Here is a 71848-nt window from a genome sequence, read left to right as displayed (position 1 = left end):
TCTAGATTTTAAAACCTAATACTTTGAAACGCCTGTGATGAGCTGGTTGTAGTGGCACATCCCTTTAATACCAGCACTTCCGAGGCAGAGGCAGGCTGATCTCTGTGAGTTCAAGGCCAGCCTGGTCTACAGAGTGAGTTTTAAGACAACCTGATCTACACAGAGAAACTCTGTCTCAAAAACAAACAAAAATCTGTGATGAATGAACTTGACTTTTCTTTTCTTTCCCTTTTCGGCATTTCTATTCAAATGTCAACAGAAAGTAGCTGGGATGTCACTCAGGCCAGGAACTTTCTCAACTGCTTGCCCAACCCCCCTTAATCTTCTTGGCCTTCTCTAGCATATCCTATCAGAAGTTGACTATACCCCACGAGACCTTAGTCCAGAAATGAGCCAACAGTCAAGTTAATGACTGGCTAGCATCTGACCTGGGAGTCTGTGTCACTGAGTTGCTGTCCAGCTTTTAATAAGCATTGGTATGGAACCCACCAAACCCCAGTTAGGAGGAACACAGCGCTAGTAAGACCCGGAGCTGGACCACTTGTGTGACAGAGTCAGGTGGCGTGGGTCATCTTAAGTCTCCTGATGGCATTCATTTCCTAATAAACCACCATTAATGGGGTTCATCTTAGTCACCCTAATACACAGCACAGGCAGGGCCGGGTGCAGTTATTGGAGTTATTGCCATCCCACTGATAAACATTAACTAGGAAGGCAAGGCATTAGTCTCCAAGTCTGTAAAAATTGTGCAATGCTGTCTTCTAACTACTGACTTGAAACAAAGTATCCTCCAAAAATTCAAATTTAAAACTCTACACTACAAAGGCAACCTAGCAAGAAGTAGAAATATAAATATGTAACCCAAGCAACAGATTCAAACTTGCCTTTTTTGTCTATTTTTAAAATTTATTTTACTTTCTTTTGCATGCGTGTGCATGTGTGTGTGCTGTGTGCTGTGCGTGCATGCATGTGTATGGGTGCACGTGAGTGTGGAAGCCGGAGGTTGAGTAAAGTATCTTCCTTGGTGCTTTCTGTTTGACTTAGGGTCTCCTGCTCAGGCAGGGTCTGGAGCCTGCAGACTCAGCTAATCTGGCTGGTCAGCTTGTCCTGTCTCTGCCTCATGAGTGCTGGGGTTACAGACATGCTGCCACGCCTGCCTGGTTTTCACACAGCTTCTGTGTGAAAAAAAAAAAAAAAAAATCAGGCCTTCATGCTTGTTCAGCAGCGGGACAGCAGGTGCTGCATCCACGGAGCTCTCCTGAGGCTGCAGGTTTCCTCTTTGGAAAAGGTCAAGACACATACGTAGCCTGATGGCTAAAAAGCACACTAGCAAAATGCACGGGGGTAGACTGCTAGTCTAGTAAAAGGCCTTTGATAGGCACAGACTTACAAACAGATCTCAGTGCGATCCTCATGTGGGGAAGGGTGGCAGGGGAACACATTAAAACCTGGAGGTTACGGCATCAGGGGGACAGCAGGGCTCAAGATACAATGAGGGACTTTTCAGAAAAAATTCCAGAAATGCCTGCCCGGGATAGGCCCATCTTGGGAAGAAAGAACCAACTCATGCAACTTGTCCTCTAACATCAGAATGTGCAATGTGGAACGCACATAGGAACGAATGAAGGTCAACACTTGTCAGACGTGTGCTTCCGTGCCTGAACATCATACAGAAGACTTTAAGGATCAGATAGGTGCTGGGCAGTAGTGGCACACGCCTTTAATCCCAGCACTCGGGAGGCAGAGGCAGGTGGATCTCTGATCTGAGTTTAAGACTAGCCTGGTCTACAGAGTGAGTTTCAGGACAGCCAGGGCTACAAAGAGAAACCCTGTCTCAAAAAACAGAAGAAGAAGCAGAAGCAGAAGCAGAAGAAGGAGAAGAAGAAGAAGAAGAAGAAGAAGAAGAAGAAGAAGAAGAAGAAAAAGGAGAAAAAGGAGAAAAAGAAAAAAAAAAGAATCAGGTAGGGGGCTGGAGAGATGATTAAGAACATCTCAGCTTCACATGTCAGCTGTTAAGAACACTAGCTGCGGGCTGGAGAGATGGCTCAGTGGTTAAGAGCACCGACTGCTCTTCCAGAGGTCCTGAGTTCAATTCCCAGCAACCACATGGTGGCTGACAACCACTGGTTCCCTCTTCTGGCCTGCAAGGACACATGCAGGCAGAATACTGTATACATAATAAATAAAATAAATCTTTAAAAAAAAAAAAAAAAAAAAAAAAAAAGAACACTAGCTGCTCTTCCAGAGGACCCTGGTTCATTTCCCAGCACCCACATGGCAGTTTATACTTATCTATAACTCCAGTTCCAGAGCTTCTGACACCCTCACATAGACATACATGCAGACAAAACACCAATGAACATAAAATAAAATGAATTATACAGAAAAAAAAAAGAATCAGATCAGAGTCAGACAGTGGTGGTGCAAACACTTAATCCCAGTACTTGGGAGGCAGATGCAGGCGGGTCTTGGTGAGTTCAAGGCCAGCTGGTCTACAGAGAAACCCTGTCTCAGAAAGACAAAAGGAAAAATTAAAATAAAATAAAAACCAAGGGGGCTGGAGAGATGGCTCAGAGGTTAAGAGCACTGACTGCTCTTCCAGAGGTCCTGAGTTCAATTCCCAGCAACCACATGGTGGCTCATAACCATCTGTAATAAGGTCTGGTGCCCTCTTCTGGTCATACATGCTGTATACACAATAAATAAATAAATCTTTAAAAAAAAAAATAAAAAAAATAAAAAAATAAAAACCAAATAAATAAATAGATAAATAAATAAAACTAAATATACAAACAAGAATCCAGCTAGGTGCATTATTGTAAAACGGTGCTGGTTTACACAGAAGACATCATGGAGACTTTAGTGACATGTTTAAAGATTATAACGTAATTATTTTGCTTCAGTTTTTTATTTGTTTGTTTTTTTGAGACAGAGTTTCCCTGTGGAATAGCCCTGGCTGTTCTGGAACTCACTCTGTAGACCAGACTGGCCTTGAACTCACAGAGATCTGCCTGCCTCTGCCTCCCGAGTGCTAGGATTAACGGTGTGCACCACCACAACCACGCCTGGCTTTTGCTTGGTTTTTTAAAAGTGTGCCTTAACAAAACTCTTCGGAATTTTGTTAAGCAATGTGGGCATTGTAGTAACTAGATTTTATATAATGTCCCTCCACACATGGGGAAATATGATCTTTAAAGTTGAAAGGAAAAAGAAAGTCTAAGAGAGCGCAGGCTCCCTTTATTGTCACGGATTCTTCTAGAATTACCTGCCACATAGGAGCTGCTGGGGTTGCCCCAGGCTTCCCTCATGGCCTCTGTCACAGCCTGGATGACTGCGGGCTCCAGAGGTGTGGTGGCGTTGTAATCCATATAGACCTTCCTGGAAAAAAGAGAACAGCCTGTGAAGGGAAGGGAGGCAGGGTGTGGGCAGCCGCACTCTGGGGGCTCACAGCTAGGGTCCTCTGCCTCCAGAGTGAAGGCTCAGGCGGAGTATCAGCCTTCAGCTTTCCACGCCCTCCCTCCTGGCGGGAGACGCCATGGTTTCCAGTCACCCAGTACCTGCCCCACACTAGATGGGCATAATCACCCCCAGCACAAGGCTGCAAATCGGCAGCCCTACTCCAGGAAGGAACTGCCCCTGGCTAGGGAGCCCCACATTCCCCTGGGGGGTTCCGGATGACTTCTAGCCATCAGATCCTGTCCTTACTCCTGGGTGTCTGCGTCCTATGGCTCTCCCCTCCTTCCTGGCTTTCCCAGGCAGCCTCTCCCTGGGGCAGGCTTGCAATTTCAGTTCTCTTTGCCCCGCTCCCCACCCCATCTAGACTTTTTAAAGTCTTTGCTTCAACATATCTGCTGGTGTGAGGCTCCACTGTTCTATTTGAAGCTGTGGGCCCCAGCTTGGCCCTCCGGCCCGCCGCCCCCCTCCCCCAGCCCCATTCATCATTTGACTCAAGAGCCACGTGCTTAGTGTCAGCTCTAGGGACCAAGAGAAAAGTAGCTCCAGGAACAAGCAGGCTTTATCATCTGAACCCTAGTAAGGCTGCCGGGGGTGGACGTGGGGGGCTGGGGGGCTTCATTCACAGGATGACACGGAGTGCAAAGCCCCAGGGACCCTAAGGAGAGTTATCCGCTTGTGTTTTTATCAGAGACACAAAACTCTTTAGAGATCTCTATGGTAAGCTATCAGGCCTGAAAATAGTAATTATTTCATATGATTTAAAATATCAAAACGGTGCTCGAGCCTACACACTCATGAATCCAAACACAGTAACTAACTGTGCCCACTAAGCCAAAGGGGGCAGCATTACAGGTAGTTTTGATTCTCTATCGTTGCCTTAAGCCCGGTAGAATCACCTAACCCTGCAAGGCTTGGGGCCTTGCAAAGTGTGACTGACCCTGGGGCTGGAATCAGTGACATCCCACTGTGGCAAGGACTTTGCCTGTCCCTCCCTGTAAATAAGACCCCAAAGTGCTGCACCCCCACTGGTCTGCGGAGTGACTGTGGCTTTCCATCTGTAGCTCGGCTGAACTACTTTATGGTTTGCATTTCACCAGGGAGGCTGCTTCCTGGAGAAAGCGAAACTGCTTAATTAATGTGTGGTGAAGGCTGCCACCAGGCTTAGGCCTTTATGAGACTGGTTCTCACTGTGTAATCCAGGCTGGCCTCCAAATCACAATCCTGTCTCAGTCCCCAGTGCTGGGATTATAGGCGTGTTCCACCACATCCAAGGAGGCTCAAATTTTGAAGGAGAGACAGACGTCTTACATCCTAGGCATTGGCACACAAGATGAGAACAAATAAGAGGGAAGTCTGTAATCCTAGCGGGAGGCGGCAGGAGAGCCTGGGCTACCGAGCGAGGCCCTTGTCAGGGGCAGGGAAAGGAAAAGGAAGAGGAGGAAAAAGAGGAGGGGGGAGAGTGAAAGAGGAGGCTTATGGTGCGACACATCCCTGAGTGACAGAAGACTGAACCAGGGCCTGCACAGCACCCCTGCTGCTTGTGCGCCAGGGGAGGAGGTCTCCGCAGCACCGTGGACAGCCAGAGCCCGCAGTCTCCTGCACGGTCCAGGTGCCGCCAGGGCTCACTCCCCAAGGTTCACTTTTCACCTCGCGGCGGTCATCTGGGCCCTTATAGATCATCCTCAAAGTCCTTTCCTATCCCACACCCACGCTGCCTGCTCTGTAAGCAGCAGTGATTCCTTTAACATGTAGGTAATCATGATTCCGCTGCCCGCTCCAGCCTCCAAGACCCCATGCTGTGGGAAGGAGGCCGAAACCCGGGAGGAAGGGGCTGGCACTCCGGCACAGCTGTCACCCGCGGGCCCCTTCTCTCCTAGCTTCGGTGGTGGCCGGTCCTCTCCCGGGTCCTGTGGCCCGACTCATCTGCGTGTCCCTCGGACTCCAGCCCCCCGGCCTCGCCAGCCCCTCACTGAGGTCCCCCAGATGTCCCCAGGCCCCGAGGTCCCCTGGAGGGAGCGCACCTGTCGGGTGGGCTCTCTGCGCGGCCCCGCGCGCTTCTCCGCACCGCGTCCATCCCCTGATCGCCAGCGGGTCCGGTCACCCCAAGCTTGAGAGCCCCTAAGTCTCCGTAGGGGGCGGAGCCTCGAGTCCCCGGGTATCCGCATTGGCTGTGCACCGCGCTCTGGCCAATCCGCAAGCCGCACGGGGCCTCCGCCCCTGACTGGCTGATTGGCTGTGTAGGGTCAGGTGGCCGTGAGGCGGAGCTGGGGACAGTTTCATGTGGGGACACCCAGCAGCGGGTTGTGTCTAACCGGCCTCCGAAAAGCGCGCGCCGCTCAGGACGTGGGATCCGGGTGCTGCTGCTCCCGGCACCGTGCCTCAGGAGCCCACTTCCCCTAGGCTGTCAGCCGGTGACAGAAGGACCTGTAGCTTCACCTGTCGCCGCGAAGTTGGTGGAACAAAAAGCGCTAAGATGCGCGGAGCAAAGAGGGGCGCTGCAGGAGCTGAGACTGTGCGCCCGGAAGGGTTGGCGGCCAGTACTTGTAGACCTGAGTGCCCGGAGACATCGAATTCCCCAGGTTCGCCTTCCCGGGTGATTTGATTGAAATTAGAAAGCCATTAGCTAAGCGAGGGGTGGGGGAATGTTAAACTTCTGGAAAGAGATGAAAGTAGAGGAACCAGGTTCAGTTCCCATCTGTAACTCCAATTCCAGGGGATCTGATGTCCTCTTTTGACCCTTACAGCCACTGGACATGCACATGGTGCACTTATATACATGCAGACAAAACACTCATACACATTAAAAAAATTTTTTTTAAAGGAGTGGAATGACAGTAACAAAGAGGACATCACCACTGTGTATCTGGAAGTTACTGTACTACCTGATCTTTGAAACCTAGGAAGGGAACAAGTGCTCCAAAGAGCTAGATACACAAGCCCCAAACCAAAGGTATGGTTGGTTGGTGTTTATTTTGAAATAGGGTTTATCTGTTTAACAGCCCTGGCTGTCCTGGAACTCACTTTGTAAACCAGGCTGGCCTGGAACTCAGAGATGCGCCTGCCTCTGCCTCCTGTGCTGGGATTAATGGTGTGCGCCACCACCTCCCCGCTCAAAGGTTATGTTGTCTCACACTCATTCTGAAACCCCTCCAACCCCGTCAGCACCTCAGAACTGAACACCTGTCTGCTTAGCTGAGTGCTAAGGAGGTGCACGTGCTGGCAGCATCCCAGAGCAGTCCCTATAAAACTAGACTAGATGCGCCTCTCCCTTCCTCTCAGGTGGTCATCCTCATCCTGGATGACCTGGACCATCCTGGGCAGGTCTTCCCTTCACTGTCTATCCTTAACATTCAATTGGTCACCACACAACAGTGATGTTTTCACACTGTACCCAGTCTCTGTGCCAGTCTGACATTCTTGTATGTCTTGATGTTACATCAGATATTACAAGGGCACACATCATAGCCCCTTTTCATCATGTGCAAAGGGCTTGCATATGGTAACCATCCCTCAGGCTCTAGACTCCTCCAGTTTGGTGGTGTCCCACACGTTGAACAGTAGTGGGCTGTTGTTGTGCACCTAGAGACCTAAGAGTGTCTACAAACTTTTAGAACTCCCTGCTCAGCCAGGGCTTCCTCACCATCCCTGGGGGCTGTCAGCCGGACCAGTGGCTTCCCCTGTTCTACAGTTGGTAGGAGGAAAGTGCCACAAAGGGTGCCACAGCAGCTGAGACTTTTTCCCAGGAAGGGTCAGAGGCTAGTGCTGTGCTTGCCTACAAGGATGAGCTTGAACTGGATCTGTGGCTCTCCCTGTCTCGCTGATCTTACAGGAGAGTGTGGGTGAGGTAAGTGCACCCCACAAAGGCTGAGGAGGTGGGACAGAGCAGTTAGGATGGCTAATGGGGGGGATTACCTCTCCACTCCCAGAGCCACGGACACAGGATGGCTTTCCACTCATTTAGAGCTGTCTTTCAGCAATGCTTTGTAGTCCTTGGGACACAAGACTTGTGCATCTGTTGATTATTTTTGTGCTGCTAGCAATGCACGTACCAAGAAAGCCCTAGTGTTCATCAAATTGACCACTACTCTGTTCTACTCTAACACTACTATGGAATAGTTATTTCACTTATTTGTAGTGTGCATGACAGCTTGGTGCTTTGTATATTGGCCAGTCATGCGTCTTGTAACACAGGGAAAGCACCACTGTCCTTACTGAACCGATTCAAACCAACAAGAGCCTTGCACATGTGCTCATCAAGGGAATGACCAGAATTGTTAAGGAATGGCACATTCCTTTGGGAAGGAAAGCTTCAAAGAGCATGCACACGTTCTGCCCTCTCTGGTGGCTGTAAAAGTGAGCTGCATGTTTCTAATGATATTGTAGCGTTTCAGCTGGTCTAAATTAGAGATGCCACACCTCTGTTCTCACTGAGGTCTGTGAAATCTTCAGGTTTGCCAAAGCCTTTGCCTCTCCCTTTTTTCTTTTGCCAGTTTTGTTACGTTCGTGGAGAGTGGTCTCAGAAGGTCTTTGCCCATGAATAATGTTGAGCATTCTTTCAGGTGCTTATTGGCATCTCCTTATCTGCTAAAATGCCTACTTAGCTGGACGTGGTAGCAAGCAACTGTAGTTGTAGTCACATCTATTCTGGCTGTCAGTATATCCTCTCCCCCCCAGCTGAGGACTCAACCCAGGGCCTTGCTAGGCAAGCACTCTACCACTGATCTAAATCCCCAACCCCTTAGTGGATCTTCTTATGTGGCTGCTATGGGTATTATAATACACACATGTGAATGAAGTCTGCTAGTACCAACATTAAAAACATTTATTTTTTTAATTATGTGTATATGTGCATAGGTGTGGATACATGAGTACAGTTGTCGATGTAGTCCAGAGAAGGGCTTTGCATCCCCTGAAGCTGGAGTTACAGGTGTTTGTGAGTGACCCACGAGGGCTAGGAACTGAACTTGGGTCTTCCAGAAGAGCAGTTCATGTTCTTAGCTGCTGACACAGCTCTCTCTAGTTCCCTAGCACCAACATTTTACCATTTTTGATGGAGTACAGAAATCTTTTCTAAATTTCGTTTCCTTTGCCTTTTGGGGGGGGGGCACAGAAGGTGGGAGTCCTAGAGATGAATCCCAGGGCCTCACACATCTTAAGTTGAGTGTTGCATCCCCAGCCCCTTCCTCCCTTTTTTAATTCTCAAGTATTCACATTTGTCTTCTCCTACTCCTCCTGTTCCCCCACCCACGGACTTTCAGTATCTCTATGCTTGGGTACCAAATGGGTAATTTCTACTTAACCACCATCTATGACTTCTAAAGACTCCCTGTTTTTCAAGAACTTTGGTCTTAATTCTTGAGTCTCATTATGTAGCCCTGGCTAGTCTTAGACTTGTAGAGATCCACCTGCCTGTCTCCTGAGTGCTGGGATGAAAGGCATTCCCCACTGTACCTGTATTGAAGGTTTTAGTCAACCTTTACAAATAGGTTAGTAATTCTTTGTTTTATATCTGAAGAATCAAGCTGGCTTTGCACTTTGTTTCCAGAAACAAGGTTTTGCTGAATATACACTTTGCTATGCGTTCCTTTGAACATTTAATATCATGCATCTTCCTTCGGGCCTGTATGGTTTCTGAAGAGACCAGCTGTCACTCAAGTTGGTGTCCCCTATAGGCAATGCCCATTTTCTCTCAGGCTCTATGATATTGTTACAAGCTTATGGGAGCCAGGGAATGGAATGCGGCAGTTTGGAAGTAGCTGGCCCCCATAAGCTCATGGGGCGTGGCACTATTAGGAAGTGTGGCTTTGTTGGAGGAAATGTCACTGTGGGGGCGGGCAGGTTTCCTATGCTCAGGATACCGCAGTTTGTCAGGTGACTTCCTGTTACCTGCAAGATGTAGGACTCTCAGCTACATGTCTGCCTGCATGGCATAATGTTCCCTGTCATGATAATGGACTAAACCTCTGAAACTGTAAGCAAGCCACCTCAATTAAATGTTTTCTTTATAAAAGTTGCCGTGGTCATGGTATCTCTTCACAGTAATAAAAACCTTAACTATGACAGATGGCTTTTGAGGTTTTTGGACATATGTTGTCTTAGGAGACTGGGATCTTAAACTTGGGTTTCAGCTCAGCACACAGGTGCTGTGGTAGTGCTGGAGTTGGCTCTGGCCAGTCTCAGGCTGGCCGCCTGCTTTGTCTCTTCCGGGAGAGGAACTTTAGGTCTGCATAATGGGAAGCAAGCGCTATGCCTGGCTGGGAAGTCACTCTGGAGGGCTCCTCTCCATCCCTCTCCAGCAGTGCCTGAGTTTGTTTGAGACTGCTGTTTAAGATAGTAGTAAATTTTTCTTTTTCTTTTTTGAGACAGGGTTTCTCTGTGTAGTTTTGGTGCCTGTCCTGGATCTTGCTCTGTAGACCAGGCTGGCCTTGAACTCACAGAGATCTGGCTGGCTCTGCCTCCCGAGTGCTGGGATTAAAGGCGTGCGCCACCAACACCTGGCATAGTAGTAAATTTCTTTTACAGGACAGTTTTGCAGCCAGCCTGGTGCCTTGTGACGTCAGCAGGCTTGGTAGCTTGTTGTGGCATGGTGTAGATGTTGGTTTTTTTAAATTACACTGTTGGAGCACTTGCTTGCATGTGCACCATGGCACACTTGCCAGCCAGATGATACCCTCCTCCCAAGAGGTCATCAGGCTTGGCATGTGCCTTCACCTGCTCAGCCATCTTGTCAACATTCCTTTAGATTCACTTCCCCATTGCTGAGCAAGTTAGTGGCCACTAACTTCTGTCCAGTGTGCTCAATCGAGCTAATGAAAACATGGCCTTTTCCTGGGCCTGTGTGCACTCCAGGGGCATATTCTCTGCTCTTCCCGGCTAGTTCTTTCCCAGCTTCGGTGATCTCAGGGACAGATGAGATAGAAACAGCTTAGGCCAAATGGCCCTCTGGGTGGGCTGGGCTTGTCCTCTGCAGTCTGTCTAGTGTGGGCTCTGCTCTGAGTTCCACAACCTAAGACTCAGTTGCCCTGCAAGCAGAGAAGCTACGGTTGCCATGGGCCAGAACCTGCTGAGTCTCACTTCAGGGTACTGTCACACTGTCTGGCAATTTGTGTGGCATGGCCAGGTATATGCTTGGCTTGGCCAAGCAGTCCATCCAGCTGGTTTCTCCAGCTACTGAGCTGGCATCCTGTCTTCTCTGCAACCTTCATCCTGAGGGCCTGATTTGTCTCCACGTCACTGACCCCACCCTTACCATGTGGGCATCATTATGGCTTGCTTCCTCCACTGTCTTTCACTTTAGCCTAGTTTACCCTGACATTTTTTGGTCTGAATCAACGTTATTTGCTGGGGGTTTAAATGTTTTCAGTCCTACACTTGACTTCTATTCACACTGATGGGTAACTCCGAGCCTCTGGGATGAGATTTCCTGTTGTTCTGTTCCTAGGCTCCTCACTCAGGCCAAGCAAACTGCACAGACCAGACTAGCTCCCTGGTTTGGTGGCTTATCCTCTCAGTCACTGCCTGGCTAGCCAGGGAACCCAGCTTCTGGACAGTTCCTGGGGCAACTGCCTCTCGTAGACACTCCATATTCCCTACTGTGCTCAAAAGTGAAGAGCCACACTATAACCTGCCCAAGTGATTGCAAATGGCCAAGATCTGGAGGCTCCAGGGGCTCCCCTGCTCCTAGAGAGACAGGAACACACACAACATCAAGTGGCATTCCCACCCTGATGCCTGGAAAGATGGAGGTCCTCACAAGTGTCTAACTTCGTGGCATGTGAGAGCAGCAAGAGCACTTAAGAACGTGTGAACTGATGCCAGGCGGGTGGTGGCGCACGCCTTTAATCCCAGCACTCGGGAGGCAGAGGCAGGCGGATCTCTGTGAGTTCAAGGCCAGCCTGGTCTCCAAAGCGAGTTCCAGGAAAGGCGCAAAGCTACACAGAGAAACCCTGTCTCGAAAAACCAAAAAAAAAAAAAAAAAAAAAGAACGTGTGAACTGAATCTGAACAGAGCCCCAAGAGGAAAGCGAAGACTTGACTAATAGAAGAGGTGTCATCTCAGGACACGAAGGTACTATTTGGAGGCCAGGGTCCTCAGTGGCTGTTCCCTGTAAGGCTGGCACAGTGGACAGAAGCCCAATTACAATGGACTCTGCATGCCAGGTATAGGGGACTTATTTTGAAGGCCAGTGGAAGCTTTGGGGTAGCCAAAGGTGTTTTAGAACCTTTCCTACAGGAGGTGAAAAGAATGTGGGAAGACTGCTCCTGTACCCAATGTTTTGCCATGGCCTGGGCATCAGGCTTGTTCTTTTAGTCTACCAACACATCACTATAACCAGTCTGGCATGCCCACACTGAGGGCAACGGGACCCATGGAATTATTGGACCTTGGCCTATGTCCCTGGTCCATCTAGAACGCCTTACCAGTCCTTCCAGGGACATGGCTGGTGTGAGGCAAAGTTTCTGGAAAGGGAACAAGGCTTTTCACCACAGTTCTGCCCAACATGGACCCTCAATTCCCATAGTTTGGGAAGGAAGGGCATGGGTTTATTAGAACTGGGGTTTTCTCTCTAAAGAGAAATGTTTGCGAACACAAATGGCTGACTTGATACCACATCTGCCAACATCATGAGCTGCATGTGAGGAGTGGCTAGGAGCGCAACCAAGATGGAAAGAGGGATTAAAAACCCAGTGGAAACTGCAGCAGCACACGATTAAGCCTGGACCTGCCGGAGCCCACTGCTCAGCGATGCAGCATCAACAGACCTGCTGTCAGGCCCAATCCTGAAGATAAGTCACCTCACCTCCTCTCCTTCTGTACAGGTACCTGCCTGGCAAGTGCTCTGTCCGAGGCTGTGAGAGGCCCTGTTCACAACAGTCTTGCAGCACTCACAGGGCAGGCACTGCTGTTCCCAATGGTCTCGACAAGCTAAAAACCTAGGGGAGGTTTTGTAAAAACTCTAGCTCAGGAAATTTGAAAATGAGAGCAATGAGTCCAAAGCTGAGATTTGAGAGGATTCAAGTCTTTATGCCACTCAACATGTACAAACATATTCTTAACAGAGGCCTCCACCACGTGCTTTCAAACCATAATTCTTTCAAGAAGCACGGACAGGCAGTGTGGCCTCCTGCATCAGCCCCTGTGCTGCCCAGTGTTTGATACAGGGCATGGGAGGAGGGGGTCACAGGCTCTCCTTGGCAAAGTCGTCTTTGGTAAAAGTATTCCTAGCCATGTTACCACTAAGTACATTTAGAACAGTGGAACTGTGTTAATCTGAATCTCTAAATGGGATATGTGTAAGTAGGTGAAGGGGCAGTCACCTCGAGACAGACAGTGAGGAAGTCCCTACTAGAGACTGCGGCTGCTGGCTTATAGCCTTCTATTGTTTTAAAACCTAACTTTCGCCGGACGGTGGTGGCGCACGCCTTTAATCCCAGCACTTGGGAGGCAGAGCCAGGCGGATCTCTGTGAGTTCGAGGCCAGCTTGGGCTACCAAGTGAGTTCCAGGAAAGGCGCAAAGCTACACAGAGAAACCCTGTCTCGAAAAACCAAAAAAAAAAAAAAAAAAAAAACCTAACTTTCTTAATGTGTGTGAGCATGTGCCATAACACAGGTGGAGATCAGAGGACAACTCTGTGGAGTCACTTTTACATGGGTTCCGAGGGTGAAACTAAGGTCACAGGCATGTGCACAAGCACCTTTACCACTGAACTGTCTTGCCAGCCCATTAGTGGTATTTTTACAATAAAAAATTCTGCTGGGCCGGCGGTGGTGGCGCACACCTTTAATCCCAGCACTCAGGAGACAGAGCCAGGTGGATCTCTTGTGAGTTTGAGACCAGCCTGGTCTACAAAGTGAATTCCAGGACAGGCACCAAAACTACACAGGAAAACCCTGTCTCGCAAAACCAAAAAAAGAAAAGAAAAAAAAAAATTCGCTGGGCTGTCAGCAAAAAACCCTGATGTCAGGCTGGAGAGACGGCTCAGGGGTTAAGAGCACAGATGGCCGCTCTTCCAGAGGTCCTGTGTTCAATTCCCAGCAAACAAACTCATGGTGGCTCACATCCATCTACAATGTGATCTGATTCCTTCTTCTGGCAAGCAGGAGTCCATGCAGACAGAGCACTCATAATACTAAGAATACATAAATAAATCTAAACAAATACCAACAAACCCCACCCTGCTGTCCACAGGAACCGCAGTGATTTTGAAGTTCAACTAAAGGTTAACCAGAACATAACCCATCAGATTTCACAGGGGAGGAGATACAAGGTGTGGCTTTAGGTCGCTCTGAGAGCTTTCATGGCAGTGCATTTACAGAAGCGAGGAGTCAGGGTACAACAGTGGTGCTCCCTGGGAAGAAGGTCCACAGAGCTTCTCTACAGCACTGACTGCTCTTGCAAGAGCATACCTCGCTGACTGTTCAGCAGCAGCTACACGGTGTCTCTAAGGTTCTCAGTGCTTGAATATGGTGAAAAAGGAGGACACCCACCACTGAAGACCCTGCACCTTGGGATCTGCTCACACACTCCCTAAACAGTGGGTAAAAAATCAAGATGAGCTGGGTGTTGTGGCATCCCATCCCAGAACTTAGGAGACTGAGGCAGAAGGCCAGCCTGGACCACACAAAACAAACAGAAAGCAGAGCAAATGAATGGGCAAGAGCAGGACTGGGAGGAAGAGCACAGCGGTGTACAGCCAAGACCTGGACTCGCCTAATGATATCCCTGCTCCAGCTCCTAGAAAGACTGCAAAAGGAAGTGACCTGTTGGGGTGGGGTGTCCTTCTGAGAGGCCCACCCACAGTGTTTCATTCTCCAAGCTCTGGAGAACATACAAGTGACACCCAAGTCTGAGCAGCAGGCTCCAGAGCAGAGCCAAGACCCAGGAGGCAAAGGTTGACAGCCACAGTGTATGCAGGCTGCCCAAGAGCTTCCCTTCCCAGGCCAGACCACTCCTACCAGTTTCCATAGCACGCTGACCCAGCCTCTTCACAAGCTTGGGGATCACACTTCTCGGCAGAACTAAACTTACCAGCTTGGTTGAGGTCACAAGGACTAGTTAGAATGTTACTTTGGCCAGGGTGGGGAGATGAAGAAGCTGGCAGTCTGTGGCAGGTCAGGCAAAGTACTGCTCACTGTGAGAGGTGAGGCGGAGGGTCTGTGGGCCGGGGAGAGAACTCTTTCTAAGGGAGTTCCACTAACAGAATGAGACAGTATGGGCTGTCTGACAGGAAAGGTCCTGTCATAGGGACCTGCCTCTAATGAAATGCTACTGTGTAATGCCCTGAGGTAGCACCATTGTCAGCACAGCCTGAGCTGGGCGGCCTGGTCTCCCACGCTGAGCACACACGTGCTCTTCCACTGAAGCATCTTGTGAGGAAGTCCTATCTTTGATGCTAGCACTGTCCGTCAGGCACCTTGATCAGCTGGGCACCAAGAGTGCCTGGCTGCCAAGTACCCAGCGACACTAACAGTGGCAGAGGATAAAGTCTCCAGGCTCCTGGGCAAGTCCTGGATCACTGGGGTCCCACCATTCACTCTGTCAGCCCCATCCTTCCTGCCCTGTTCATCCAGGTATGTGGCCTTCCAGATGATGCCACCCCTTGTGGCTAACTGGTCCACTTCCTGCTACCAAGTGGGAAGCAAGCCTTGCAAAGACCTTGCAAAGCACACTAAACCCCAAGGATGACAAGCAGGAAGGCTGGCCGCTAAGTGTGAATGCTAGGCAGGCAGTGAATAAAACCAGACATGCATTTATTTTGCATTAGATTGCACTGGTTTAAATGTCTAAAACTAGACTAAATCCACCAGTCTCTACAGGGCTGACCCTGTAGTGCTCTACTCTGACTGAGTATGGCATCTGCTGCTGCTGCCTAGCCTATTCGGGCTTGGAACCACTGGCAAGTCAGAAGACAGTCACAGTGCAGTCTTGGCAGCACCAGAGACTGAGCTGATTCCCCAGGCATTTCCTCTTGCTGGACAGCAAAGATAGAGCTCGGTTAAGGAAGCCCCGGCTCACGCTAACTGCGGAATCAGCCACCACCCTTGCTTAGGAAGCCCAGGCTGCTGTGTCTGGGTAGCATGTGAGAGACGCCTTCCTGCCTTTGGTTTTGATCATTCAGGTCTAGGTTCTAAGTCTCCAAAACATCCTTGCCACATGTGGACAGCAGGAAGAGCTGCTGTCTTGGAGCCTGATTCCTGCTGCATCTGGAGAAACTGAGTAATGTGCCTTTCATGGTCTCTCTGTATTTCTCTTCAAGAGTTGCTTGACCCAGTATCTTTGTGTCTGCTCTATACAATGAAAATACAAACTAAATGAGAATAGAAAAAATAATTAAAGCATCAAATTGTACAAATTACAAATCTGTTCCAAAATATACTTACATTAAATAAAATACGCATTTCAGTAAGATCTACAGTGAATGACTATGCATTCTGGGAAGCTTCACATCTAGGCAGGGCCAACATTCGTGGAAGAAGCTAAGAGAATGTGCATCCAATCACAGTTTATAGCGGGTTTCTTATTGCCAATCTGCCAGTCACACCGAACGTGTCATTACATCACTTGTGCAGGACACCGATTTTGTTGGGGGAAGGGAAGCAAGCGCTATCCTCAGTGGTGAGTTCATTACAACTTCGGAGGAATCCCACAGCCTAGACAGTAGAGTTTCAGTAAACATGGTAAGGGAAGCAGACAACGCTCTCGAGGCCCAGACACACTTTCTTGCTGTATTGTGTAGTCAGGAGGATGGTCTTCTTCAGGACAACATGGTCGCAAGACTGGGACAATCCCAAGGGGCTGACAGGGAGTATGAGGATGGGGAGGTGGGCTACCTCAAGCTGTTTCACATCAGAGACAACTGTGAGAGTCCTCAGACCTGTAATCTCTCCTCTTATCATCTGGCATAGCGTTTGATGTATTCATCCACTTTGTCCCGAAAATCCTCCTGTGGGGGAGAGGTTACAGCAGAGAACAGTAAGAGAGCTAAGGGACACTTCGGGAACACGGCAAATCTCCCCAAAGTGAAGGACCCTGTGGAGAAGCCTGGCTTCATGTCTCCAATGATGCCAGCTCTCCATGATCCTAGTGCAAACTGTTCAGGGGAGGGTGTGGCGGGGAGGGCACAGCAGAGGCCAGGTGAGAGGAAATCCTAAGAGGGACTCACCCCACACCCTCTGTTGTGCCAACAGGACCATCAGTCTGGGAAAGCATGTTCGTGGTCCCAATGCCAACACTCTTCTGCAGTAGTATGAGCTACACAGCTACTGTTTTGCTGGGAGGCCCCGCTGGTGGTCAGAGGTTGTGGTCTAACACGGTCTGGCAGCTCTCTGAGCTGGCACCATGGACAACTCCTTCCCACAGGCAGAAGGCGCCCTGTTCTCTACCTGACCTTATTTGGAGACTGTCTCTAGGCCCAGATGCCTGACTTATCTCTAGAGTGACCCCCGGACGGATGCAGTTCCTTGTGCTAGGAGCATCACACTAGGACCATGCTTCTGATAGGAGCATGCTGTTTAATGCAAATTAGGGGACTCCCGGCTACTATCTCCAATCCTATATATGCCCTACACTCTGGAATACAGGTGCGCTGATTCACTGAAGTCACCTCCCAGAGGGCTGTCTCTGTCATACTCACAGGCTGGACAAGGCTCTCTCTGCTGGCCACTTCTACCTCCTTTGCCCCCATGGCCCAGTGACCAATGGACGATGGGGGAGGAGGGGACCCACTCTTTGACAGACCTTTGCTTCTAGATCCATCTTCCCAGAGTAACTTCCCAGGGCCTTGCTGTCCACTAAAATGTGCTTACCTTCACAGTCCCACCCTCCCTACACCCACCATACCTGGAGGAAAGGCAAGTGGGCCACAGAGCTTACTTACCATTCTCTCATGTCAAGAAACAATGGCCCCTGGGGCTCCTCAGATGACAAAACACAGCAAAGACCCAAGGACTCACTCACCCAGGTCAGTCTGCGTGGGAAAGCCTTCTGAGATCTGGGCCACTGCCTCAGGTTTTCCCTAGTCTGTTCTCTCAAGGTTAGGAGCCAAATCCCATGGTCCCGAAGCTCCCCGTCAGCTTCCTCTAACAACTCAGCTCTAGGCCACTGCTGTCCCCACTGCACAGCTATAAGCTTTGTTCCGAGTAAGTCCTGGAGCATGGAGGGTTCCCCTGCTTGTTCCCCACAGCACTGAGCAGGATAAGGGCAAAGGCTTGGCACATGCTGAGAGGCTGCTGAGCTCTCTTCAAAGCGTGCCTAACTACAACTGCCTCTCCGCAATGGGCCCACCCTGACCAGCTGTGTCACGCCCTCCTGCTACATCTGGACTGGCAAAGTGACTCTTTCAAGGCCAGGCATGTTCTCAGTTGGAACACTATGGGAAGGTCAGGGACTTAGTTCCAGTCAAGTGGTGATCTGACTCTAGGTGACTCTGCTGCCGCCTCTCCACATCTGTGCTGTGCAGAAGTTCCCATACTGGCCGTTCACTCAAGATTTGGGAAGGGCCGTGCAGAAACTCCAAAATGTCTTCAAGATCACTTCTAGTTTCCAGAGCTGAGCAATACTGGGGCTCATCAGGAATTGTCACAGAGGCTTAGAATGTGAAACGGGAGTTCATCCTAACCACGCCCATCCTTAACTCAGGACAAGACTTCTCTTCCATCTTGGCCCCTTCTGTTCTGTTCACTTTGGGGCAAATCCAGTGCCAGGCCCACAGGAGGCTTCCTACTGTAGTTCCTGCTGCCTCTAACTTCCTCTTTCATTTGTAAGAACACAAGACTTTAGAATGAAGACCATGGATGCTGGAGCCTAAGACTGTAGCCCCACTGACAAAGTAGGTATAACTAGTTGGAGGAGGTAATAAAGTGAGGATACACAATAAATAGCCACACCGGTCATCAAAGGATCAGAGAGCCTTCCTAGCCAGGTATGGCAACATGTGTCTATGGTCTCAACTAGTTTGGAAGTGGAGGCATGTGGATATTTTCAGCTCAGGACTTAAGGCCATCCTGGCAAGACCTCATTTCAAATAAAAGGAGATGGGGGTTTAGGAATGTTTGGCTAGATAGAATGCACAAGTCCCTAGATTCAGCCCCTAGCACTGCAAAATGAATTCAGTCAGGTGTGGTGGTGCATGCCTTTAGTCCCAGCACTCAGGAGGCAGAGGCAGTGGATCTTTGAGTGTGAGGCCAGCTTGGTCTACAGAGAGTTCTGGGCCAGCCAGGGCTACATAGCAATATCCTACCTCAAGCAATTAAATAAATTAAAAACAGGGTGAGCCTTAAGAGGCTGCTTGAGGACGGACAACGCAAGCTACCTCAGCCCAGGTCACGCTAGAAGCTTCTGTACATTCCTGCTCAGGATAGATACATAGGACTGTTTCTGGTCCTCTGTAGGAACCCTTTGTGCAATCATTCCAGGAACCTCCCCTAACAGTGCTCTGTCCCTTGTCTTCCCTGAGGTTTCGATGCTCCCATTCACGAACCCATACATCGACCCACTGTGCGGTGATGGCAACTCTATCAGCTTGGTACACATGTGCAGGCTCCTTCCTTCTTAGGGGCCCGGGTATTTGATGAATAGGCTTTTTTATTAGCAGCACCTCACACCTATCTGAAGGAGGTAAGACAAACAGTGTCTGATGTACAAAACAAAGCTCTGTCCTTACACACGCACACTAGCCACAGAGCCAGGCCCTCAGCAGGCACATCAGAAAGAGAATTGAAAATACAATCTCTGAGACCGGCTCAAAAAGAAAAGCAAACTATCCAGAGGTCCAAAGCAAGCACACTGCCACCCGTGACCTACCAAGAAGCTTAGAAAGCCGAGGGCATCAGCGGCCTTCCCAGGCAGTGTGCAGTGAAGCACACCAACCTATACAGGCGTGGACTTGTGCCCTGTTGAGTCTCAAAGATAAACAACCAGCCCACTATTCAAATTAAGGACACACAGCATCTTTGATCCATCCAGCCATCTGGCTATAGGACTGAACCAAATACCAGCATATTTAAGGATATGTTTACTGCTGTGGGATGTTCTGTATGGCAAATATGTTGCTGATTGGTCAATAAATAAAACAGTGATTGGCCAGTGGCCAGGCAGGAAGTATAGGCGGGACAAGGAGGAGAATAAAGCTGGGAAGTGGAAGGCTGAGTCAGAGACACTGCCAGCCGCCACGATGAGAAACAGCATGTGAAGATGCCGGTAAGCCACGAGCCACGTGGCAAGGTATAGATTTATAGAAATGGTCCTGACTGTGGGCCAGGCAGGAAAACTCTAGCTACAGTTTACTGATTTGATGCTTACAGCAGGGAAACATCCTGTGGGGAAAAAGAGCCCAGGAAGGAGTTTATGATCTGATCAGAGAAAAAAAAAAATAATGAAGATTAAGTGTAATGGACAAGAGTCCATTATTTTGGGTAAAGGCAAACACACAACATCTCAGCAAAGCATGTGGAGAGAGGCAGGTGGCCTGATGTGACCCATCTTTCCTTCTGTATCCCTTACCATTGTGGTAGGGTTTTGTTGTTTTGTTTTGCAAGTGCTCTACCACAAAGTTATACCCCAGCTCTACCTTACTGCTAATGACGTAAAGAGCCTGTTCTATTACTCATACTGATATTTTATTACAATTTTACCTGTAATAAAAGCCACTTTCACTATGAGCAATCCGCACATTTACTGTGACATAAATAAACTGCTTTAAGTGGCTGCCCCACACCCACCACTTAAGTTCTCGCTTACCCAGCTGAGACTCTTTTGACCTTAGGTGTCTACCTAGAAGCAGCCCGTTTGTCAGCTCACCTTGTCTCGTAAATGATGTTCTGCAGCTTCAATATTCAGTGGATCATCAAAATTCAAAAGATCCTGAAAAAGAGAACAACTCAAAATGAGTGTGGGGAAGAATCTGCTTTCCCACTGTAGCAACCCCTTCAGTCTACAAAGAGCCTCAGGGAGTCAGTGACTGGCACAGCAGCCTAGAGAGCGTTCCAAGCACTCCAAGTCCCTCACTGCAGAGTGCTGAGCAGGGGGTGCTTTTCAAACTGGTGAATGACAGCTGAGTAAAAGCCAAGGGTATGCCTACACACGACTATCCCCACTCTGGGGAAACTGGAGAAGATACCAATCCCATTAATTTGATGTTATCTAATAACTGGTAAAGGACCACAGTTCTCTTTAACCTTTTTTTTTTTTCCTAAATTTTATGTGTATGAGTGTTTTGCCTGCATGTATGAAGGTGAAGTGTGTGTGTGTATGTGTGTGTGTGTGTATGTGTGTGTGTGTGTGTATACTTGTGGAAGCCAGAGGAAGGCACTGGATTCCCTGGAACTAGTTATAGAAAGTTGTGAGCTGCTGTGAGGGTGCTAGAAAAAGAACCTGGGTCTTCTGGAAGAGCAGTCAGTGTTTTTAACCGATGAATCACCTCTCTAGCCTTGAACAATCATTCTTACAATGAGGTTCTTCAAACAGAAAGGTCTATTCTTTGTGTGTGAACACACACATGCAGGTTCTTTCTTAGCCTAATTATTGAGTTCCAGGTCCCAGTGAGAAACTATCTGAAAAAAGCAAGGTGGAAGGCTCCTAAGAAGTAACACTGAGATTGACCCTGGCCTCTAGACATACCTATTCCCCATATGTACCCCCACATGAAGTGTTTGTAACCCCAGAGCCTTGGCCTAATTAAAAATCTCCCTAGCAGTGGGGTTTTTTCACTGTCTTAAAAGGATTTATTTATCTTTATGTGTTCGGGTGTTTTGCCTGTATCTGTGTCTGTGCACTGCATGTATGTCTGGTGCCCACAGAGGCCAAAAGAGGGTGTTGAATCCCATTATGTCACCGAAGAAGCCAAGGCCCACATCAAAATGATTGAGCACACTGGAAAAACCATCCGAGTGGTGGAATGCAGGTCTGACCCAAAGGTAGTGTCTTCAGAGAGAGACAAGGAGAACCTGAAATGTCCGCAAAAGCTGGCTTCCCTGTAGGTGTGTGCTGCCCAGAGACACCACAACCCTGGGCAGGGCCTCACACGTTAGTGGGAGTTCTACTGCTTTTCCTTTTGTTGATGATTAAAATCAAGCATACTATGCCACAGGAGGAGAGCAAATATGCTTTAGAAGGCAGAAAATCTCCAAAGAAGTCACCCTAATGCCCCCTAAGTTCCTGCGTCAGTCACAGTGCAAATGCTTTTTAAGCTAGTGTTTCAAACCAGCAGCCAGAAAACCAAGAAAAGAGACGAGTGACTAATAATATACTTACAGTAAATAAAGAGTTTAATCCCCAAACAACATCCTGAAAGAAGAAAGAACAATTCTCAGGCTCCTATCCACTAAGTCTTTTAAACATGTAACCAAGAAATATGCACCATAGCGCTTTTCCCAAGACAGAAAACAGGAACCCTTTCTTCAAGTCTAACCTCTGACCACCTTTGAAACTGCCTTCCATGTTAAGACAGATGCAGGGACCATGAGCCATGGGCCACGAGTGCAGCCATGCCCCATCTCCTGTTACACCGACTGGACTTCTGGAATTTCCCTTCAAAACAAAGCCTGCTGCTTTGTAACATTACTGCCTCTTGGGGTTCGGTGATAAATTACTCCACTACATCTTCTTAATCTTCTCTAGTTACTTCAAGAATTAGGGGAGACTTGCACTTCTAAGATCACTAATTCCCACTACAATAGCACTAAAAAACATTGTTTATCTGTGTTCACAGACCTGATCTTCAGATGGGAACCATGGCGATCACAGACTCCTTCTCTACCTGATTCTTCAACTCCAAAGTCTTGTTCTTTTAAGCTGTTTCTCAGATATTGATTCCCATAGTATCTGCTAGCAATATTTTTTTTTTTTTAATTTACTGTTCCATGCTTTCTCCCACCTATCGGTTTTGGCACATCTGACCTTCTGGTATGAGTTGGCTAGTGACTGGCACTGGAAGTGAAGATAAGTATTAAGCCTGAAAAAAGGGGCTAGACATCTGAGCTGACAGCAGGGTACTGCCCCAAGCAGTAGAGATGCTGCAGAGGAAATGGCAGCCATCCCAGAGACTTGCAGAAGGAACAGATGTCCTGAGGAGGGCTGGAGGAGACTTCTTTCTGGGTAATGGGACAATCCTAAGGACAGGACATGGGGAAAGGCTGGGTGGTCCATGTGTCAAGCAACAGTTTAGGAGGAACAGGGAATAACTGTATTAAGTCTACACATTCTGACATGGGATCAGGGTCCAATTTTTTCCCTGTACTTTTCTCCCTTGTGGAGCCTATTCAGTAATAATCTACCCGTCACTTCACAATCCTTCTGACTCAGAAAGTAACCTACACACTTTGTAGCTCTTCCAGATACCCAGAAAGGCTTAAGATAGCCCCATTGAATGAACAAGACCACTAGGCTTTCTCTTGTGGTTTGACTCTTGAATACTACAGGGCTGGTCAACAAGGACTCTGATCCGGTTACAACTGGCTAAGCAATACTTGGTGGAGCAGACCCAGAAGGTGTGTGGTTGGGAGAGCGGGGAACAAGGGTGCAATTCTTCCAGGAGGCTGGCTGCCTGAGGACTACAGAAGGAAGGAATGCTACCTCTCACCTTCAGCGTCCTAGTGGGAGCCCAGCCAGTGCCATCGATTGAATGCTCTCTTAGTAAGCTGCAAGACAGAGAAACACAAGTTAATGAGGAGCCGTAGCTATTCACCATAAAGGAAGGAACTGCACCTGTGCAGCCTGTCTCCTCTTGGTTGGTCAGTCTTCGGTCTACTGAGGATAACCTTCACCTCCAAAGCTGGATTGCAGTAAAGTGTCTACTGACTGTGTGTGGACTATTCATTCTTTACATGGACTTCTAAGCAAAGGAAAAGCTTTTTTTTTTAGAGACAGGGTCTCAGGTGTAGTCCTAGCTTGCCTGGAACTCGCTATATACTTCAGACTAACTGAAACTGTGTCAATTCTCATCTCTGCCATCTGAGTGCTTGGATTACAGGCATGTGCCACCACACCCATCAAAAAAGCATCATTGGAACAACATACACACAAAAAAAGTTGTTTAATAGCCAGAAACAGTGACGGCAACAAAAATGATAGAGGGAATGATTGAGGGTAGTCTGTAATTTATAAATGTCAGGCATAACCCAAAACATAATTCCTCCAACGGGGTAACTATTTTATCTGTGAAAGAAGGAACCATTTGCCCAAAGTGTGTAGCATCCACACCCTCCAATGCTGAGGCTGGTCTCTTCTCTCCCACACACCCCAGTCTGGGAGTAGCAAGCCACAACCTCATGGTGCTCCTGCATGTTTCCTGGTGGCCAGTGAGGCTGAGCACCTCATAGGCTGATGAATGGTGTCCTCCTACAGCCCGAGCCCTTTGTCCAGTGTTAGTGCTTTCAAAATGAATACTTACACACAAGGACAACAAGTAGTTCAGGGACCCTCTTTCAGTTTTGTGTTTACAGTTTATTATTATTTGTTGTCATGGTATGTTTTTGTTTTGAGACAGGGTCTCAATTATGAAGCCCTGGCTGGCCTGGAACTCAGAGATCCAAAAGGCATGTATCACCACACCTGACAGTATTTTTAAAGCTTCTGCATAGGTTGATGGTACGGGCTGCATGTCTCAGACAAAAAAAGACCAGACAAGAGGCATCCAGGCTTAGCTCATCTTCCTTACCCAGTGCTTACTGAGAAAAATGGAGAAACAAGAGAGGCATCCTAAGAACAGCCTCAGGACCCAACCCTTTAAAATGAACGTACGAAGCCTGCTTCCCAGGGTGGCTGAACATGATGCAGGGCCTTGTTAGCCTCCCCAAGTCCTCCTGTCAGAGAGGATTTGCATCAACTGTAGTTGTCTAGACCAGACAGCCACCATTAATACCCTGGAGTACTAGGAAAAGGGTCCACACAGGCAAGCTCAAATGCTCTACTATGAAAAGAAGCTCCCTTTTCTCTTCTCCAGTTCTTTTCTTCAGAGACCAGGAACCTCCCGGGGAAGGTTGGAACTGCTAGGCCTTGACCTTATACCACTGTGAGAGCAGGACACAGTCTATAGCTGACGAGACATAGGGAAGCTACCTACTCAGAAAGGACCATTACGGAACGTATCTTCAGTGCAAGTGTCTGAGGTCACTGAAGCCGGGCTCCTGCAGTTTTCCTTACCCACCCCCTTCCTCCTTGTTAGTTAACATCAGCCATAAATTGGGACTGTGGTTCTTCACTACAGGAGGTGGAAACAAAGAGCATCACACTGCATGGTGAGGACTAGCAGGGCCCTGGCAACCGTAAGGAGCTACTTCAGTTTGGCCTAGGCATTTCTGAATGGTAGCCAAGCGAGATCCCCTTACAGGAGTGACTTTGAAGAGGCTCACCCACGTGCAGAAGGGAGGAAGGGACTTACCTTAGACATATTTCTCCTGTTTCTGTGATGTTGGGGTGCCAGATTTTAGTCAAGCATTTTACCTTGGGAGGCTGCAACACAGAGAGAGGTCACAAGTCTCCCCAGTACATACCTGCAACGTGCATGTGCGTACTCACACACAGGAGTGCACATCCACTCCACCCCTTGGTCTCAAATTGCTATGCCTAAGTCACAGAACCAGAGAGCTGACCATTACTGCTCCAGACAGATCAAATCTCCTTTTCAGTCAGATGTATTTGCAGACACTAGTGCTACAGTTTCCTAGACCAAGGTTAGTCTAATTTACTCTTTATTTACATTTGTATGTGTATATGAATATATGTGCACATTTGTGTTCAAGTGTGGTGTAGGATCCCTCAGAGCTGGAGCTACTACTGTATGTGCTCTCATTCCACACCTTTGGCCACAGTTCTGCACAGCCCATGGCACCTAATCCCTGCCTCTGAACCAAATGGGATGTGCTGTGGGATGGTCTGTATGTCAAATGCTCTGATTGGTCAATAAATAAAACACTGATTGGCCAGTGGCCAGGCAGGAAGTATAGGCGGGACTAACAGAGAGGAGAATTGAGAGAACAGGAAGGTGGGAGGAGACACTGCCAGCTGCCGCCATGACAAGCAGCATGTGAAGATGCCGGTAAGCCACGAGTCATGTGGTAAGGTATAGATTTATAGAAATGGGTTAATTTAAGATATAAGAACAGTTAGCAAGAAGCCTGCCATGGCCATACAGTTTGTAACCAAAATAAGTCTCTGTGTTTACTTGGTTGGGTCTGAGCAGCTGTGGGACTGGCGGGTGACAGAGATTTGTCCTGACCATGGGCCAGGCAGGAAAACTCTAGCTACAGGGATGACTAACTGCGCCCCTCCGCCACCCCTACCCGCTACGTTCCAAAGGTGGTGCTCTCACCTTCTTTTTGGAATCCCTATAAATCCACTTTCCACCATTTACCCATCTGTCTAGCTACTTACCATTTTTATCACTTCAACTTTCTATACATCACCTTACTTCCCTACTAATCTATCCTCAAAAGCAAATGTGACAGTCTTTGATATAATCAGTATGTAATATGACCTTTTTTTTTTTTTTTTTTTTTTTTAAAGTTTTTCGAGACAGGGTTTTTCTGTATAGCCCTGGCAGTTCTGGAACTCACTCTGTAGAACAGGTTGACCTCTAGCTCAGAGATATGCCTGCCTCAGCTTCCTGAGTGCTGGAGTTAAAGGTGTGTGCTACCACTGCCCGCTTGTAATATGATCTTCAAGGGACTAATACATAGCTACAGGTTATTAATTATCTGAAATTCTAAAATTACTGGCCCCTGGAGCTTTGTCATTGTACCATAAATAAAATCACAGTCTAAAAACATGTGCCCCCCATTTTAAAAATTTACATGAAATACAGAGGCAGAATATCTGCACAAGAATACCTGTTGGACAAATGAGTTTCTGTGCTGAAACCCTTCACTGTCCCCCATGTCTCCATGCCTTGTCCCTGGTGTGTGTGGGGAGTGAGGTTTAGGTACAGGCTTACTCACCACCATGTTGTAGGCATCAGGAACTTCAGTTTCAAACTGAAATTTTCCACCCTGGTAGTAACCCTCATCTATTAAAAACACAAAACAAAACAAAAAAATCTTTAAATAAAAAAAAGGGAACAAAAGCAAACACGAAGTTAGGCTATGGCAAACCGAGAACCAAGAGGTTCATACAGGACCCCAGAGTCCCCAGGTTCCTTCAGCAAAGCTGCACACTGCACAGCCTTGTCCTGCCCCACATGGCCACCAGCAGTACCCGCTCCACAGGCAAAGGTGCCCTCAGAGAAGGGTGGGGTATCCTTCAGGAAGAGAGTTAGTGTGACCCCTCTTAACCCATCTCCTGCCCGTGTGAGTCACCTCCTTACTGGCCAGCTCCCAGATCCCTCTGAGGATACCATTTCCATGGGGAGGCTGATGAGACCTGACTGCTGTCTGCCTAGCACCTGTGCACAGCTTCCAATCATTCAGCACATGCTTACTCAGTACAACTCCCCCTCGAGAGGGCTCAGGACTCGGGGCACAGTGGGAATTGGGGAGTCATAACCACTGTTTCAGTGAGTGCTTGGTGAGGCTTCCAGGAGAGAACAAGCCCTTAGGAAGTAAGTACTGGCAAGAACCTAGGAGGATGTCGACAGGCACCACAGCACACAGTCCCTCTTGCCTATTTGGTTGGACCCAACATTGCTTCGAGAAGGGGCTGCTGCCGCAGAGGGTGCCGCAGCCTGTCTATCTAACTTTGGCATAAATAGACGAAAAGCAGGCTTCTTCAAGAATTCTGAGGCTGTAGGCTAGTGAGATGGCTCAGCAAGCAAAGGTGTTTGCTACCAAACCTGAAAACCTGAGTTCAAGCTCCAGGACCCACAAGATGGAGAGACCAACTCCCGCAAGCTGTCCTCTGACCCCCACCCAAGAACCATGGCACATGTACACACAAAACTAAATTAAAAAAACAAGCCATCTTTGAGGCCAGCACTATGTATCCAACAGTTAAAGCAGCCATTACCAGATCTTAGCATTCATACTCTGGCAATCTTAAAAAATCTTATTAAATACTATTTGTCCTTTATTTTACAGTCCTTGCTAAATGTTAGTATTGCTGAAATAGCTTGGATTACTGGTTATTTCCACTTCTTCCCAAAGAATTGATGTCCAGTTCTTCTTAGCAAGAGGAGTATCATTGGGCCAATGATGTGGAAAGCTCCTGGATTTTGCTTTTGCTTTTGTTAATATTTTAGTTAATGTGCATGTTTGTGTGGGTGCCCACAGACGCCTGTAGAGGGTCTTAAGAGCCACGTCCTCAGCTGAAGTTACATGCAGTATGAGCCCTAAGTGAGTACTGTGATCTGGAAGAACAGAAAAAACTACTTACCACTGAATTGTTGATTTAGAGGGCCTTTGCCATTTCATTTATGTATTTGGGATGTGTGTGTGTGTATGTGTATTGAGAGAGGGTTTCCCCGAATACCATGGCTGTGCTGGAACTCACTCTGTAGACCACACAGCTTGGCCAGCACACCGGCTAGGTTTCTATTTCTAAGAAGTCAGTTCTACTTCATGGACTCAGCCTCTGGTGTCATTTTTTTTTTTTTTTTTTTTTTTTTTTTTTTTTTTTTTTTTTTTGGTTTTTCGAGACAGGGTTTCTCTGTGTAGCTTTGCGCCTTTTCCTGGAACTCACTTGGTAGCCCAGGCTGGCCTCGAACTCACAGAGATCCGCCTGGCTCTGCCTCCCGAGTGCTGGGATTAAAGGCGTGCGCCACCACCGCCCGGCTTGGTGTCATGTTTTTAAAAGGTCTTTCACAACCAAGATTAGATGAATGTCTTAATAAACAATTCACTAGTTTCACAAAATATGGTGTTTTGTTTTCTTTCCTGCCAAGTGGCTGCTCAACTATTCTCTTTTCTATTCGATACATTAATCTGCTGACAGTTTGACTGAATTGAGAACACCCTAGGAGACAGTAAGGCACAGCTTTAGGAGTGTCTGTGAGGCCTTTCCAGAAACCAATCATGAGGACTCAGACCTAAGGAGCCATTCAGTTCAGGATAGGACCATGGAAGTGGGAGCTGGCTGGAGTAGAGACAATGACACTGTGAGGCTCTAGGGGCTGCATCCTGCCTTTTCCCATACTGCTTTTCTTCCTGTTTGCCATGATGTGAGATCTACCACGCCCTCCCTGCATAATGGACTGCCACCCCTAAAATGGTGAGCAAACCGAATCATTCTTCTTTTTAAGATGTCTGTAAGGTCATTTACTCTTTGTAATATACCTAGATTTGTGACACAGTAACAAGTCTTGGGAAAAGACACTTGTTGGTACGTTTAGCTCCAAATCTGATGACTTTTCCTGTAGGTGGCATCTTTACATACACTACAGTGCATCCATGTGACTCCAAGACTTGGCTGACCTCGTTCTCTTGACTTCAATCACCATGGTACAGAATCTCTGTGTCAGGCTTCTTCACTGCAGACCACACAGCCCACTCTAAATTCACCCCCAGTGATCCAGAAGAAGGTGTGCTGCAGCCAAGCCTCCTGCCATTCTGTCTTTTCTCTCTAGCTGGCTTTGTAGTTCACTGACGGCAGTTACTCTGGTTTTGTCGTCACAAAGAAGCTAGTGTTTCTAATGTGCTTCTTCTTCCATCATGCTCCTTCTGCCCAGGAAAGTTTTTATTTAACGATTAGAATGTTTTAAGTAACTAAGATCCACCTGTTTTCTTTTTAAACGAACTCTTCTCTCAGGAAAGCGACCCGCTTCTCAGTCAGCACTTCCCTATTCAAAGCTGCTGTCAGACCTGACCCACTTCTCTTTCCTGGATTTGCAGCACACCGTGCAGCCAAGGAGTGTGTTACACTGCAGAAGGCCCGAGATCAGCTGTACCTCCCCCTCCCCCCACCCCTGGTTTCAGAGGCTGACTACAGTTGGTGAGCTCCCTGACAACCCTTCCACACCTGGCTCCACAGCCCAGACAGCCCCAGGAGAAGGAGGCCTCCTCTCCTCTGGAGCGGACAGGCGGAAGACTACAGTGTACAGTGTACCACGGCCCAGCATAGTGTGTGAACTCGTGCTTCTAGCCACAGTTGCTGAAGCTAAACACATTTTACTCTTGGCAACTGGGACTGAATTCTGAACTACAGTAGGAGAAGGCTCCTGGTTCCCTGCCCACTGCTACAGTTAGAGGACTTAACCCCTCCTTCCACTGGAGCTTTGCAACCTGCTTCCTCTTGCCTTCAAGGAATCACACAGATGATGAGTAACTCCAGGAAGAAAGTTTCTAGGGTTTCATGGACACTAACACTTGGACAGAACCAACTTCCACATTTGCCCTACCCCAGAATTACTATGTGCTCTCGAAGTCCAGAGGTCACACCAGCTTCACTTTGCTCCTCGAATTTCAAAACCTTTCCCTACTTTAAAACACACACACACACACACACACACACACACACACACACACACACACACTTCACCATTCAGATGTTTAAACAGGTCCAGAGGTTTGGGAGTAGCAGCAGGAGCCTGTTGTGTTGTCCCAAATCCACAGTGCTTCTTCAAGGCAGAGTGGCACTGGATATACTGTTTTGGGTTCAGAAACTACGCAGAGATGATTAAAGTTTCATTTAGAAAATCCGGTCTCAAACTGGACAACCTGTAATCCCACCACTCAAAAAGTATAGACAGGATGATCAGAAGTTCACCATCCTTGGCTACATAGTAAGTTAAGAGACCAGCCAAAAATGGATGGAACTCGAAAATATCATCCTGAGTGAGGTAACCCAGACCCAGAAGGACAAACATGGTATGTACTCACTCATAAGTGGATACTAGGTATAAAGCAAAGAACAATCAGACTGCAACCCACAGAACCAAGGAGGCTATATAGCAGGGGAGAACCTAGAATGACTGTGGCTTATAATAAGTTTTGGTTTTACTCAATTACTGGGCAAGCTTCAATGAAACATTTCACTACTAGGATAAGAATTTATACTATATCAAGCTGATAATAAAAATGAATAAATGAATAAATTAAAAAAAAAAGAGATCATCATCATCATAGCAGGGAGCATGTCAGCAGGCATGCTTAAGACATCTTAAACCACAATCAGGAAGCAGAGAGCAAATGGGAATGGTGGGAGGCTGTGAAACCTCAAAGCCCACCCCCACAACTGATGTATTTCTTCCAGCAAGGCTGCACTTCCTAAGCCTCTCCAACAGTACCAAACACCTGAGTACTCGAATTAAAATGACTGAGCCTGTACAGGGCACTCATTCAAATCACCACATTCCACTTCTATGTCCCACAGACTCATGGTTATAATGCAAAATGCATTTAGTCCAACTTCAAGAGTCTCTTCTGAGACTCAAAGGCAGTCTCTTCATTGTAAGCCCCTTATAAAATCAAAAAACCAATTACATACTTCCAACATACAATGGCAGAGAATATACATCTCCATTCCAAAAGGGAGGAATCTGGCTACAGTGAGTTAACACCAGAGCAAAGCAAGACGGAAACCAATCAGTGCAAACTCCAAATCCTGTAGCTCCACGGCTGATGTTAGATGGCTTAGATGGGTTTGCCCAGTGGGCTTTGCTGCCTACCTCTTTCTGAACTAGTTCCAATATCTGTGTGCAGCAATCCTTGGCAGAAATCCCAGGACTCTGGCATCTTCAACATCTTGAGGTCGCCAATGCAACTCAAGCTTCATTTCCACAGCTTCATGCAATGGGCCTCCTCTGAAACCGTGGAGGAAGATTCCACAACCCCTTTAAATATTTTTGTATCCTTCATTACTCTAAATCCAGCACCCCATCGACATCACTGCCAAGTTTGGCTACCAACTTGGTTGTTCTTTTCCAGGAGTAGAAAATTGCTTAGGTTTTCCTTTCACAAGTTGGAAGCTTGATTGGGTTGGGAGTCTTGTCCTGAGGGCGTGGAATGTGGTAGTTTGAATGAGATGTCCCCCATAGTCTCAGTCATTTTAATACTTGTTCCCCTGTAGCTTAAGTTTTCTCCAGTCCTGCCTGGCCCACGGTCAGGACAAATCTCTCTCACCCGCCAGTCCCACGGCCTCTCAGACCCAACCAAGTAAACACACAGAGACTTATATTGCTTACAAACTGTATGGCCATGGCAGGCTTCTTGTTATCTAGTTCTTATATCTTAAATTAACCCATTCTATTAGTCTATATGTTGCCACGTGGCTCGTGGCTTACCAGTACCTTACATCTTGCTTTTCATGGCAGCGTCTGGCAGCGTCTCTCTGCCTCAGTCTTTCACTTCCCAGAATTCTCTTCTCTGCTTGTCCCGCCTATACTTCCTGCCTGGCTACTGGCCAATCAGTATTTTATTTATTAACCGATCAGAGCAACACATTTAACATACAGAACATCCCACAGCATTTCCCAGTTAGTGGTACTGTTTGGGGGCGGGGGGAGGGGGTGTTAGGAGGTGTGGCCTAGCTAGAGGAAGTCCATCACTGGGGTGGGCTTTGAGATGTCAAAGTCTCGCATCATTCCCAGTTCACTCTCTGCTTCCTGCTTGCTATTAAGATGTGAACTTCAGCTATGCCTGCCACTATGCTAGCCTGCTGCATGCCTCCCTGATGTGTTAGTCCCTCTGAAACCAGAGCTCAAATAACCCCTTCCTCTTACAAATTTGCCTTGGCCATGATGTTTTATCACAGCAATAGAAAACAGACTGACACCTTTGAAGTACAGAGACAAAAAGATGTAACCCTAACATGTCAGTCAGCTTATTTATATAAAAAAAATAGTTATAGCTATAAAGACAAATGAAAGAGACTGGTATTGAATGAACTTCTGCTTCTGGCTTGAATTAATTAATATTAGGTCAGGCAGTGGTAGCACATGCCTTTAATCCCAGCACTCGGGAGGCAGAGGCACATGGATCTCTGTGAGTTCGAGGCCAGCCTGGTCTAGAGAGTGAGTTCCAATCGACCAAGGTTACACAGAGAAACCCTGTCCCGAAAACCCCAAATAAATACTCATTCACAAATATCAACTCTACTGGGGAAAATGCTAATAGTAGCCATCTTCATTCCCAGAGATCACTGTACATGAAATGTTATCTCATGTTTAATAGCATAAAAATCTGTAACATATTGCTTAAATTATAAGTTCTTCCAACAAGACTTAGTGTCTACCTCATGCCAGACACTGCTCTAAGCACTGGGGACACAAGGGACAATGTCTGCCTTTGGGAAGCTTACATTCTGATGGAAAAGAGAACAAATAAGCTGTACAGTGTAAGATGAACACAGTAACAGCAAGGAGGGAGGGCTGCATTCTAGAGAGGTTTCTGGGTGAGAGCAAGACTCAAGAGAAGGCGAGGCGAGGTAGAGAGCAGTGAGGGTTTAGAGCTAAACACGATTATTGAGAAACATAAAGCAGGGGAAAATCTATGCTACATAAAGATATGCATGGAACTGAAAAACTGAATGCTGGTTATTTCTTAAACTCCCCAAAACTTACCATTTAAATGCCATACTATTTTGGACACTTAACATGCCTTAAATACATTAATTTTATTATATTTCTTTACTTATTTTAGTGCGTTGTGGGTTTAGTGCTAGTATGCCCACATGCACATAAAGATGTGAATATGGAAGTCAGGTCAACCTGGAGGGGTCTCCTTCTACAATATGAACTCCAGGGAGTGAACTCAGGTTGTCAACAGGTACCTTTCCCCAACGAGCTTCTTCACTGGCCCTTACTGCCTATCTCTACAGGTGACCACCAGAATGTTCTCAGGAATGCTGGGCAAGCACTCCTATTTCTGAGCTACAACTCAGCTCAGAAGCTATTTATAACAATGGTACTGAATGGCCTGAGAATTCTCAAGAGAATATGGCTGGGAGCTGTGTGTTAGGGAAGGGGAGAAATCAGCATGAAACAGATGACATGCCTGTCTATCAGGTGACAGTGGTCCACTGAGTATCATCACAAGTACCATCACACCAACAGAGTTCTTGGAAGGAGCAGAGCAGAAAGCATGAGTGTCTCTTCAAAGTCAGAAGACACTGCTGGCAGGCAGCTCACACCATGTTCCTAAGTACACACAGAAGGGAAGTGCCATCTGTTTGTAGGGTTATTTCAAAGAGTCACCAAGGGAGGAGAATCTGTTCTTAGAATGTATCCTTTTCTCACAGTGGTTAACCTCATAGTGAAATTAGAAATCACTAGAAAGAGCAGGGATGGGAGTATGAATGAGACTAAGTCTCATGTCTGAAACTGTGACACACCAGGGTAAATCACATGCAAGGTTCTGCATGATCACCACATACCCTAGACATCAGCAGGGTCAACAACCATTCCTGACAACTTCTGCCTCAATAAAACCCTACAATTCAAGTGGAAGGCACACTTCTCATATGACTCAGACAGAAATGAAGGGAAAGATCTATGCATTAACAAAAGCTTTCACACAAATACAAGTAAACTACGGTAGGAAAATCAGAAAGACTAGTGGTGGGGTGGCAAGGAGGCAAAAGGGAACTTCAGGATGTGGTGACGCTCCTCATCTTTGTCAGAGTTGTGGAGATGATACAACATAAAGATTCTGAAACTCTAAGTTGTGCAACTCAGGTCAGCACATCTGACTGTTTGTAATTTTATTTCTCAGTAAAACTGCTTTAAAAAGGAAAAGTCAGGCAGTTTGTAGTGGCACATATCTTTAATCCCAGCACCCAGGAGGCAGAGGACCGCCAGAGCTATATAGTGAATGAAGCCCTGTCTCAAACAAACAAAGAAACAAACAAACAGGAATGGTGACTCGTGCCTACAATCCTAACACTCCGGAGGCTGAGGCAGCGAGTTCTTGATTTGAAGCCTGCCCAAACTATATAGCAAGCCCCTGGCCAGCCTGGGCTACATACGAACTTTGTCTCTAGACAAACAAATCACTGTTACTTTTAAGTTTATGGCCCTGTCAGTCTAAAGCCTCCAGCACCATGTCAGGAGGGCTGAAGCAAATTCCCTGGCCTGACTGTTGGGAGCTGGGCCAGTTTCTAGGCTTCTGTCTTGCTTCATTTTACTTGTGTTCACTTACTAGTACTATTCTGTCTCACCACTCAATTACTTTCCCTCTTATTCTTTGAAACCTGTATCTATTCCTAAACATGAAGGACCATTATAACACAAAATGATGGAAAGTGAGGACAGATGCTGCAAAGAGTGTAGTCCTCCACCATAATCATCTAGGGCCTATGTCACACGCATGATTCAGTTTTTAGATCTAAGTGTAAGGCTATGGTCTGCAAAGGAGCCAGCTTCAGAACCACACCTTCATACTTAGGCATGGAGCTACAACTTCCCTGTTCAGCATCTACACTTTTTTTTCAACATTAAGAGGAGCATGACTGTACTCCCCCCCCCCAAAAAAAAAAAAAATCACAATTCTAGGCACATTTTTTAGAATGGGCAGATTTCTGCCATAGCCATATGCAATTAAAAGCAAAGCTTTCTGCTCTTGATTCTGATTTTCACAATCAGAGCCTACATTCAGTGAGCAGAGAACATGCTAAACATATAGTTCAATGTATTCCTAGGCACTGAAAAATCTTTTATCTCCTGCTGGAATAGTGACTACTGACCCTGTAAAACAGTTGTTTCCCTGTCAGAGACACTCGGGATAAAGGTGTGGTCATGTTATTTCAGTGATCATATTCATAGGATTTAGTAAAAATAAAAGAACAGGCAAAACAAGGAGAGGAGAGGAGAAACACTCAGAGGAAACCACAGAAACACTACCATAGGACACTAATCAGTGTGGAAAAAAACAAGCGTCTGTAAGCAGCCAAGGACTGAAGAAGTAGACTAGAGGAGTCACTGGCTGACAGAGCCTAGCTCACTACAATACAAGAGCCGGAGTACTTAGTGAACAACATTCTTCACAGTGACTCCGGGATGAGAGAAGGCACCTGTGTATTCAGTGCTCCTTAACATAGAATACAGATGTTTCAGAATGGGCAGGGCCTTCACCATCTCACCCACTCAAAGACAGCAGGCATGCAAAGCACCCCACATCTAAATATGGAGTAAGCTACTGGCATCACACTAAAGTTACAGTCTGGAAAACCTTCGCATAGGTTTCTGGGTTTTTCTGTTTTTGTTTTTTTCCAGACAGTGTCTCTGTGTAGCTTTAGAGCCTGTCTAGGAACTCATTTTGTAGACCAGGCTGGCCTCGAACTCATAAAGATCCACCTGACTCTGCTTCGCAAGTGCTGGGATTAAAGGTGTGCACCACCACCACCCGGCTCCTTCATATAGGTTTAAGATAGGGTTTTGCTTGGTAGTCCAAGCTGGCCTTGAACTTGTGAACTTCCTGCCTCAATCTCTTGAGTGCTAGGATCATAAGCATGTACCACTGCAGCGAGATGTAAATGGAATTACAAATTATCAAGAGCACTTTGAAACAGGATTCTTATTATTATAAACACTCGCCTCGCAGAGACAAGGCCATGGTTTATTCATGGACTCATTATCACATACCCACATTCTGTACCTCTCACTTTTTAATTAGTTCATGACTCACTATTCTCAGTTCCTCACTCCTTTCTCCACCTCTCCCAAAAAAGACAACATCCTCTATTTCTACAACAAAACTCTCCGTCCTCTTTTCTTATTTTTCTGTACATTTCAGTTCAAGTAACAATATGAACTTTACAGTTGCTAAATGACGCCAGAAATCTCTGTGGACTAACTGAACAGCTCTGGACACCTACTCTCAAACCCCCAAAGGTCAGACCACTCCAGCCTTAACAAGTGTCACATTAGTTTGTCAGCATGACCTGAAGACAAATCATCCCTTTCCCTTTTCTCTGCATCAGAATCCTTGGAATAGTTTTCACACGTCTGAAGTGCTGACAGCATTATTTGAATAATGTCCTCCTCTGGACACTGTCACTTTGGACAGCAAGTGCAGAGGGGATGCAGCTGATGCACCTCCCACTCCAGTGTCTCTTTACAAACATTTATGGAGAAACCCTAAGAACTGATTCCCTTACTCTTCCTACCCCACCTACCTAGAAGTAGCATGCACTGGCTGCCAATGGTTGGCTACTGGAGGCCAACATGGGTTGGTGATTGGCAACTCCTATTCCAGCATCTTCACTAGGAACGTCTGACCAAGGAGATATGCTGCTGCCCTGTAGACTAGGCACTTATCAGTCCTACGGAGGACAGCTGGTAATCTGTCTGCTACAACCTGGGCCCAAAAGGGGTGTATCCATTTAATCCTGACGTTGTCCTGTTTGACCCCCACTCTGTAGACGGGGGCCACAGCTGAACAGCTAAGTAACTTCACCCAGGTTAGGCTCCTCTGGAGTATTATCAGAGCCCACTCATGACCTCAAAGCCCACACTCAACAGTAGGCTGCAGTCAGCATTGACTGTCTGGCTTTACGGAGTTCAGGACACTGGGTGCCTCACGCTCACTTCCTACACTTTATCTAGCTGCAAGACATAGGCCTTGTCATAGGGAATGGGGGATCTTACCAAGTCTTAACTTTTAGATACTAGAGGATGTATCCAGAGAAAGACAGATGTGGGTAGACCTTTACTCTTGCTACTTGAAAATTACACGAACACTGAAGTATGCAGGAGTATTTATTACCTGGGCTTACAGTCAGCTGAAAGCAATGAAGCTTGTTTGGATCAGGAAAATGTACTTTACATGTACCTGCAAAAGAAATAGCCATTAGGAAGGTCTGGCGTGAGCAGCTGTCCACATGCTCAGCTAAAGCTAACCTTAACACACAGAAGCCAGTGGTGCTGATTCACAAGGCAACCAGTGAGTCCCTACACTCTAATGGTGGTGGTGGTGTTTTTGCCATTCTAGTCTTACTAGTTAATTCCAAATCAAGGTATTTACTTCAAATTTTAAAAGGTCACCAAAGAGTTCTTTTTATTAATTAGAGAATTGTGCTATTTACTCTGAAAGAAACTATCCCTCAAAGACATTAATGTATGTGGGTAAAAGCTAACAAACATGGGAAAACCAGGAAAAGAACCAGGTCAAACTTCTGTCCAACTTACTCTGTACCGAGGAGATTCACAGACATGCATGCCCATCAGAAGTGAAGTTAGAAAGAAGTGAGATGTCTTACAGCTGGCTGCCATCCAGCATTTACCATAACATTGGAGGAAAAAAAAAAATCTCAGAAATCCACCTGCCTCTGCCTCTTGAGCACAGGGGACACTCATCTTTAATCCTAGCATCTGGGAGGCAAAGGCAAACAGGATTCTGTGAGTTCAAGGCCAACCTGGCCTACACAGTGAGACACTGTCTCAGGAAAGCAAAAACCGAAACCTTCACACCCTACCTGGTAACTCGGCTCGCTCTGTCAAACAACGCTTTGCTCAGTCCAGCAGCAAAGGTCTGAGCCTACTGCTCACCAAGCAAGAAGGGCCTGAGTCGGAACAAGCTCTCTAGCAAGAAGAGCCACCACAGTCAAGGGTACAGTCAAGGGGAATTGTCTACTGCACTGTCTGCCTCCTTCGCAAAGGATACAGAAGGACAGCTATCACTTAGGAAGTGCCATACAGATCTGTAAAAAATACTTAGGAAATTTTCCTACATTAATGTAACTCAGAAGATACAAGTATAAATTCCTTATTGTACCTACTAACGTTATTGCTTAGAAAAGTCCCACTTGTTCAGTTCTACATTGATAAAAATTTCCACAAAAATAGGATGATTCAAATATAGTGAGAAATAACATTAAAGACCATCTAGTCCAATGTTGTTGACTTGGACAGATGACAAGAAGGTTCAGAAGGGTCCAATGACTAGTTTGAGATCATAGGCTATTCATAAAAGCAAGGTTAGACCCAAAGTAGTAATGAGTTCACAAGTTTACTATTGGTCTTGTTTCATTTTGGTATTTAATTAGTGTGTCATACATAAAACATTGAGATAAAACACATAGAATAATTTAAGACTAAGATGGACTTTCTTTTTTACAGTGGGGTTAAAAAACCCTCAGCCTATGGGGTAAGAAGCAGTTTTAGAAATACACTACCATATTCTTTACTTTAGAAATAAGGAGACTCAGGCTGGAGAGATGGCTCAGAGGTTATGAGCACTGATTGCTCTTCCAGAGGTCCCACATTCAATTCCCAGCACCCATGTGGCAGCTCACAACTGTCTGTAACTCCAGTTCCAGAGGATCTGACACCCTCAAATAGACACACAAACAGGTGAGACACCAATGCACAAAAAATAAAAATAAAACTTAAAAAAAAAAATCACATTTAGAACTATGTATACTGAAAACAGGTTTCATTTCCTTATCTTTCAAAATTGTTTCTTTTTGGTTAGTTAACAAAGTACTGGGTCCTTATTCATTGTCCTCAATTATCCCCTCCCCCACTAGCCTTCCCTCCATTCCTGTCAGGCTGGTTTCCTTTCTTCCTCCAGTCACTTACAGCTTACTTTCCCTTTTACATGGAATATATTACCTTATTTTCTATCTGTCAGTCTCTTCCTATCGTATGATCCCCTTCCTAGTTTTACAGATACACACACATATAATTTGACATTTTTAGTTTCTGCAGATGTTAAAAAACATAGACTTATCTAAGCCTCGCTTATTTCTCTTACCATACAGATCTCCAACTGCATCCATCGTCTTGCAAATGCCATGGTTTCTCTTCTCTTTACAGCTACATAAAATTCTATTGTGTGTCTGTACACTTTCTTTACTCAACTCCTAATGGTTCTACTTCCTGGCTCTTGTGAATTATGTAGCTACACACGCATTTGTACAACTTTTTGGTATGTTGACTTACAGAGTCCTTTGAGTATACACCTAAGAGTGGTGTAACTCGGTTATATCTAAGCTCTATTTTCTTTCTTCCTTTTCTTTTCTTTCTTTCCTTCTTTTTTTTTTTTTTTTTTTTTGGTTTTTCGAGACAGGGTTTCTCTGTGTAGTTTTGCGCCTTTCCTGGATCTTGCTTTGGAGACCAGGCTGGCCTCGAACTCACTGAGATCCGCCTGCCTCTGCCTCCCAAGTGCTGGGACTAAAGGCGTGCGCCACCACCGCCCGGCTCTTTCTTTTTTTGAAGAACTTTCATACTGATTTCTACAGTGATTACACAAGGTTATTCCCGTCAAGAGTGAATAAGGGTCATCTTTTCCCACATTCACTGTAGCATGTCTTGTCATTTTTTTTTTTAAGATTCTACTTATTATGTATACAGTGTTCTGTCTGCATATATGGCTATATTCCAGAAGAGGGCACCAGATCCCATTATAGATGGTTGTGAGCCACCATGTGGTTGCTAGGAACTGAACTCAGAATCTCTGTAAGACCAGCCAGATGTGAGCCATCTCTCCAGCCTGTCATTTGTTTTCTTGATGACAGCCAATGCAACTGGGTTCAGACTGTATCCCTAAACTGTTTTAATTTGTAATTCTCTGATGTCCAAAAATGCTAAACACTTTTTCAAGAATTTACTGGGCATTTGTATTTCTTCTTTTGAGAACTGTGTAAAATTCACTGGCCCATTTATTGATTGATCTAGGTTTTTGTTGTTTAGTTTTTACAGTTCTTTATATAGCCTGGATATTAATCCCTTGTCTGATGCATATTTGGCAAAGACTTTTAAACCACTGAAAATTAATGTGTATGTGTGTGTATACACATAACATATGTGGGTGCACATGCCATGGCACAAATGTGGAGGTCAGCAGACAACTTACTTTATGGAGTTCCGTCTCTCCTCCACCTTTACATGAGTTCCAGAGCTCTAACTCAAGTCTCCAGACTTGCATAGCAAGTGCCTCTACCTTCTGAGCCATCTCATGGGCCCATGGCTAAGAATTTTCTCTCTAGTCTATAGACTGTCTCTTCTCAATGGTGATTGTTTCCTTCACTGTGGAGAAACTTCCTAAATTTATATAATCTGTGTTAAGGCTGTACTACTGGACTTCTTTCCAGAGAATCCGTCTATGCTATCTTGAAGCGTTTTATCTTGAGCTTATTTTGAAAATAGAAACAGCATTCTTTGAAATACAGGTAAGAAAAGAGGAAGGCTTAGTAACACTTCAATCATTATTTCAGATTGGTGGTGTCCATTTGGCACCCTTTTTCTTTTAATGAGGGTTTAAATGTGGAATCTATGAAATGGATTAGCCTTCCAAGAATATATAAACTAGTAAAACAAGTTTTAAAAATTAATGAAACCACCAAAATCAAATAACTAACCTTAAAGCTCAAGAAAAGTTAAATAAAAGTTTATGTATGTATGTATGCATATGTATAAAGCAGAGCTTAGAACTCTACACTTAGTTTTCTTTATATACAACAGGACCTATCTAAGAAGATGTGCATTTCCAGAGAAGCCTCTATGCACTTGTACAGATAGAGCTCCGAAGTTATTCTGCAGTTACTAATCACACTGCTGCATAGAAAGCTATCCTGACTCAGGAGGACAAACATGGTATGTACTCACTCATAAGTGGATACTAGATGTAAAGCAAAGGATAATCAGACTGCAACCCACAGATCCAGGGAGGCTACCTAGCAGGGAGGACACTAGGAGGACACTAGGATGACTGTGGCTTATAATAAGTTTTGGTTTTACCCAATCACTGGGCAAGCTTCAGTGAAACATTTCACTATTAGGATAAGAATTTGTACCACATCAAGCTGATGAAAGAAAATGCTGGCTGTACTTTCAGGAAGGGGAGGCTAAAATCTTTTTAGACTATGGATTAGCCTATAGAAAAATGTCTGCCGTAAATCAAACAGTGAAGGGGAAGATGAATAGGAATCTCACTTACACAACTTAAGTAAAACATAGCTCTCTGAACAGATGAAGATAGGTCTCTTCTGTACCCCAGAATCTAATCAACATTTATATGTATAATTCATCTATTTGGCTTAAAGGGACTTATTGGGAAATGTTATCATTTTTACTATTTTCTACAGAGAAAATATTTTCCAGTTTCAAATAACCCTGGACTTTTGAATTATAACCTGTTTTTATGTTAAAAAGAGAGAAAGAGAGAAAGCAAGAAAGAAAGGAAGCAAGCAAACTAGCTAGCTAGCTATCCTGATGGCTCTGGAAATACTTGAACAAGGTTTTTAAACACAGCAAAGACTTAATCTGTGGTGGCTTGTTTCTTCTTCAGGATGGTGAGTGGCAGATTTGTGGAAAACATGGGGAAAGAGCAGAAAGAACGAGGAAAAAGCAGAACGTAAAAAAATGTGTGCTATCTGCTATCTTAGCCACAAGATGGGAAACAGACCACATCTTTTCCAAACCCTGCAAGACTCGCATCAAACACACAAGCTAGTTCTAAGTGGAAACTTTCTGTGTTCTCTAACGAAAAGACACTTTGAACATAGATGTGTGAGTCACAGACAGTGGAAAGACTGACTGGACTGGAATTTAAAAAAAAAAAAAAAAAAAATCAATCAATGTGTGGTTCTTTTTTCTAGGAAAGTGTCTCAACACACAGGCAGGGAGACAGGCAAACAAGCTTATCACCTGGCTCCAGGCCTTTGCCTGCTAGTCTAGCACACCCATGCACATTTACTTTCCTAAGCATTTTGTTTGTTTTATTTTTGTTTTTCCAGACAGGGTTTCTTTTTCTGTGTAGCACTAGTTGTCCTGAAACTCATTTGTAGATCAGGCTGGCCTCAAGCTTCTGCCTGCTTCTGCCACCCAAGTGCTGAGATTAAAGGTGTGTTAAAGCATACCCTTTTGCTTTTCCCTTAGTAGGTAGAATTACTCTCCCCAGTCCCCCACGTCTGGGATTGAAACCAGGGCATTATACATGTTAGGCAAATACTCTGCTACTGAATCATCCCCCAGCTTCAAAATTAACCTTTCAATAAAATTCACAGACAATACCTTCAGTTCTGAATGGAAGTAACTTTGAGGTCAATCCACAAAATTTCAAGATGTTTTCACTGAGGCCCATAGAATAAATATACTTTCTATCATAACCTACTCTTCCCCACATAAATGTTAGACATCAAAAGTAATTGTTCAGCCTGGCCAGGTGGTGTACACCTTTGATCCCAGGAGGCAGAGACAAGTAGAGCTCTGATTTTTGAGGCCAGCCTGGTCTACATAGTAAGTCAGGCTAGCCAGGGCTACACAAAACAAAACAAAAACCCTTTAACAAACCCTTTAACTTATCTGTGCTCTCACAAACTAATTTCACAACCACCCAAGGGTTGCACGCCACCGTTATCTTTCCAACTTTAGGTGTCGGTGGGAATGAGGCCTCTCCAAGAAATATGAGATGGGACTCCACATCAAAATCCAAGCCCTCTGCAATATTCACACAAACAGAAAAATCTCACACACAACATAGGTTACCCATATTAGCAGGTATCCTTAGAATTACTTTTAAACCAAATAACAAAATAAAAAGTTTTAACAAAAAAAAAATAGTAAAATGATGAAAGCCTTCAGACTTTCATAGACATTTGAAATGTAAAAGATCTGAGAGAAGATTACTGATAGAAAAATTGTATCTGACATGTTATCCAAGTACATTTCTGAAAAACTACACAGCCAGGCCCATGTGTCAGCAGGAAAGACCAAGCAAGTAAGGGAGCTATCTGGGGGTGAATGGCCAGGAAGCTGCCTTTCCTCAAACACAAAAACAATTACCAGTAAATAGCTGCTGAACCAAATGGGAGCGCACTCCCTAGGAAGCAGGGCTATGTGCTCCTGACTTACACCCCTGCCCACTCAGGGAGTAGGAGGAACGGATGGCAACTGACCAAACATGCCTCTGGGGCACTGAGACAGTATTCTACAGGTGCTATTCAGAAGGACCAAAGAACCTCTTTTTGTTGTTTTTTGAGACAAGGGCCCTCTACATAGCCATAGCCTGAAATTCACTGTGTTAACCTGTCTGGCCTCGAACTCGGAGATCAGCCTGCTTCTGTCTCCCAAGTGCTATGATTAAAGGCATGTGTCACTATGCCAGCTAGATATTGCAAATAATTCTTCTTGCACAAAATTAAAATTCACTCGCAACATACACAATAGGCTTTTAGCTATTCAGTTATTAAAGCAAGTTTTCTTCATGTCATTACTATATAGTACTAATTTGACCAGCGTGCTATACTTACAGGGTAAATTAGCTTCGAGTTCTGCAACCTCTGTAGAAATAAAGAGACTGTGGTTAATAGGAATCTTCATATTATCAGTTTTAAATCAGCAATTTCTTCTAGGATTACAGAAGAAAAGAAGTAAGCTAGATGAACTGAAACCTGGTCTAAAATTAATATTTTAAGCGATTTAGTTTTCACATATACAAGGTGACATGCAGAGTACCAATAAATGCAGAAAAAAAAGATAGAGAATTCACTTTAATAAGAATGAAAGTCGCTGGGCGGTGGTACACCTTTAATCCCAGCACTCAGAGGCAGAGCCAGGCAGATCTCTGTGAGTTCGAGGCCGGCCTGGTCTACAGAGTGAGATCCAGGAAAGGCGCAAAGCTACACAGAGAAATCCTGTCTCGAAAAACCAAAAAAAAAAAAAAGAAAGAAAGTCATGTCACATAAACACAGCAATTGCCTTCAGGTAAGCAGTGACTACAGTGTTTTTAAAAAATGACTCCTCCCAAGCAACAGATGTACTTTTTTCAAACTGTGATTATATGTCTCTTCAAGTTACCTCCTTGTAACTTACATTTCTTGACCTCAGTCCTCTCTCATGAGATCTCAGACCATTCAGTTCACATCTTCAGTAACTTACTGGTGTTTAAGCCCAGCATCTTTCCACAGGTCAAAACTACAGCTATCTTGCTATCAAAAGAGCCGAGGTCTCACTCTCTACCATCTGGTTGACAGAAAACAATAGGCCTACTCTCACCACTATTCCACAGAACACGAGAAGAAAAGAAGTAAAACCATCAGAGATGTTCACGGAAGACAGATTACACAGAGGAGGCCTAGATTCCAACAGCAAACATTAAACATTAAAACTAATGCTGAGTGTGGTGGTACACACTTTTAATCCCAGCAGAGGCAGGCAGATCTGAGTTCGAAATCATCTGAGTTTGAGGTCAGCCAGGGCTGTTACACAGAGAAACCCTGTCTCAAAACCCCCAAAATAAACAAATATTTTTTAAAAGCCCTAATAAATAAAATCAAAGAACACAAGATCAGCGCGCGCGCGCGCACACACACACACACACACACACACACACACACACATAACACAAACAAAAACACCAATCTGTTACAATAATGAACTATTTAAAAAAAAAAAAAAAGGCAATGTCAGGTGTGGTGATATGCACCTGTAATACAAGCTCTCTAGAAGTTCAAGGCCACCCAGTAGTTCCAGAGCCATACCCTATCCTTAGAAAATAAAAATTAAAAAGGGTATGAATACAGAAGGGAAGGAGAGGAAAAGGAGGAGCGAGAAGAGAGGGCTGGAGGTAACTCAGGGGTAGAATATTGTATATGAGAGTCCCGAGGTTCAATCTCCAACACTGGACAGAAAGACAGAAAGAAATTGAGAAAGCAATCCCATTTACCAAAATTATTCAGGACTAATTTTTTTTTTTTTTTTTTTTTTTTTTGGAGACAGGGTTTCTCTGTGTAGCTTTGCGCCTTTCCTGGAACTCACTTTGTAGACCAGGCTGGCCTCGAACTCAGAGATCCGCCTGTCTCTGCCTCCCGAGTGCTGGGATTAAAGACGTATGCCACCACCGCCTGGCAAGGACTAAATTTAATTAGAGATGAAAGGTCTGTACTCTCAAACTGTAAAATACTGTGGACAGAAACTAAAGACCAAAAGGTCTGTACTCTCAAATTGTAAAATACTGTGAGTAGAAACTAAAAACCAACCAAATGGTACCCACCATCCAATGAAGTTCACAGACACTGTGCAATCCCCATCACAGTTTCAGTGGTATTCTTCCCAGAACCTCTAGAACCATATGAAGACCCAAAGAATCTTGAGAATGAACAACAAAGTTAATACTGCTCTTTTTTACTTCAAATTTTGTTACACAGAGGCCAACAGAACACCAGGGGGATGCTAGAGCCAACCTAATAAGCATGTACAGTCAACTAGCATGCCAGAGCACCAAGACAACAGGGGGAAATGAGGGGCTCTTCTGGGGACAACTAGGTGTCCTCACACAAACTATCCAAATGAATAAAGGCTTAAACATAAGGGGTGGTGGTGGAGGAAGTTCCCCAACCTGGCTTTTAGCAATGACTTTTTTGTTGTAACTTTTTTAAAGCTCAAACAAGAAAAGCAAAAATTAAACAGTGGGACTACATTAAGCTAAAACACTACAGCACAGCCAAGAAAAGGTAGTCTATATAGACAGGCTGAGAGGAAATGTCTGCAAATCACGTAGCTGAAAAGGATTTAATGTAAAAAAATATGGAGTACACACAATAGAAAAGAATAAAGAATAAAAATTAGGCAGAGGACCTAACAGACACTTCTCCAAAGAAATAAAAATGGCCACCAGTTTTATGAAAATATACAAGCAGTCACTATACATCAAAACAAGACTATGACTGCTATCTCACATCTTTCTGGTTGGCTACTACTAGAAAGATAAGAGGTAGCAACTGTTGTCGAGGATATAAAGAAAAGGGAACCTTCGCACAATTTGCACGGGAACATGAATCAGTACAGTTATGAAAAACAGAGGTCTCTCAACATTCTAAAAATAGAGGGAAAAACAAAATACCACATGACCTAGCAACTGTCTGAATACATACTTAAATGAATCAGTACCTTTTAGGAGTGGTTCTCAACCTGTGCATATCAGGTATTTACATTACCATTCATAACTAGTAAAATTAGTTATGAAGTAGCAATGGAAATAACGTTATGGTTGGGGGTCACCAAAACATGAGAAATTGTACTAAAGGGTCACAGCATTAGGAAGGTTGAGACCACTCTTTTAGAAGGCAAACACTATCATGCTCACTGCAGTTATTTTTCATGGTAGCCAAGATACGGAATCAGCCCAAGAATTTACTGAATAACGAAGAAACTATGGGGTGCGTAAGGAACACTACGCAGCATTAGCAAAGACAATCCTGCCATTTGTGAAAATGTGGATGGACCAAAGACCATCATGCTAAGTGAAACAAGCCAACAGAGAAGAAACAAACTGTTGGATACAGAGAAACAGAATGATGGTGACAAGTGAGGAGGGCAATAGCAAAGGGTACAAAGTTAGGGTTAGGTAGGAGTAAGTCAGAATGCTAATGGGACCGCACAGGAAATGGATATATGAATTCACTTGACTAGTAATTGTTTTACTACATATACACCATGTACATTTGTAAAATCATAATTAACAACAAGGAAAATATTATTGGGAGGGGGCACAGGACATGACACCCTGGCAATAAACAGGCCAGTAAAGCTGTCTATGCCTTGGACAGAAAGTAGCGTGGTCTAGATCTTTGGCTGAATAAGTTCTGAGACTGGAGACAGGCAGGTAGTCTCCAAGCTGCTCTGAAGAATATGTACAGTTTTAGTCCCACACAGATGGGGTAAAAGCACATTCCAAGCAGGTAGAAGGCAGACAGTGTAAGTGCTGGCAAAGCAACAGTCCACATAACAGCAAAGCCATGGGGAATGAGGCGGAAAAATAGGGACAGGAGCCCAAGGAGATTCCTCAACATAAGTTCTGAAGTTCTGCCTCAAGGGAACAACAGCACAAAGGAGGGCAGAGGAGAGGGCAAGTGACCTCTGCATCGGGCAGTAAGCACCAGGTGAAAGCAGGGAAGAAGCCAGTGATCACTGTGGATCAGACCTGCCTGCTGGCAAAGAAATGGAAGAAACTCAGGAGAAAAAATGGAAAGCAGAGCAGGAAAGGGAAGACAGGTGACTGGCCAAAAGGCCCAGCATCAAGACGAGCCCTTCAGGAGAAGTGGGGAAGGCATGCCGAATGCTGTGACATGAGTGGGAATTCGAGCTGAGGCTCAGGGTATGGAGACCCTTATGCTTACAAGTATTAGCAGTGTGTATGAGATGACAGAGCCTTTGGCTGGACACTGGTAGCCTATCCGGAGCCTCTGCTTTAGTGTTCAGCAATCCAGATCAGACGGATAGCCAGCAAAGGTGATTGGGCAGGAGGAACTTGGGCAAGGGAAGGGCCCACATCCCTTCATGTTCCAGGGTGCCAGAGTCAATGTGCTCCTACAGTGATATTCTCATGCTGAGAAAAAGGACATATAAAATCCACAGGTCAGGGGGTGAAGAGGAGGACCGGCAGGTCAATCCTCTTGCTGGGGCTGGGAAGGCAACACATTCCATCACTGACCACAAGCCTTGAGTCCACCCTTTTGGTAGTCACAGGTACTTTTAAAAAATACTTAAAGACTGGGGTTGGTGGCTCATGCCTACAAACCAGCACTCAGGATGCTAAGGCAGAAGGACCCTGAACTTGAAATCAGCCTGAGTTATACAGTGAGACCCTTTCTCAAACAAAAATAAATCTGTGAAAGGTGCACTGCCACTATGTTTGACTGCAGTGACCTTGGAGTTGTCTTTGTCAAATGCTGCTCTTGCCCTTCCTGGGGAAGACTGGCAGAGAGCTAAGACCACAGATGAGTCATTTACAATCATCATTTTTAAGTACTATCCATGAAACTAAACTGTTTTTGAAGCAAATACTAGCATATTTTATTCTGTCATCCAGATTCACCTAGTGACAACTGGAACCCTGCCCACTGGGTATGAATTTCATATCAAACAGATAATGACCAGCAGAAGCAAAAGGCTCAAGAGGCTAGTCCACTGCCACAGGATGAAGAAATGAGATCTGGGCACATGCACAGGCAAGGTTATAGGGCAGAGTATGGGTGGGAGGATTGGAAGGAACTGGGCAGATGTCTTGACCAATGTTCCACTTCTCTTCTGGAAATGGTGTGGGTGTATTGGAGATTAAAGACCCTCATTACAGGCAGGTGTGGTGGGGTATACCTTTTATCCTAGCACTCAGGAAGCAGAGGCAAGCAATCTCTAAGTTCAATGTCAGCCTGGTCTACAGAGTAAGTTCCAGGACAGCCAGGGCTACACAGAAAACCTCTCTCAAAAACCAAAAAGAAAAAGGAGCAGTAGGGGGAGGGGGGGGGGGCGCTTAAGAGATGGCTCAACAATTAAGAGTACTGGCTGTTTTTCCAGAGGATCTAACTTTACTTTTCAGCACCCACATGGCAGCTCACAACTGTCTGTGTTAACTCTAGCTCCAGGGCCTCCAACACCCCTATATGGACATACATGCAGCCAACAACAATGTACATAAAATAAAAAATAAATCATTAAAAAAAATAAAGACCTACATCACATCAGTACTTAGGGAGTGTTTTGCTAATATGATTCTACTCAATAACTTTATTTATAAAAGTTATCATGTATAGCCACATTGTGTAAAGGATTTACTGATTTTTTAGTAATTTGAGTTCCGATTATCCCCACAATCCAGTAGCTACAGGGATTCTAAATCCCTGGATGCCCCAGTCCTCAATCACTCCAGTATCATTAAAAATCCTAAGTAGGCCCAGGCACCTAAATTAGTGTTGTTCTCTAACTCTTGGTCTGTGTGGCCTGTTATAACAAAAATATCTTACACGTAGGTGGTTTGCAAACAGACACTTATTTTTTATAATTCTGAAGGATGGCTGGCCAAGACCAAGGCACCAGCAGATTCTGAATCTGGTGAGGGCCCAGGACCCTCATATATAGCAAATTCTTGTTGTGTGTTCAAATGGTAGGAGAGGCAAGGAAACTGTCTAGTACTGATTTATTAGTACTGATTCCATTCATAGCAATTCCACCCTCATAAATTACCTCCTAATTAATACCACCCAACTGTTAAGATTTGAATGTACAAATCTGGAGGACATGTCATTCAGACTGCTTCAGACCACTACCTGTGGAAAGATGATCTAATGCCATTATACACATAAACTTAATAAAAAGTTCTAATTCTACATGATAGCAATAAATTTAAGGTTTTGCCTGTATTCATCATGTTCAGTGTAACTCACCCAAGAAAAGGAGGGTGCTGAGGGGAGGCCCAAACACAGCCTGCTGACCACACCAGGAATCCTCTGTTCCACCTGTCAGAGCAGGCCTGGGAATAGAATCCTTGGGACATGGGATTTCAATAAAGATGCTTGGCACTTTGTCTAGCCCAGTGCAGACTACAAAACACCCAGTCAAATCTGCACGGTACTTTCACAAGTTAACACCTCTTTTGTTAGGTGGCTTAGCATTTCTGGGAGGCACCTGGCACCTTGCTTAACTCAGTGGCTGCATAACTTCCTTCTAAGAAATTAAATTATTTTCCTTTCTATATAAGGATCACACCAGAATTCACTGGAAGTGTGAGTATAACCAGATTACAAAGTCCATGCAGTTCTCACAATGGCCCCCACACCTCACGCACTTACCTCCTCTTGCTTTGGGCAGCTCCTAACACTAGGCTCTAGCTGTGTCCTCCAGATCAGTGCTACCCATCTGCATACCCTTCACGGTGGGAGCCACACAGCCAGCCCCAGCCCTACTCTGTGCCCTAGGCTGGGCACAAATGTTTGGCAAATGTGGGGCACGTAAACACACTTGCCTTACAAGGTGGCAGGGCCCCTGCTGTGAATATATGGAGACATTGAGACCTTCTCTCCTCATGTGGCCTAAATTTGTGTCCCTTCTCCCTTCATATACTGAAGCTCTGTGCTCTAATAAGGCGGCACTTGGAGGCCATTAGGTAGTCTTAGCAGAGCTCCCACATGAGATCAGTGTCCTCAGGAGAAAACCATTCTCCCTTTCAGGCACCTATTTTCTTCTCTGTTTGCTGAGGACACACGCAACCATTTGCTTATAAACCAAGACCTACCTCACTAGGACTTGATCTTGAACATCAAATCAGCTTCTAGAACTATGAGAAATGTGTGGCTTATGTTACCCAATCTGTAGTGGTTTGTTATAGCAGAGTAAGCTAAGATAAATGGCCAGTCCAGTCAGAGATGCACATGGGCTTAGCAGAACTGAGTTCCAACTTCAGACATCAGTATAGGAGCTGAGCCCTTCATTCCCAGGACACGGGCCTCAGCACTGACAGAGCTAACTCACTCACCAAAAGTGTTCTAATACCACTCTAAAATGCAAATCCCAACCCCGAGAAAGCAGTTTCCTCTAACAAAGGCCTAGTATTGCTACGAATGTAGCCCTGGACTTCATACCACCTACTTTTGACATGAGTGCAGAAAATAACAAGTTGGCTGCCCACCTATGGCTTCCATGAGCCCTCCCTCCTGCCCCCTTACGCTGTTTGATGTACTGATGGCGGCTATCCAGGTTCCCTGAACAGCCTCACTGGTGTTTAACCTTCAACAGAACACAAGGCTGTGTGTGCTCAGATGGCTGCCCTCCTACTTGACTGTTAGCAGGACTCCTTGTTAGGCTACCCCTCAGATTCATATGCTGTCAAATGCTGTGACAACCTTGGCAATGTGGACAGCTGTACCCTGACCTACTCACCAGAGAGTAGTGTGAGAGTCTAGCACTGGGAACAGACTTGGGGACCTCTCTCACCTTCAGGAGCCACTAATGCACAGGGGCATGTGGCAGCTCTGGTAGATTGTGAGGGCCCAAGCACACATGGACACATTATTCCCACTCTAAGGTGCCTGGCTAGGCTCAAGGACAGGAGTGAACACCAGCCAGCGAGTTCACCAGTAAGTGGCAGGGCCCCATGAGCCCTCCCCTACCTATATATAAAAGCACCTATTTTTGGCCTGTTAGTGTCTACAATCTTTCCCTTGGCTCTTTGAGATGCCAGTGTAGAGGACAGTCTTCTCTGGTACACTGTCCAGATGCCCTCTCACTGGGGCTATGGACACATGACCTTTGTTCTAGGACTACTACCATAGGCTAGACACCTTCTAAGACAGCCCCCATCTGACTAAAAGCAAAGCAGGAAGGCCTGAGCCTTTTGCCAGGTTGGTGACAGCTTTAAGAACTGAGCAAAAGCTATAATGGGACATTCTCCTCCAAGTGTGATCATCCCTCAGCCTGCTTTCTTCACCTCCCTCTACTGTACAATCTCAAGATATTTTTTAGTTGTCCTGTGTGACAAGCTCCTGCCTCCCCCTTTAGGAATGCAGTCTGCAGTATTAAGTTCTAAACATAATTAGTTTCCTAGAACCTGTCTATACTCAATGAAAGACATCTTCACAGGAGCCCACTTTATGACCTAGGACAATAATCTCAATTAGAGCAATCTTGCTAACCCAGACTCTTTCAAAGTCCCTAAAGGGATTTTTGTCTGGAAAGATTTTTCACCATGACCACCCTGGAGCTATCTGAAAACTCCCAGATGAGTCAGTCCCTAGGCACAGGATGGGCCTGTCCAAACTTTCTTCTGTTAATTTGCATCTCTCTCTGCTCTTTGAACTGCAATGCTTAAAATCTGTGCTCCTAGAGCCTGCCTCACCCCTGAGAGGTGAGTCTGACCATCCTGCTGCAACTACTGCAGGCTTCTTCAGGTGGAAAAGGAAGTCTCAGCTCTTCAGGTGGAAAAGGAAGCACCATCCCTGCCATTACCCCTAAAGTGCTTGCTATGGTTTAACCCACAATACTTGCTCTGGTCTGAAGGTGCCCAAAATTCATATTATAACCTGATCCCCAATGTGGCAGTATTAAGAAGTGGTATCCGGGGCTGGAGAGATGGCTCAGAGGTTAGGAACACTGGCTGCTCTTCCAGAGGTCCTGAGTTCAATTCCCAGCACCCACATGGTGGCTCACAGCCATCTGTAGTGGGATCTGGTGCCCTCTTCTGGCCTGCAGGGAAACATGCTGTATACATAATAAATAAATAAATCTTTTTTTAAAAAAAAAAAAGAAGTGGTATCCTGGAGTGATTAAGTCGTGAGGGCTCTGTTAACAAGAATGATTTAGTGCCATTTAAACTCTTGTCTCTTCCTTCTCAAGGGACCAGTGTCCTCCTAGGAGTCAGCAGCCTGGTTGCATCTTGAAAGCAGAGTAGAGTTCTCACCAGACACTTTGTTTTTTTCTGTGATGGTGGGGATGGAACCCAGGGCCTGGTACATGTAAGGCAAGTGGCTTTATCACTGAGCCCAATCCTGCTTTCTGAACCTTAGCCTCCCAGACTCCAGATCATGAGAAAGATGCTCCTACTGTACTGTGGGATGTTCTGTATGCTACACTACTGTTTTCAAGGAACATAAAATTTTGTGTCAGCAGTACAATCAGGGCCTGATCCTGTCACTGTTTGTTGCCACATGGGTGTGCGGGTTCACACAGATCTGTGGAAAGAAGACTCAGAGGCATCTTAAGAATGAATCTAGCCTTTCATGGCTGCAGGGGAATACAACCTTGAAGGACTGAAGCCTTTCCCTTCACCTAGGGCATTTGTATTTCTCTCTATTTACAGTTTAGCCAGTTAATTTCCATATGCTCAAAACAACCTAAAAGGAGCTCCCAAAGATACAATGCCAAGTGCAATTCCTTGATTTCTCAGATACCATGGTTTTCTGGGTTTCCTGAACCAAGTTTTGCATAGGCTTTGTATCCTTAGGAGACTCTCAGACAAGAATCACATAGGGCGGCTAGAGAAACAAAAGGTATTGGTTAAACAAAGGATGGACTAGGGCTAGGTGCTATGCTCTGCAGCCAGGCCAGGTGCGGCTCAGCAGGAAAGCAGCCACAGATTCCCCTTTTTATTTAAAAAACAAACAAACAACCACAACAAACAAAAAACAATTATCTTGTAAGTTATGCAGCCTTACAGCAAATATAGCCTTTTTTTTTTTAAATCTATTTGTCTTACAATCTTACACAAGTATACCAAACACATTTTAAAACCCATAAAGTTACTATTTCTAGAACAAGAGCAACACCTGCTAGGATAAGAAATCTATTAAAGTGACTCGTAGGACTGAATGAGGCTATGATATCTGCTAGATTTTTCATAATGTCTGTTCCTGTCGTATCAGGTAACTGTTTTGTAAAGGTTTTTTAAATTTCTTTTTGTAAATCAAAAACCATTTGAGAAGAATTAGGGTGACCCAACAAATGCATCTTAACCTTTTTTCAATCATACTTGTTTTCATTAAATCTTAAGGGTGTGATACAATAACAAGAAACATTTCAATCGTATTTTAATTGTATCTGCTCCTTCAAAATTTTTAACTGATCCCCTAATAATACAACAGCTTGCCTTAATTTAGCTAATTCATTTACTATCTCATTATCAATTTTACTTTGTTCAGTCCAAAGTATTTTTGAATGTCTATGCCAGTCTCTAATGAATTTAGCGGTTTGGATTTCTTTATGAAGGACCACTCCAGTGGTTGTTGCTGTAGCTGCCAATGCAATGACTCTCATAATAACTGCAACCACCAGTCCAACCATACGACGTGTTCCTCTAAATATTCTTTTAGCGAGCTTCTGTACCGGGACCATCATAGGAGAGTTTTGCCATGGCCTCGACAACTTTACTGGTATCCAGATTGCTGGCCTTGCTCTAAGAATATATAAACTTTCAAAGGTCAAATTTAAAAGCATACTAGAATTAACCTAAGTATGAAGGGTACACCATTCACAAGTGCCAATGTACAGGCCCCTTTAATAGCAGGTAAGGTAATGGTACATATGCCATAAAAGGAGGGCTTTGATTTAGTCTAAAGACAGAGTGTACTTATCATCCTTAATGTTTAATTTTCCTTCCCACACCTTAAGAGGGTAGAAGGCACTTGCCAATTTCCACAAGTTAGTCTGAATTGAATTGCCAAATTGCAGGGGAGGACTTGCCATTCCAACTCCATGCCACCGAATAGGTTCATTAACAGAAGCACTGATTTCCATAGTTTCATTTATATTATACCATTTCCATCTTAACTCTGAGTGAGATATTTCCCTTGAGGGGAGACATAAGGGCTCCAATCAATGATGTCTCCTTTGGAGATATTAATTAGCACTCAAGGTTTCTCACTCTTACAGTGTTGCCCATGTACCCAGTCAGGTTCCTTGTTGATAACCCTCATCTTACAGAACAGCAGATTTATGGAACTAGTAGCATTAATCTCTTGTCCTTTAAAACCAAATGCATGAAGCATATAAAACTTATCACGATAATCTTGGGTAGTACTGACTATGGATAGCCATACTTGAGAGGTAATTTTTAGGCATTAAATTTCATTTCCCATGTAAACAGGTATTCCTTGTACTCCAACAGTGTAATTGTCAATCACTTTACCCTCCTCCACTGGCTGAGCTCCTCGATTGTCATAAGGACCAGGTAACCAAGAAGATTCATTAACCATTACAGGAATATTCATATCTTCCCAACTTATTGCTATGTTAACTGGAGGATTGGGGATATAAGCCCAATAATTATGATCCATCCCTTTTACCAGCATCATTACCACAGAAAGCATGGTGTAGCATTCAGAAGCTTGTGAGTCATATAAACTCTTAGGCTGTCCCCAGGTGGGAGGATTAGTTGTTGCAAAGATCTCCTGTGTATTGACTTTGGCAGAGGCATCCCTGCATCTGCAGCATCTTGGAGATGTCTTTTGCTCCTGGCAAATTTTTATTAATTTCAATGGAATCCACAATTTATTATCTCCTGTGGAAACATAAGCATAACCTCGGCCCTAACTTAACACTTTGCCTGAATTATTTTGTGTTAAAATATTTATAATACATGGGCTGACTCAATTCAGCAATTCTTTCCATAACTCAATTTTGTTCCTGTTTCATTAGCATTTAAAAAAAATTTTAGCCAGGCAGTGGTGGCATATACCTTTAATCCCAGCATTTGGAATGCAGAGGCAGGTGGATCTCTAGGCCAACCTGGGCTACAGAGTGAGTTCCAGGAAAGGCGCAAAGCTACACAGAGAAACCCTGTCTCAAAAAACAAAACAAAATTTTTTTTAGTAGGGTACTATACAGTCTATCTCTAGGGGTCCTCATATCCTCCCCCATCTGTTTAACAAGCATCTCTTTATAAGGTCTAATCTATCTATAAGTATTTTGTAATTTTTGTTTCATCAGGGCTAATTCTTTTTTTGGCCTCAGTTGTTAACTATCTAGGATCATTTAAATCTGAGTCATCTTGCAGAATTTGAAACAAATTAGTTAATTCTTGAGTAGACAATCTAATTGTAGGCCTCAACCAGTTAATATCATCCAATAATTTTTGAAAATCATTAAGAGAATACCAATCTTTTCTAATCTGTACCTTCTGTGGCTGAACTTTTAGTTTATTTAATGTATAGACTAGAGAATTTAATGTATAGTTAAGAGAATCTCCTCTTTGCATATTTTTTTAAGGAGAAATTTGTAATCCCCAATAGAGTAAATTTTTTTGTATTACATTTTTTCTAAGGTATCTGTATCAGAGAAGCCAATAAAATATCATCCATATAATGATAAATAACAGCCTAAGGAAATTGTTTACGAGTCATTTCCAGTGGTTGATTTATAAAATATTGACATAAAGTTGGGCTACCAACAGTGACTCCTACTTTAAATTTGGATAGCCAATTCCTGTCTTATCTTGTCTTTGTACAACCTGTATAGCCTGTGACCTATTCTTACAACTTCAGGAATATATCCTAATTTAAACATCAATTTACGAGCTGTTTCTGAAATTGTAGGAATATTAATTTGAGCTCACCATTGTTGTAATAAATTTCTCTCCCATAAATTTATGGCTATATTAGCCATATGAGGCTTTAACATTTTTATCTATTTTTTAAGGCTCTATACATTTAATCCATATTATATTTTGTTTTATTTTAGAAAAGGTTCCAATGCCTACAAATTGAGTGGAGACTTCTTGTAGAGGCCAGTTGGGATCCCAGGATTCTTGTGAAACTATAGATAACATTTAGCACCAGAATCCAATAATCCTTTAATCTTTTTTTCTTTTCTTTTTGTTTGTTTTTTTTGAGACAGGTTTCTCTGTGTTGTTTTGGTGCCTATCCTGGATCTCACTCTGTAGATCCGCTGGGCAATCCTTTAATCTTAATCTCATTTAATTTTACTTTTAGTTGAGGCCATTCATCATTGATAATTGTTTGTCATGACATCTTTTTTTCCTCCAAAGCCTCTAGTTCCACATATAGGCATCATTTTGCCTTTAAGATATGGAAGCAATAATTAACTAAGCAATTTTACCATCAGCTTTTATTTCCATGGTCCTTTTACATATGCCATCTATAAAAGCATTAAATATATCTCTATAGGATTTGAAGAGGTAACTGAGGTAATACTTTGGAATATTTTTATAAAACCTAAAAAGAGGATCCTTTTTTATAGATCCCAAGTAACATGTTAATGCAACTCACCAATTATTAACAATGTAGATTAAACAATTTACCTGTATTTTATTTAGTGGAAAAATAATTAGTTACAAAAATAATTTGCAACCTCTTTATCAGTAAGAGATTATTTTTTATGGGTGTTTATCCTAGTAATCATATTATTTAATAAGCTAACAACCCAATCTGTTTCAGGTGTTATTTTTTTTTTTTTTTTTTTTTTTTTTTTTTTTTTTTGGTTTTTCGAGACAGGGTTTCTCTGTGTAGCTTTGCGCCTTTCCTGGGACTCACTGGTAGCCCAGGCTGGCCTCGAACTCACAGAGATCCGCCTGGCTCTGCCTCCCGAGTGCTGGGATTAAAGGCGTGCGCCACCACCGCCCGGCCTCTTTTTTTTTTTTTTTAATTTTAATTTTCTTTTTATTTATTCTAAAATAAATCTTTCACATTGTGCATCTTGATCCCATTCATTTCCCCCATTCCTTCACTTCCACCTTCTGCCCCTGCCCCTGCAATACCCCCACAAAAAAACAAAATCTAAGAGAAAAACAACAACAACAACAAAAGAGAAAAACTAGGAATCTCATCAAAAGCTGCAGGGTGACCCAATGAGTCACGAAGCAAATCCCTTTGTCCATATATATTTACTTGCAAGTGTTCATTGCAAAAAGTCACTGGTCTGATTCCATGCCTCTGGGTTTCTGTTTCACTATTGATGTTGGGCCCAGTCTGGGACCCCTCTTGGATATCCTGTTGTTGCCCTGTGTTGTGGAGATCCTGCAGCTTTGGGTCTAAAGGACTGGCCCCTTCACATGCTCCAGAAGATCATAGATGGAGTGGATATTGGGACGGGCCTAGACATAGCTCTGGTTCTCGGCCTAGGCAGCTTTAGGGTTAGTCAAACCTGCCAATTCTCCTGTGTCTTCTACACAAGGCTGAACTCTCCAGCATCAGGTGTTACATTTCTATAGAATTTAACCAAGAATTTTAGAAAGCAATTTAAGAGCAGAGCCAAATTCTCAGTAATGATCAACAGGCAAGTGCATATTCAATATATAGTTTAAAATTGTGAATCCTGTTCCTTTAGTTTATCTACCATGAAAATCAAATATTTATTAGACAATCAAAAGACAACAACATCCTCTATACACTGAATGATTAATATCTCTGGAAATTTAAACAGCATCGACTTAGCATTCCATGTCCTGATCAAACCGTTCTTCACCAGAAGTTGGGCCCATTTAAACTTCCTCTTTCTTCCATGAAGGGACTATTAATAATGAGTTATTCCCATCATTAGGGAAAAATGGAAAACATTTCCCATGAAGGGATCTATTTTTTTCGTTTTTTTTTTTTTTTTCCTCGAGACAGGGTTTCTCTGTGTAGCTTTGCGCCTTTCCTGGAACTCACTCTATAGCCCAGGCTGGCCTTGAACTCACAGAGATCCTCCTAGCTCTGCTTCCCGAGTGCTGGGATTAAAGGCATGCGCCACCACCGCCCAGCTGAAGGGATCTTTAATATTGAGTTATTTTCACTCGAGGGAATAATAAAAAAACATTCAAGCCAAAATTAAGCAAACAAACAACAAAATTCTAAGCTCTGGGTTTGCTCTTGTTCAGGCTGCAGTACTGAGGCCCACCTGTTGATTCTTAGTAATTCAGATGCCACCACTCTGTGCTGGCAGGCAGACAGATTTAAGCTAATTCAAGATTTAAGTCCAGAAAGTACAAAGAGACTCTGTTAAACCAGTACAAACCCACTGCCTTCAACCTCTGCACCTCCACATGTATATGCGTCCATAAGTGTACGTCTGTGCATCCTTGCCCTTACCATGCACACAGGAACATGCAAGCCACACATATACCACCCACAAACACAAAAGGAAACCCTTTATCAAACACAGTTTTCTTTTACAAACATGAATAGTGACTATGACCTTAAGACACAATTCTAATAATAATTCTGTGAATTCTAATAATAAAATTACAATATGCATTATTAACAGTTTATATAGTATCTGTGTGTGATGGTGTGTGTTGTGTACTATGATAATTCTGTGAAGACACCCAGGTCTTCACAGGATTCCTTAGGCTGTGTCCTGCATGAAACAGGAAAGGATTCTAAGACATTACCTTTTCCAGGCTAGAAACTGCTGTGCATCCCACAGGAAAGGGATAGCAGAGGAGAATAACAGCAGCACCCACGTGCCTCAGGCCTGCCAACTCCTATTGCCTTATTCTTTCCACAACACAGCATAGCAGAGCCAACAAAGACTATTCCTGGTGCGTCAGACACCACAGTTCTAACACCATCTCCTTGCTATCACAAGCCCATCCTTTGCCTGATATAAATCATTCCACTGTAAGGGACAATCACATTTCATTCTATTTTTATTTTTTTGAAACAGTGTATTATTTTTTGAAACATGTAACTGGCTGTCCTGGAACTCACTGTGTAGACAAGGTTGGCCTTGAACTCAAGAGATCTACCAGCCTCTTCCTCCAGAGTCCTGGAACTAAAGGCATGCCTGGCTGATAACCATCCGTTCAAATCATTTCAAAGAAGTATTTCCATTCAACAGGCTTCTTGACATCCATCGATACAGGGTATAAAAACAGCTTCCACGGAGGACGGTTACCTTTAACAAGCAGCTTGTCTCTCACAGAAACCCTCCGAGTAGAGTCCGATGTGGAGGCTGATGTCCGGGATCCCTTGAGACCGTCATCCCGCTTCAGCTTGCTTGCCAGCGTTAGCATTACTGCCACCTTTCTTCTGGAAGACAGGCAAGAGTAGTAAGAAGCGTGTCTCCAGACAACAACTAGACAGGAGAAATACATAGGTGTTTTCCCTTCAGATTTTCTCTAAAATGTGTAGAACATTCCTACACATATTAACAAAACTGGATTCCTTCACAATGGATCTGAATAAGCCACGTGATTTTTTGTAAATTTGGGGAGCCACAAGTTTCATACCCACCAGGCACAGAGTGGGTGCTAGTTCAATCACAATCTAGCCCACCCACCCCCAAGCTTCCCAACCAGCTCTCATGTGCTACCCACACTGGTTTCAAATGAAGTAACTGTCCCTGAAGCACTGGGATCCAGGTGCGGCCTGGGAACAGAAGTCTCTAGGGCAGAAGAGACATCTGATGCTTTGCTTTCCTTCTCCCTTCAAGGGAAGTGTACAGAGCCTTCAAAGGACTGTTGTATTTACTGATGTGCAATGTCAACACCAAGAGCAAATGATAATACCCCAAACTGGCTGCTTCCAGCCCCTGTGAGCTTCAGGTTTCCTGCTGCAAACTCCCTGGGAAGGACAGCAAAACCCAAAGGCAGCTGAGGTAATGCTCCCAACTGCCTGCATAAAGGATGAAAAACTGCCACCCACTCCTTAACCCTTCAACTGTTTATTCTAAAAGCAGCATTAGAGCAACACAATTGTTGGGCAGAAGGTACGGGCCCTTTCCATGCACTCCTCTCCCCATTCCCATGATCAGCATTCCCTCCAAGAGGCTTTATTTGTTCTAACTGATGGACCTATGTAAAGGTATTGTCACCCAGAGCACAATTTACATTAGGGTGTCAGCAATTCCTACCTCCAGAATCTGCCTTCTGTTTCTACTACACGCTTCCATCAATCAGACACTCCTCATACTTGACACTTCCAGAGAGGGACTTTAGCAAGAGTAAGTGAACAGTTCAATATTTGCATAATTTCCTTTCTTGTTTTAAAATTACTTCCTTTCAATACTGGTTTGATAATTTTTTCAGTCAAAAAGGATCTACAATTTTCCAGATGAAAAGCTTTATCCAAGAGGTCAAACTTGAGGCTAAGACTCTGGAAACAAGGATATTCCTCTCTTCACTGGTATTTTAAAACATCTCAAACCCAGGTCTTTCACCTAGTTTCTCATGCCATCTTTTATGTATCCTTAGTGATGTCAGATTTCATTTTGTAACACATATCACAAAAACAAGACAATGGATATGATCTTCCAAACTGTACATGGCCCTGCCATACTGAAGACTGGTCACACTGAGCACAGTGTCACATACTTGTAACATCAGTATTTGGGAGGCTAAGGCAGGAAGATTTGTCAGTTGGAGGTTAGCCTGGGCTACAAAGGGGATCATGCACCAACAAGCAAAATAAATAAAAATACCAAAACAAAACAAAAAGTATATTTGTCTAAATGCACAATTCTTTTTTTTTTTGTTTGTTTGTTTTTGTTTTTGAGACAGGGTTTCTCTGTGTAGTTTTGGTGCCTGTCCTGGAGCTTGCTCTGTAGACCAGGCTGGCCTTGAACTCACACAGATTCTCCTGGCTCTGCCTCCTGAGTGCTGGGATTAAAGACATACGCTGCCGCCACCACCACCCGGCCCCAACAATTTTTATATGGCATGTTAGGATGCATAAACACATAGCATTGAAATCTAGGAAAGATTCCCAACGCGCGCGCGCGCGCACACACACACACACACACAGAGGCACATGCCCATGTGGACCCTGGAACAATAGGCCTGGAGGGTAAGTGTCCAAGACACTTGGCTACAAGAAGCACTCACCACAAAAACCTAGTTTCCTCTGGAAGGTGTGTTGTAAGCATGGTCATGGTGTCAGTTTTACACTGATCAATCATGAAGTGATGGGGCAGTTCAATCATACCTCAGTGCAGTTGGCAAACATCTGAAAGCACACTAGCACCTGTTTCTTCAGTCCCACTCTACAACGCCTTCTCCTCAGGGACGTCTACGTGAAGAGATGAGCCCACTATGGACACCACAGACCTTCAAGTTTTCACTTCAGGCACAGAGCTATGGTTCCACTGCTAAGTCACTTCCCCCAGGAGGCTTCAGCCCACAAGCTACCAAAACAGAACAGAGCAATGCTTTCCTGCCTTGGCCCCACCTGGAATGATCTTTTCAGGAATTTCTCAAACAGGATCCTGGGGTAGTGTTTGCCACCCTGGCCAAGTCCAAGCCTACCACTATGTGCTCAGACCTGGGGACATCAAGGGTGCCTGACAATGCACAGGTAAATAATAAGCCTATCTACCACTGGGGATTAGTGAGGAGTATGGGATGCTCCACAGGAGGATCAGCAGATAGATATTCACCTTGGGTGTCAGTGAAGCGAATAGTAAAAAGTGAAAAAGAAAAACAGTGATTAATAGTTTAGTAGGCAGTCCCCTAGTGGTCATAACAGAACTTTATGGGAAATGAAGCCAGGGCACACACTGCTCCACGCCCTGAGGAGCTGCACTGCTCAGGGACCTGGCAAGAGCCAGGCCTTCCCCACACACTGCTGTGGTACTTAACATACCCCTCCCCTACACTGAGGCCTTCTCTGAGGCAGAGGATGGGTATGCTCTGCTCGGCAAGGCATAGACTCTAGCTTGTAATCCTCGAGAAGTTTGTAGACTTTAAATAAGACATGTTGTGCAAAGGCCATGCAGGGGAGAAAACACTGGTGTTGTCTCCAGAGAAAACACAACATGCACTTTCTAATATTCTACGGCATGTAATACAAAGAGTGGCCACTAATTCTTCTATCATCTGTATCACTTTCACATGCCACAGGAGGAACAAAGCAGTCCCAATTTGGAAACGTTCCCATCATCAGAAAATTAAATCTACACAAAGGGAACAAAAATAATTACTCAAACTATCCAAAGGCTAGCAGACTACCTGCAGCTGCCTCAGAATTCTCTTCCTCTCCTCAACACGGCCCACCTCTGGAAAACCGGACTTTAACCCAAACTTCCCGTTTCTCGAAAATCACACCGTGACTAAGGCAGTATTTTGGGAACAGATCAGCTATTCTGAACAGCATGCTCAGTCTCTAAATTCCACAAGTTGTAATTGGCCCAGTTAGTTCCTCCTCTGGGTGGGACTGAATTTTAGGCCATCCACCAAAGAAGATCCCAGCTTGTTATTTACCAGTCTCACCAGGTCCTGTTTACTCAGCATTCCTATGTGCCATGGTGAAATCAGGCCCGTGTCACCTGTGCAGGGCCAGGCAGCTCAAGGTGAGGCTAACTCCTCACAGATCGTTCCGATCCAAGCATTTACGTGAGAACTACAGGTCACTAGAGACACTTACTTAACCTCCCAAGCGTAAGGAAACAGATCAGGACCGTACGGCATGACAGTGCCCAGGGGTCTCTCGTCCACCAGGTTTATTGACTGACCACCTCTGGAGCCCATCTTTGATTTCGGGGACCGAATGTCAGGTAGTTCGGCCCAAGAGGGGCTCCTGAAGCTCCTCCATCACTGTTAGCTCTCTTAACTCCCACTGCCGGGCTCCCTGCCCCACCAGCTCGGAAGCCTCTTGCACCAGGGCCACCAGCAGCCTCACTGGTCCACACCGGGATCCCGCTCACTTCTGGAACCTGTGTCCAAATCTCACAACCAGGTCTAGGGATGCCCTCCTTGCCTTCACCATCTAGCCCCAGCAGGGACTTAGGGAGAGCAGATTTCTACCTAGAGGCCAAGCTCCCCTCCGCGAAGCCTTCTCGGTCACTCCAACCCACCGGCGGCGCCGAGGGGCGGGTCCCAATGCCCACCCGAGACGGAGGCCACCGAGCCCGCCGGGGAGGAGGCCACACCCGAGATAACACGCCGCGGAACCGGGTCAGGGACCGAACCGGACCGGGCGGGACCGGCCTCCCCTCCTCCCCGCTGCCGCGGTGGCGGGCCGCGTCCGCCTCCCTCCGGGGGCAGCGGGCCTCCTCGCCGCGGCCTCGGTCTCCCGGCGGGCCCGAGCTCGGCACCGTGACCTTGCCGGCGGTGGCACGGGGTCCGCCTCGGCCCGGCCCTCAGAGCCGCGGGGGCTCGCTGGCCGCCCAGCGCTTCCCGTCAGCCGCCGACCTCGCGGCCCCGGCGCCGGCGCTCGGCGAGAGGAGCCGCGGCCGCATCTCAGCCCGCGCGACGGGCTCACCTGAGCACCGCGAGTCAGGCGAGGCGGGCCGGCACCCAACACCATGCCCGACCAGCGACGGCTGCAAGACGCGAAAGCCCTCACAGCCGCACCGGCTCCCGGCGGCGGGACCGGAAGTGGCGGGGCGGGGACTGCGCTGTGACCGCAGCGGGCGCTTTAAAAAAAAAAAAGAAAGAAAGAAATTCAAAGCTGCGGAGAACTTTATTGGCAGCCTCACGCGCAGACAGCCGCGCGCGTGGGCCCGACGGGGCGGCCGTCGCTCATTGGCGGAGGGCACGACCTGAGGGCGGGCCAAGGGAGAGCCAAGGCCTTCTCTGATTGGTTACGGTGCCCGTGCCTGCGTCCTAGCGTCCCGCGCGCGGCCTGGTTTCCATTCATTGGGCGGCTGGACGGCCGGGGAGTGCTGGTGCGGTACCTGCGGGTGGAGCTGCGTTCCTGTGCCTGGCACCGAGACCGACTGCAAATGACCCGACCTGCCTGCGGCCTGCACTAGGGCTTTGGTGTAGATTACAGATCACACCACGTGGTTACTGGGCGTAGAGGCGCTTCTCGTGCTCCTTATTTTTTAATTTCTCTTATTTGTTACTTTAAAAATATGCTTCAGGCCGGGCATGGTGGCGCACACTTTAAATCCCCGCCCTCCAGAGAAAGAGGAAGGCTTTGTCTACACAGTGAGCTCCAGGACAGCCAGGGCTATGTAGAGAGAGCCTACCTCAGACAAACAAAAATCTACTTCAGGCCTCTGGATGTAGGGCAATGGTAGGGAACTTGCTTAGCATATGTGAGGCCCTGGGGTTCCAAGTGTAGCATCTTACTTGTATCCTGTGGGGTACGAATTCCCTTTCCCTGTGGGACTGGAGATAGCATACTTTGGGAGAGAGTTAGGCAAGACTCCTAGAGAGGAGTCTTGAAAAGAATATTTGCTGCAGAAAAAGAGTGTCAAGTTTTTTATTTATTTTCTTTGTGGTGTTGGGGAATGGATCCCAGGAAATCTCACATGCAGAACACACTACCTCTGAGCTACATCCGTAGACCCTAAAGTTTCTTTGTTTCTTTCTTTTTTTCTAGACAGGGTTTCTCTGTGTAGCTTTGCACCTTTCCTGGAACTCACTCTGTAGCCCAGGTTGGCCTCAAACTCACAGAGATCGCCTGCCTCTGCCTCCTGAGTGCTGGGATTAAAGGCATGCGCCACCACTGCCCGGCCTAAAATTTCTTTCTAAATGAGGCATTTGGGTTGGGGAGATGGCCCAGTGAGTAAAGCATTGTCAGCATGAGGACCTGAGTTTGGGTCTCCAGAAATCAGGTACGGAGATGTGAGACGTAGGCAGAGGAATCCCCAGAAGATCAGGAGGAAGTAACCAGGCTTACACAGAGGGGAAGAGACCCTGTGCTAGGCTGGGTGGCAGATTTGAGTTTGAGGCTAGCCTAGTCTAGTGAGTTCCAAACCAGCCAAGCCTATCTAATGAGACCTTGTCTTGATATACACACACACTCAAACAAAAACCTAGAAGGCAGAACAGCACCAGAAGTTATCCTCAGACCACCCCATGTACAATGTGGCACATGTGTACCCACATTCATACTCACACACAAGTATAAAAAAATAAAAGGCTTTTTTACCAGGGAGATGGTGGCACATGCCTTTAATCCCTGCACTCAGGAGGCAGATATGTGAGTTTGAGGGCAGCTGATCTAGAGCGAGTTCCAGGACAGCCATGGCTACAAAGAAACCCTGTCTATGGATGGATGGATGGATGGATGGATACAAAGAAACCCTGTCTATGGATGGATGGATGGATGGATGGATACAAAGAAACTCTGTCTATAGATGTAACCAACTGTCTTATTAAATAAGAAACACAGAACCAATGCAAAGAAGAAAGCCAAGAGATCAGAGCTAAGAGCCTTACCAGCCTGCTGCAGCTAGCCTCTTCAGCCAAGAGACCTCTCCAAAAGAGACCTACTTCCTGTCTGTTTGTCTTTATATAGACTTTCTGTTCTGCCTTCTCATTGATTGTAAACCCAAACACATGACTGCCTCGTCACTGCCTGTATGTACAGCCCTCCAGGTCTTCAATGGTATTGAGATTAAAGGTGTGTGTCTCCAATGCTGGCTGTATTCTTGAACACACAGAGATCTACCTAGCTCTGCCTACCAAGTGCTGGGATTAAAGGCGTGTGCCACCACCACCCAGCTTTTGCTATGGCTCTAATAGCTCTGATCCCCGGGCAACTTTATTTATTAACATACAATTAAAATCACATTTCAGTACAAATAAAATACCACCATACCTGTCTATGGATGGATGGATGGATACAAAGAAACCCTGTCTATGGATGGATGGATGGATGGATGGATGGATGGATGGATACAAAGAAACCCTGTCTTTGGATGGATGGATGGATGGATGGATAAAGGCTTCTGATCTGAGGAAGGTTGTGAAGAGAGAAGAGATGGTAGTCAAGTGAACTCTTCTCTACAAGCCACCTTATCTCAGGAGAACATCTGTTCTTTGCTCAACTAACTCCTGCCCCTTCTCCCTCTCCCCATCCTTGAGCCCTGCCCTTCCTCCTTCCTGGAACTCAGCTGTCATCTGTTTCCCTGACTGAACTCAGGTACATTTGGGGCCCACGCCAGGTGTTCAGGACCCATTTTCTGGACACCTACTGCATGAGCTTGTGCAAAGTCCTGGTCAGAGAAGGGCCTGAAACCAGGCTGCAGAGGCAGACACAACTGGGGTGGCTTGAACCGGTGTCTCACCAGTACACCTGAGTCTCAACACTGAAGGGAAGCCAGTCACTTCTAGCTCCATTTCATGAGGAAGCCTCATGGGTTCACCTAAGACTTACCGAGAGCCTACTGTGTTGTTAGTTTATGTAGTACTCACAACAACCCTAGTGAACAGTATTCTGTTAGCTCCAGCTTATGAGACCAGAATTACAGAGTTAAGTAGTTTGCACAGCATGGCAGAACAGGAATATGAATGCAGCTCATCTGCCTCTGGCATTCTGTCCAAGACAAGCTGCTAATGCCAATATCGAGGACAGGGACAAAAGACTCTTTCTTGGAGACAGACTGAATCAGGGTGATGTTTTGAACATGCTGGGACTGAGAACGTCATCATGTACCTTAAAGGACAAAGGATACCTTTCATGAGGGCTGGAAGAGACATGATAGGTTACACTAAGGTTCATGCCCCTCTTAGGCTGCATATCAGACCAGGATGTGGATGGAGCTGGCAAATCTCTGCATGACTGTTAGTCAAGGTTCTCTAGAGTAACAGAACTTCTAGAATAAACCTCTCTCTCTCTCTCTCTCTCTATATATATATATATATATATATATATATAATATGTATACATATATATCATTAAAATGACTTAAAATTTACCAGGCTTGGTGGTACATGCCTTTAGACAAGCAGATCTCTGTGAGTTCAAGGCCAGCCTGGTCTACAAAGTGAGTTCCAATCCAAGACACCCAGGGATACACAGAGAAACTCTGTCTCAAAAAAAAAATTACAGGCTGTAGTCTAGCTAATCCAACAATGGTTGCCTATGAACAGAAAGTCCAAGAATCCAGTAGTTCAGTCCATTAGGTTGGATGTCTCAGTTGGTCTCCAGTATGCACTGGAATCCCAAAGAAGTAGGGTCTAATGCCAGTTAAGGAATGGATTTGCTATCAAGGACAAGAACAAGCAGGCAAAGAAAGCTTCTTTCTACCATGTTCCTTATAAAGGCTGCCAGCAGAAGGTGTGGTCCAGGTTAAAATGGATTAGGTGGCAGTGAACACCTTTAGTCCTAGCACTCCAGAAGCAGGCAGATCTCTGTGAGGTTGAGACCAGCCTGGTCAACTGAGTGAGTTCCAGGATAGTCAGGGCTACACAGAAAAATCTTGTCTGAAAACAATAACAAACAAGCAATAAATAAATTTTAAAAAGCCCCTGACAGATGTGCCCAGTCTTTGTTGTTTTTTTTTTTTTTAATGAAAAAAAATACATTTTCAATAAAAAAAGAAGGCCAGTTCAACAAGAGGAAAATTATATCTGATACTGGAAACTTAGCTAAATCTCCAGGGCTAATGAATCCATGGACATTAAAGAAGAACCTAAAACCCCACTTTAGTAAAGCAACACACACCCCACTACATTCTAAATATTTGTCTTTATATATACAGATAAGTGTAATCTTTATCCTTCGTCAAAGAAAGTTCCCTTTGCAACAGCAGAGACCATTATAAAAAGGCACAATAAGTCAAAATGAAAAGATGCTGTGGATATCGCTCTGTATAAATAAAGTGCTGATTGGCCAGTAGCCAGGCAGGAAGTATAGGCAAGACAAGGAGAGAGGAGAATTCTGGGAAGTGGAAGGCTGAGGCAGGGAGACACTGCCAGCCACCATAAGGAGAAACATGATATAAGATACCAGTAAGCCATGAGCCACATGGCAAGGTACAGATTTATATAAATGGGTTAATTTAAGATATAAGAACAGATAGCAAGAAGCCTGCCACTGCCATACAGTTTATAAGCAATATAAGTCTCTGTGTGTCTACTTGGGGACACCAGTGGGAGAGACTTGTCCTAACTGCTGGCAGGCTGGGACACAGGAAAACTTCAGCTACAAATGGTGCCCAATGGGTTGGCAAGAGTTTCCACCTAAAACCTGAGAAAAAAGTTTCTAAAACAGAGCTAAAAACAGCTTCCTAGTTGTCTCTCTCAAGTTAGTGGCAGCCTGCAGGTTTGAGCTACTCTATGGTGGGTTCGTGGCATGCAGGCTTGACCTATGTTACACAGAGGTATCTCCAAACTGCGCACTATGCTGTGTGTTAGATATAGTTTTTGCTAGTTAAAAAAAAAAAAAAAAAGGGAATCATAGACCCACTGCTTCCCAGAGTCAGTGGAAGCATGATTCTCAGAGCTGCCGGAAAACATACCACCACCAATTTGAAAAGCTGAGGTGGGCAGAGCCAGCAGCCATAGCTGCCCATTTCAGTCTTAGAAGGCTGCAGTTTAAAGCAATAGAGTCACAATAAGACAGATTCAGATGGGATAAACCTCTAAATAGTTTACAATGTATGTAAAAATGTATGTGGGCTTGAAAGAGAAAAAATATATGCAGTTATATAAAGAAATAGTTTTTAAAAATAAAGTCTTTAAAGAGACAGGAAAGGTAGTATAAAAAATAAGCCACATAAAGATGGATATTACACAGAGAATCTGGATTGTGCTGTCTTTGGGATTTTTAACTGCAGAGAGACATTTGATCATAAAAGCTGTTGAGTTAAGACAATATGTATATTTTAAAGATACCTTGACTTCAAAGTTTGGATTTAAGGATATGTTGCTTTGGAAAGGAGGCTCTGCTTTTGTTTCCACAGAAAGCCAGAGGCTATGGATTTGTTCCTGATTAAGATACATCAGGTTTGACCAGCCAAAAACCCCTGAAAGGTCTCTGATGACACCATGGCCCAGATGATCCAACATCCAGAACAGTTTTAAGTCAACTGGCTCAGACAATACAGTCTCATGGACTACCCCATAATCATAAAATTTTCTTTATGTCCCCGTAAGAATACAGCACCCTCATCCAGCAGGAAGTAGTATGAGAAGCTATGCCCAAATTCCCAAATATACCAAGCTGGCTTTGGAGATGGAATTGGCTCACTCCTTTTCTAAACCGAAGCATATTCTTAAAATAGAATATTGCTCTCAACCTTTGTGTCCCATATCAAAAGTGTGTGGGACAGAGAAAAACCAATATTTTTATTTAAAAAGGGTTGATTATAAATATAATCTCTTTCTAAAAAAATGGGGGATAGGATATAGATATGATAGGAAGAAAAGGTAGATTATTGAATCTACTTTTAAAGAGCAAGTTGTTTAAAATGTTTTACATTGCTATAGATTTTAGTTTATTGATACAAGTTTAAACTTAATTTTGTGATACTGTATATATATTTCTACTCTTGTTTGAGGCATTGTGTTTATGTAACTCATTTAGATTGTAATGGATAATTAAGAAATACAGATTAAAATTAGTCTTCTATGATAGTCAAACTTATAGTCATGTTAAGTTTTCTAGGTATACATAGATATAATTCAATTAGGTAGGTAATCTTCAAACACTTCAAAGACCTACAGAATATGGCATTTAAAATGTTTTAAAAATTTAGACTTTCCGGACAGTGAGACATGTATGCTCCTGGCAGCACTGATTTACTTCAGAAAGGAGGATGGGCATCAAAGACACTCCATATGGAGTTTATCTTCTTCTTGGCAAAAATAGCCATTTGGACAAGAAACTGTTCTTGCCTGGACTGCTTGATCAATTGGACATACAGGACCCATAGGAAGGTGACCACTAAACTTTGCTTGACAAAATGGTCCTTCAGGTTTCTTCTTTGCAGAGGAAACTGCCAGACATTCTACAGGACACAGAGAGAAGTGACTGAGAGACTCTAGGCCTGTGGGCTGAAGACAGATGCCCCAACTTTACAGAGGAACTTTGGATGACTGTCCAGGCTGCCAGCTGTCTCTGTCTACTCTCACAAGACTCCCCAAAGTTGCTTGCATCCTTCTCCCATTTTTCAGGTAGTATTGTGTCCTTCTGAGGTCTTTGATGTAGTTGAAGACTAGATAGTTATAATTTCCTTAGTCATGATAAAAGATAAGTTAGATATGAAACCTTAGCCTCACAAATATAGGATAGATAGGATATCTTCTTTAATTTTGCCAAGTACAAATAGACTAGATATTATAAATAGACTAGATAGTGTAACTGTAATTCTTGCTTGATAATTGTTCTGTTATATGTAATTTTCCTATGTTAAAGTTAAAACCTTCCTTTTTGAAAAAAACAGAAAAGGGGAAGTGCTGTGGATATTGCTCGGTATAAATAAAGTGCTGATTGGCCAGTAGCCAGGCAGGAAGTATAGGCAAGACAAGGAGAGAGGAGAATTCTGGGAAGTAGAAGGCTGAGGCAGGGAGACACTGCCAGCCGCCATGAGGAGAAACATGATATAAGATACCAGTAAGCCATGAGCCACATGGCAAGGTATAGATTTATAGAAATGGGTTAATTTAAGATATAAGAACAGATAGCAAGAAGCCTGCCACTGCCATACAGTTTATAAGTAATATAAATCTCAGCCGGGCGTTGGTGGCATATGCCTTTAATCCCAGCACTCAGGAGGCAGAGACATGCGGATCTCTGTGAGTTCGAGGCCAGCCTGCTCTACAAAGTGAGTTCCAGGAAAGGCGCAAAGCTACACAGAGAAACCCTATCTCGAGCTACACAGAGAAACCCTATCTCGAAAAACCATAAAAAAAAAAAAAAAGAAGTAATATAAGTCTCTGTGTGTTTACTTGGGGTATACCAGTGGAAGAGATTTGTCCTGACTGCCAGCAGGCTGGGACACAGGAAAACTTCAGCTACAAAAAGACATGGAGTGTAGATGAATTTCTAAAAGGTCTTATTAATAAAGACAAACCCAGAGGCAGGTTTCTGTTTCTCTGAAAGATACACAGCCGGCTTCACCTCGCCAATTCCTCAGGTGATGTCGTTTCTTCAAACTGGAAGCCTCTATGTCCTCATCTGAATGGATCTCAGCTGTACTGCTGCTAAAAGCCGAAAAGCTTAACCAGACCCTAGTTCCTGGTTTTCACGCCTTATATACCTTTCTGATTTCTTCCATCACTTCCTGGATTAAAGGCATGTGTCACCATGCCTGGCTGTTTCCAGAATACTAGGATTAAAGGTGTATGTACCACCATTTTCTGGCCTCTATGTCTATCTAGTGGCTGTTCTAGTCTCTGACTCCAGATAAGTTTATTAAGGCGCACAAAATACTGGGGACACTATCACATTTCCCCTTTTTTGTCTAAAATTTTAAAAAGCTTGTAACTAATACAAGAAAAACTATATCCAATAAGTATATACAATATATACAGTCAAGAATTACATTAACAATGTCTAGTCCATTAACATTTGACAGATTCAGATAAAAAACTCCATTATATATAAACAGTAGATTCAATAATCTACCTTTTATCATATCATATCCATATTCTCTTTTTTCTTTTCTGAGTAGATTTGAAAGTCTACCTTTTATCTTATTTCTATATCTTTCCTTTGATCTTTACAGAATAGATTCAATAATCTACCTCTTATCTATATCCTCTTTTTTTTTCT

At 44.9% G+C, this 71848-nt stretch overlaps 2 protein-coding genes across 7 annotated transcripts in view; both read right to left on the bottom strand.

Moving 5' to 3' along the window:
• Positions 1–5646, bottom strand: part of Scly (selenocysteine lyase) — a 24561-nt gene extending 18915 nt beyond the window's left edge. Inside the window, exons 1-2 of the mRNA XM_059278355.1 lie at positions 5478–5646; positions 3266–3378 (exon numbers count right to left, since the gene is read on the bottom strand). Of these exons, the coding sequence (XP_059134338.1) occupies positions 3266–3378; positions 5478–5530 (166 nt within the window). The 5' untranslated portion in view covers positions 5531–5646. The remainder of the gene's footprint in view (positions 1–3265; positions 3379–5477) is intronic.
• Positions 5647–15816: 10170 nt separating this feature from the next.
• Ube2f (ubiquitin conjugating enzyme E2 F (putative)) lies at positions 15817–63787 on the bottom strand. 6 transcript variants are annotated; one of them, XM_059277964.1, is made up of 10 exons: positions 63656–63787; positions 59355–59488; positions 43508–43537; positions 37021–37086; positions 26389–26456; positions 24834–24904; positions 23034–23091; positions 21707–21739; positions 20255–20317; positions 15817–16400 (listed from the first exon to the last, which is right to left on the bottom strand). In XM_059277964.1, exons 2-10 carry the CDS (start codon positions 59470–59472, stop codon positions 16350–16352), a joined length of 558 nt encoding a protein of 185 aa, XP_059133947.1. In that variant the 5' UTR covers positions 59473–59488; positions 63656–63787; the 3' UTR covers positions 15817–16349. The 6 variants fall into 6 exon arrangements, with proteins under 6 accessions (XP_059133947.1, XP_059133949.1, XP_059133946.1 ...); XM_059277966.1 differs by having other exon boundaries at positions 59355–59485; positions 63656–63778; XM_059277963.1 differs by lacking the exon at positions 63656–63787 and adding an exon at positions 63199–63563.
• Positions 63788–71848: the final 8061 nt, after the last annotated feature.

This window comes from Peromyscus eremicus, chromosome 13 (assembly GCF_949786415.1).
Source record: "Peromyscus eremicus chromosome 13, PerEre_H2_v1, whole genome shotgun sequence".
NCBI classification, from domain to species: Eukaryota; Metazoa; Chordata; class Mammalia; order Rodentia; family Cricetidae; genus Peromyscus; species Peromyscus eremicus.
Note: the sequence above shows the minus strand (reverse complement) of the source record. Positions and strands in the feature narration are given on the sequence as shown.

Bases quoted from the DNA above. Each gene is read 5' to 3' on its own strand.
- Ube2f (XM_059277964.1), bottom strand. From the start codon at position 59,472: ATGCTAACGCTGGCAAGCAAGCTGAAGCGGGATGACGGTCTCAAGGGA. The intron at 37,087-43,507 runs GTAAGTATAGCA...TTTCTTTTGCAG, and splicing joins ACTCGAAGCTAATTTACCCT to GTACATGTAAAGTACATTTT. The intron at 16,401-20,254 runs GTGAGCTGACAA...TCTCCCCCACAG, and splicing joins AACATCATTTACGAGACAAG to GAGGATTTTCGGGACAAAGT.